Source organism: Coenobita brevimanus, chromosome 56, assembly GCF_032717465.1.
Source record: "Coenobita brevimanus isolate Jiangsu-jjx chromosome 56, ASM3271746v2, whole genome shotgun sequence".
Classification (NCBI taxonomy): domain Eukaryota; kingdom Metazoa; phylum Arthropoda; class Malacostraca; order Decapoda; family Coenobitidae; genus Coenobita; species Coenobita brevimanus.
Window position 1 is genome coordinate 5,654,703 of NC_137009.1, and position 72,089 is coordinate 5,726,791.

Below are 72,089 nucleotides of genomic sequence, written 5' to 3' on the forward strand. Positions count from 1 at the left end.
ACGCATAACAAAGGGTAAAGTATATACTAACATATACATGTATGCATGAAAACATAATAAACTAAACAGACCCATACAGCCATCTATCATTCAAGTCCACATAAAGTGTCAAGAACATACCATAAAAAAAACACACACACACATTTACAGTTAAAGTAGCGCTTGAGAATTAAAGTTGAACAAGGATGCCTGCTTCCCATCCAAACAAGAAAGTGACTGTATCCATCATACATACCTTCTCTCCAATAACTGAGAAGAGAAGGTAAGACTCAGTTCCCGTCTAATCCAGGAGAGGTATCAACAGCAAGAATCCCCTAGGTTAGGACACTCAAAAAAGAGGTGCCACAGATTCAATGAGAATAGTCAGTCTTCATAATAAGGAAGGGGGGGGGGGTCTTTCTTCCTCAAGACAGGATGCATCAGATATGTAGACACATCATGGCAACTTGCCCGTGATGGGGCATGCCTGTCCAGTCCCAAGGGCTACCTCCCACACTTCCCTGACAAAAACATTAATCAAAGGAAGATACTCCCTGTAGTGAAGAGGTCTGATAGTGGCAGTAAGTCTAGCTGTTGTTCTTGCTGATTCATCTGCTCATTCATTTCCCTGCAGTTCAAAATGGGTTGGCACACAACAAAATGAAATGGTCTGGCCATGGCAGCCGTGGAAGAGAAAGTTTTCTCAAATTTCCCATGCCATTGGGTGTGGAAAATTAAAATGCTCCAGGGCACAGAAGATTACCCTAAAGTAGTATAATAATTGCCTCTTAGGTAAGTGTTTCCTGAAGAACCATCAAAATTACAGACAGCTCTGCAGAAAAAACTGAGACTGAGGCAAGTAAGGTGCCACTCTGGCTAAAATAAGGAAAGATGACACCAAATTCAATGTCAGTCATCAGACTTTGAGTCATTGGTAAAAACTGCTACAGACCCCCTAACGAGGCAGGACAGGCCATAATACAGTATCCATAACGCCGCATCTGATACTACAGCCTTAGAGGTCATAACATGGCAGTAAAATCTGATCTCTGGTATCACTCAAGGTGGAATAACAAATGTGCAAATGCCCCAAACTGGAGTAAATAAGAGTCCTAGGTCAGTCAAAACTTCTTTGCCCTATGACTAAAGAGGCGAGAAAATCGAGCATGAAGGTCATAAAATGGCCAGAACTAAAAATGCTTTCATGTGTTAGAGTCTTACGAATCCTCACCACTTTGAACCAGTACCTAGCCATAATTCCAGCTCAATTGCCACTGCAGCCACAAGCATGCTTGGGACAGGTGAGGTGAGAAACTTTCCAATACCCAAACAAAGGCCTTTCTAATGACCAGAGTTCAAGTTGCATACCGAGCAGGGATAGCTGAGGAATACACCTCCTTTCCATATTCCAGCCCGGACAATACCAAAGCCCAATGGAGCAGAAAGATGTTATGTCTTTCAGCACCCCATGTAGTGTGAGACAGAACTTTTATAAGGTTCAAAATCTTTTGGCATGAAACTTTACCTACTTCAGATCTGGGACCCAAGTGAGATTGTGATCAAAGACAAAGTCTTAAAACCCAAACTTCTCCTTAAACGGATTCCTTTGGACATTTAACCCTTCAGCTTCATTTTTTTTTTTTTTTACCCACATCGGTGGTGTGCCAGACATAGGAAAAATAGGGTGTTTTCAAGCACTTTTTTTTACCCACTTTTACATAACCCTACATACTTAAATTTTGGTCAGTCTCTTCAATAACCTTTGAAATAAAGTGAGGGTCCATAGGTTGTCGACGGCTGTAGAGAGAGCACCTTGAAAAGGTGTTTCGTATGACTGGAGAACAAGAGTCATCCTGGTGGATGGCAGGCAGTGGTGTGTTTCATCCCCATCCCACACTGCCACAGACTCCAACAGCAGTAATTCAGTATAGGAAGGACGTTGCCCAGTGAATTGTTCTTCTTCTGGTCAGCCTTTCTGCGTGCAGCTACGAGGTCAGCTCAGGCGTAGTAAATAAACACTGGGATAGGTAACTTCTGGTCCTATTCCGTTTGTCCCCCTACGGAGTACTTGACCAGTTCTTGTCCCAAGGTCCAGTTGAATTTCTCCACCATCCCATCTGACTGTGGCCTTACTGGGGTCGTCCTGGTCTTCTTGATCCCCAGTAACTTGTGGCACTCACGGAACATAGCAGACTCAAAGTTTCTACTCTGGTTAGAATGTAACTCTTGTGGCATCTAGAAACGACAGAAGAATCGATCAACCAACACCTGAACAACAGTTGCAGCCCCTTGATCGGGGATGGCATAGGCTTCTGGCCACTATGTGAAGTAGTCCATGGTGGCATAAGCAGACCTCCAGAACCAATCATGTTTACAGCGACTCTGCTCTCTCTATTCCCATTCATCAGGCTTTCAAAATATCTGTTCCATCTGGTGCTTACTTCATCCCCATGGGTTAAAAATCTGCCACTTGCATTCTTCACACTTTCACATTTCTTTCCGCATTCACTTGTACATTTCCGCACCTCTTTCCAGAATAACTTCCTATTTTCAGAGTACAGTAATTTGCATTTATTTTTCTTCCTAGATCATTACCTCCTTTTTCCTCTTCACTTGCCTCTTTACGTGCATCTTGCTCTTAATATAGTCAGTTCCAATTACAACTGAACCCCTGTCCTGTAACCACGGTAGCCACTTCTTCCTCTTTTCCTCCACTGCTCTCTTAACCTCTTCATCCCACCATGCCGTATCTTTCTTCTTTGTTGTTACTCTTGCCACACCACACACAACGTTAGCATTCCTAACTATACAATCCCTATATGCATTCCACAGGCTATCCAGATCCATTTCATTCCAATTCTCTGATTCTAAATCCTCCCCTACTTTGGTCCTGTAATCATCTGCCATTTCTTTGATATGAAGTTTCTCGACCCTCAGTCTTTCTCCCTGACTGCTCCTCTCTCTCCTAATCCACCTCACTCCTGTCAGCTTGATCTTGCACACCACAATCACATGACCTGACAGACCTCCACATCGTCACCTCTCATGGCCCTCGTATCAGCCACCATTCCCAGCATCGACCTATCTACGAGCACATAATCAACCAGGCTCCTTTCAACACATTCCCTGTTCCCTCTATACTATGTACATTTATGTGCATCTTTGTGTCTGAAATACGAGTTACTAAAGTGCAACCTTCTTTCATGACACATATCCTTCGGTCACTTCCCATTATCATTTTCTCCTGGGACTCCATTACAACCCATTATGTCATACTCAGAACCAGTGCCTATTCTTCCATTCATATCGCCCGTTACGATCACACTGTATCTCCTGGGCATTTCTCCTACTTCTTCATCAAGCTCATCTCAAAACCTGTCACTCTCTCTCTCTCTCTCTCTCACCCCTGTCATCACACGGTGCATACGCTACAAACTCTCCCACTTTCACCTTCTCAAACTTGCACTTGACATACATACATTTCGACCTGACACATAATCTCATTCCACTCTGCCACACGTCATTCATCAACAAAGCAACTCCTGCCTTGCATCTTCCATCAGGAGGTTAATCTTAGCTTAATTTTGAGTAACAAATATCATATTTATCTTAGTCCAGTTCTGAACCGCCAGAGTTAAAATTAATGGTGAATTGATATGTGAATTGGTCTCCCTCATAATAAACCCATGAGGGCATCAGTAATCGTTGCTTCGTAACAGGTGAGAATCAGAACTACATTGATAAGGTAAAATTCGTCCATAAGGTCATCAGTTACTATAGCTCAGCTAAGGTTAACAGTTGAACCCATGTGGATATAGCATATATTACTCATAAACAGGCCAAGAGTAATCTTCAACAGACTGTCTCATATTTTCCGGGCACCATGGATGGAGGTAAGTAGTGATGTATCGGATGTCATATGCAGATTTCAAACTTGGCTCATATTTCGGATGAGGATGCAGATGTTCATTTTAAACACTCATACTTTACGGATGCTGATATTTATTTTTCACATCCTCACGAATACGTATGCGGATGTGGATGTGAATGTGGATGCTATTTCTTAAATTAATAAGTATTTGAAAATTTATCACTTTAAACTAATAGTACCTGACTAAATCATCTGTGCTTACGCAACAGTATAACAAATGACTTGCCGTTTGGCTGCGTCCTGTCAACTTATTTATTTTTTCCTTTGGTAAGACGAGTTTTCGCCACACAGGCGGGTAAGAGATGCATGTTACTTGAATGCGGGACGGGGACTCAACTCGTCATGCATCCCACCGACCACAAACCTCAACCTCTACCTTTGATATATAGTCAAAGATAATATAAGCTTAACTGCGTCTGCACATTTAATGCTTGTAGTTTAGGGGTGGAAAATTATTTATCAAAAATAATAGTTTGTGCGCATTCCCTCCCAGCATCCGAGTACGTTCATGGTTATAGAGAAGATCATCACCACTAAATAACAATTGCTCACTGGGAGAGATGGGATCTAGCCGTTCAGGAGCCTACACTAAGAATTCTCATCATGGTCGGGTTGGTGGTTCATTAGGGCTGGAACACCCGGTAAGAAAAATGATCTCTCTCGTACTTACAGTAGTCGTGTCCATGAAGTGCCACCGGCCTCCTGTTATGTAACGTGCATGTTCATTTCGATGCCAGCGTTCATTCTCGTGAATTTCCTCGTAAAATTTTCTGTTATTAGTCTGTTCACGTTTTTTAAATTTTCATGCCATATATACTTGTTCACACACACACACACACACACACACACACACACACACACACACACACACACACACACACACACACAATAAAATTACGGTAAACTTGTGTACATGCTTTATAATACGTGGTGGTAGGCCTTGTGTGGCAACTGCCTTCGTGACCACAGCACAGGCACTAACTGGCAGTGACTTCCCAGTTACCAAATTTGGATCCTCTAAAACATACGAAATGCCAACCAGTCCAGGGGTTCCATGCCCAAGGGTCTTGACTTGTTGGAAAGAGAGAGAGAGAGAGAGAGAGAGAGAGAGAGAGACCCGATTATAACGATACTGTTTTAGTTTCAGTAGCAAAAACTGTGCAACAGCATAATATCATACATCCACAAACATCCGGCACATCCTCATACCGGAACTGCGGATGCATAAATGGATGACTCATGTGCGGATGTGGTTGTTGGTGCGGATGCTGACCACTGAAGCTGCAGATGTGGAAGCGGATTTCTGTTTTAATGCTGATGCTTTGCGGATGCGGGTGCAGACGCCACATGCATTTCTCGGACACACAAACGGCAGTATCGTCCCATTCAATTGCTCCTTACCATTTTCTTTGCATATGATACGTTAATATTCACAAATGTGGTATTTGTGTAAGTTGCCTTCGTAATAAAGAGAAATAATAAGGGCAGTGCTGAGTAGTAATAGGTAAAATATATTGCTGCTGAAGAGGTGCTAGAATGCCTGGTTGGCTTTTGAGACTGCGCAACAGCTATTCCCTACCGACTTATTCTGCACATTAGTTTTCTCTTGTACGTTATTGATGCAGTCTATATGGGTATATGGAGGATAATAACATACAAGGCAATGATGGATGCAGTGTGCAAAATAGGTTTATAAGGAAGAGGTGACACGAACCTCCTATACTGTTTGGAATACGCATCCCAAGCTGACAAGATTATCTGTCTGTGTGACGTTAGGCATGAGATAGGCAGCATGCCCCTCCCATTTTCTCTCATCGCCGTTATTCTTATCATCACCGTAGCCTGATAACACGTGTCAGTTGCCTGCCTGAAGTGGCTGATGCAAGACCAACCCAACGACACGGCATTTTGTTGTAACAGTCTTCCTCTAATGAGAAAAGAGAAAAGTTTGAATTTATGCACAATTACCGCACGAGAGTTGATTTAACACTCCATTCTTTCCCCCTACCATAAAAAGGGAAAAAGAGGATACCGGAAAAAACCGTGCATATATGGCTATCAACTGTACTTTGGTGTTTGAGACAGACAATGAATTATCTTTATATCTTAGTCTTGCCCTGAAATACGACCCGTTTATATCGTTGTACACTTGCAGGTGCGCGCTTGAGCTGCTGATTGAACAGGGATAAGGAACAACCAGCCTGAGTGGAATAGAAAACTTAAAAATGCATCTTATTTCTGCTGACAAAACCAAACAAACGGAAATGTGAAATATAAGTGAATCATTTTATCTTGAACTGTGAAGTTGCAGCATAAAAGAAAATAAGTGTATATCAAACTCTTTAATTGTGCAGTGCAAATTAATCTGTTTATCTGATATTGCAGAATGAATTTATCTCCTTTCTTCTGGCTTAACTATTGAAACCTACAAAAAGATGAATATTTTTTAATTTGACGCAGTAGCTACAGCGTAATAAATTTCACCTGATGTAATCTCTCGACTGTGTAGGTGCACGCGTCGTATTTTAATTGATAAAGTTATTAAACCGATGGAGTGAATCTGTTTAAATTCAACTGTCATAACAGTCTGAACCATAAAGTGACTGTTTCTCTTCAGATGTGCCATACAATTGAATCTGCATAGTTAAATACTCCAAATAGAAAGTGAACCTGTCTATGTTTATTACTCAAACAAAATCGTTCGAACTGGAAACTGAAGCTATCTCATCCTGTCTGACTTACACCTCTCCAACGTGGAAGTGACATTGTCACGTTTCACAAGACATACAGCGAAAATAAATCCATAAGGCATTTCATCTGCCGCTTTAGTCTCTGAAATGGTGCAGTGGCAACTACATCATTGAACTGTGACATTCCACCCATCGTTCTTAGGTCGTTCCTTGGCTGCTGAAAGATGGCAAGGCTTAGATTACGGTGAGCTGACTCCATGGGCGTCTATTATCAAACCTAAGTGCACGAAGGTGTAAGCAAGCCGGTAATTATTGGCTGTCATTTATGAAACACCTGTAATTGTTAGATGTGACCTAACTGCATCCCTTGCTATAAAATATAATAAACAGTGATGCAGAAAAGTCAACCATGTTCAACCGTCATCACATGCATCAGAAAAATAATAGGGGTTTGTCCACACCTTGGTGCTCTCAGTTTTAATAATAAGACCCTTACTTCCTGTTTGGTGACCAGGTGTGTATTTCGTTTGTGTTGCCGGTAGACGATTATGTGCACCTTCCTTGTAAACCTCTATAGTGAAAAATTATGAATTAATTTCCATAAAATCTTTTAGCTTATGGTGTTTGTATTTTATTCATGCCACGGCCAGAGGATTCAGTACGACTTAGCAGTCTGTTCGTAATTAAACAGGGTTGTTGTAGTTTTAGCACCAGGTTTATCTGAATGTGAACCCAGTGGATTGCTGGCTGAGGTTGCATTTCTGTAGTCTATCATCCACCTTCTGGGGGATAGGGAGGAAGCTGAGGGACATATCTGGGCACCAGAGTAACACAGTGATATCGGTGCCACAACGTGATGGTGTCCCTTTCATCACCTAGGAAACAGGGCTATAACCAATGTATAATGCAATAACAACCTGTGTATTTAATTCATTTTATTGTCAGGTGATTTTATTCAGCCTAAGAACTATTACTGGTTGTGAAAAATGTGTTAAAGACAATTCCCAGCAATCCCTTCATTATGGTGCTCCAGATTATTTTCTTTAGGTGAGGAGCGATTACTTGATGTGAAAAAAGGGCTGAAGACAAACTTAAATAGGCTAACCCACGAAGTATGCTACTGCATGATTCAGCTGAGATTTTATACATACATTTATTAATGTATCAGCTAATCCTCTGATGCCACTTGAGGAGCGTAGGAGCCCTGGGCTGGGCTATTCAGCCCTGATACTTTAGGCAAAGGTGAATAGTTCCTCTACCCTGAATAGCATGATGTGAGCATGTTATGTACAAGAAACCCCAACATCCATCGGATTAAAGCTATTTTGTGACACAACCCACTGGAGCGCCTTAACCCACTAGAACACCAAGCGTCCATTTGGTGATATGTTTACCACTCAGTGTAGTAAATGGTGAACAAAAAACTATTAGCACTGTCAGTCAGTCCAGAGTCACTTTTACATTGCGTGTCACCTTAGGCAATACTTCCTTTATCCCCTTGAGAGATAGTACGTTGTCGTTGTCAAAGGGTTAATCCACTTTAGCACAGTGATATATTTTCTATTTACCCCTTCAGAACGATGACGGTTTCTTAGCCTAATTCTTAGTACCATCAAACAATTATGTTTACTTTAGGAAAGCCACCAAGTAGTAAAGAAGTTAATGAAGCCTTTGTGTAATTGTCCAGTTTAGAAAATCTATCCTAAGAATTTGAACTGGAAGGTTTATATTTACTCTTCAATAACCCATTCACAAAAGTGGGTCTCTTTGGAACTGAATAAAATCTTAATTTAGAAAAAAAAAAAAAACTAGTAAAGACTCTCATTATGGAAGGGATATTGAAGACCATATCTAACCCGATCAAGTTTTAAAAACCTCCAAATAATTCCATCTGTATGTAACATGAATTAGATTAATAGGTCTTCCTCACAGGAAAAGTGTTAACACATTAATCTCGATGACTTATTCTTTCGGTGCTTCTTGATACCCATAGACGATGTCCTGCCTTACGAGACTCCCCGAAATGGAAGTTAGATATAGACTTTATTAACCCCTTCGCTGCTAGAAATCTCCCTTAAAATGAATGAAATTGTCTGGTGGTGGCATAGTTCAAATAAAAACTAAGTCACAGGACTGAAGGTTTAAGTTAATGAGAATATAGTCCCGGACTTAGATGCACAGAGATTTACGAACATTTCCCTAACGTAATTTTTTTTCCTTTTTTCAAAAGGAGGAGAGTTTTGCCGATTTCTAAAACAGTACATTCACAAATTTTTGAGACCGATACGTAAGATAAAATTTTTGCTTTATATATTTCTCCTGCATATCGTAAGCTGTTTGCTGCCAGACCCTCTGGGTTCTTGGCCAAAACAGGGCCGAAACATGTCCTAAAAGGGCCACTTGGTGACTGTGAAGTTATATAACTGATAATCACAACATGAATTTAAATGATACAAACTTAAGTTTCTTATGAATATAACACAATTTAGAATCTTATGACCTAAGAATTTTTTAGATGAACCCAATTATAAAGTCCTTAAAAGTCCATTGCATTATTCTGACGTACGAAAATTTTTATTAATGTCTTTAAATATACATAAAAATTCTTATATGAATCAGCGAATATGACGTCTCCGGGAATCATCCTAGCAGGGTCCTAGGAAGGCCCCTTCAACTGTTCTTGAGGCACTAGCCGGATTTCAAGTGACTGCTTTCAGATCGCACTTCAGTAAGTTAGTGATTTTATAACTCAGTGCCATATGCGTTTCTAGGGCTGCCTATGGGAGGATTTTACAACTAATTTAGACTAACTTAAAATAACCTGTCTAGGTACAGAAGCGAAAATTGCCTTATGCTTACGGAATTCAAAATGTAACAAATAATAATTCTAAGGGAACTAAGTTTGAATTGCTGGAGAAATAGACAGCAGAAAATATGACAAAACGATTAGACAAATACACTGCAATATAAAACTACTACGAAATCTATGAATGGCACTGCCATTGAAATTTCATGCAGAACTCAGCCATGTCTTTCGTTCTTTCAGTAAATCCAAAAGTTTAGTTACGTGAAGGAAATGTTCGTAGGTCTGTTTTGAATTTTGTCCATAAATGTAATCGTTCTATGTATACTCATATCAAACCCTGACCTGATTATGATTCCCTGTAAACTGAATATAGTCGTCTGGCGTAAATTATAACGGTATACTGTACTGGAGACATCCTTACTATGAAAGAAACAATGGTACCAACTGTAAAACTCAGGCTCCTATGCCTCTCTCAGCTGAATACAAGAGTCTGGCATTAAGTGGAATAAAACACAAGAGATGCCCTGTATGGGAAATACTGGTGATACCACTATCAACACTGAGACCCCCACGACTCACTACTAAAAAGAAAAAAAATCACATGCTAAAGGGAATATAAACTTCGGGATATCCTGACCAAGAATGTTAACAGTAATAACACTCAGGCCTTTGTGATTCACCTGTATAAAAGTGTCTGTCCTTCGCCAGAACAGAATAGATGAGATGTCTTAAGCATAAAGGCGGTTAAAGTGACGAAAACTGCGACCCCTCCATCTTGAATGCTGCCTTGTAATGAAAGGTTAACACAAGACTATGGTGCTAATCACGAAGAAGTGTTATAGGAAGTATGTAGGTCCGTGGTGTTATTTTATTCTCCTATTGAATAGAGTGGCAAGACATGATGTGTTAGTTTGCATTGGTGATTTTAATGCGATTGTTGGCAGTAGTAGGGATGGCTTTGAAGATTGTATGGGTAAGGAGGGTGTTGGTATAAGAAACGAAAATGGGGTGCGACTTGCAAGCTTTTGTTTGGAAAATAACCTTATAATTGGTGGAACTATCTTTGAGCATAGAAAAATACATAAGACTACTTGGATTTCACCATGTGGTAAATATTGTAATCAGATTGACCACATTGCAATTAGCAGAAGGCATAGGAGTTATTTGCAAGATGTTTGCGTAAGGAGGGAGGCAGATATAGGTAGTGATCATCAACTTGTTGTGTCAAAGATTAAAATAAAACATAAGAGAAACGTTAATGGTAATTGTACAGGAGGTAATAATTATGATTTTGATGAGCTGAGAAGTGATGAGAGCACGAGGGAAACGTTTCGGTGCGAATGTAGAAACAGGTTTCAAGTCCTGCAGACTTTGATGGTATCTGAAGACAATGATATTAATCAAATGTGGAGAGAGGTAAAAGAGGTTTTGTATGAGAGTGCTAAGGTTACTATTAAGAAAAAGGGAAAAGCGAGAAGGAAAAAGTGGATGTCAGATGAAACATGGAATGTAATTCAGAAAAGGAAAGAGGCTAAGTTAAGAATTGAAGAACAACATGTTGATGGCCAGGTAGTTGAAGTACTTAGAGCAAAGTATTGGAGTTTACATTCTGAAGTAAAAAGACTCGTTAGACGTGATAAGAGGAGACTATATGATGAAAAGGCGACAGACAGAAATTGAATTAAGTAAAAATGACGGTCAGAGCACAAGAGCAGCGTATCAGGCCATAAAGGAGTTAACTGGGACTGAAAAGAGAAGGAAGGGAATACCTGTACGAGATAGAAATGGTAATTTGATGACTAAAGATTTGGATATAAAAGGAAGATGGAAAGAGCACTTTGAATCTGTTCTAAATAGACCAATCCCAGCTGAAGAGGACATTTTGCCAGCCGAAAGAGATTTGCAGATAGAAACAGGTGATATAACTTTGAAAGAGGTAGCAAAATCTATAAATGAGTTAAAGAATTTTAAGGCTCCAGGTGAGGATGGAATATTCCCTGAAATGCTTAATGACGAGTTGATGAATGCGCTTTTGAAACTTTTTAATGTGGCTTGGGATAATGGTGGAATTCCAGAAGAGTGGAAAAATGGAGTGATTATAAAAATACCAAAAAAGGGAGATTTAAGTGTGTGTGGCAACTGGAGGGGGATAACTTTGACACCCGTAGTTGCAAAAGTCTTTTCCAAAATCATGTTGAACAGAATAGAGCCAGTAATTGATAAAATTTTAAGAGAAGAACAAGCGGGATTTAGAAAGGGTCGAGGTTGTAATGATCAGGTTTTTATTGTAAGGCATCTAATGCAACAAGCTAATGAGATGAAAATGCCACTTAACATGTGTTTTGTGGATTTTGAAAAGGCGTTTGATAGAGTTTCACGTGGAGCTATGTTGAAAATTATGAGATTCTATGGTATACCAGAAAAGTTTGTAAATATTAGAAGCCTGCATGAAGGTACTTTTTGTAAGGTAATGGTGGGTGGTTCTTTGAGTGATCCATTTCAAGTTAGGTCAGGAGTGATTCAAGGAGTTCTTTCGCCATTGTTGTTTGTTTTGGTTATGGATTATGTTATGAAAAAGGTTGTAAGGAGAACAGGTGCAGGAATTAACTGGAAAGAAAATAAGAAGCTGATGGATTTGGACTATGCTGATGATATTGTACTGATTTGCGGTAGTATTTACGAAATGGAGGGTGCTCGATTGTCTGGTGGAGGAATGAGAAAAAGTGGGATTGGTAATAAATTGTGGAAAGACTGAAATTATTAATATGAACGTGGAGAACCAAATCGATTGTGTAATTGGGAATAATGTGGTGAAGAATGTAGAAAACTTTAAATATCTGGGAACGATTGTATCATCTAATGGATCATTAAACAATGAAATTGAGGAGAGGATTAGACAGGCTTGGCGGGCTGTTGGAATGTTGAAATCTGTTTGGAATAATAATATGCTTTCGGTACATACTAAAGTGAAAATTTAGAAGTCCATGGTTAGACCAATTTTAATTTACGGGCATGAGTCATAGTACAGTACAATTGCAACAGATCAGAAAGTATTAGGATTTGAGAATAAAATACTGAGAAGGATTCTTGGGGTAAAGTGGCAAGACAGAGTTACAAATGAAAGAGTAAGGGATATTACGAGAGTGGAACCAGTTAATGAATATGTGAGACTGTCTCGCTGGAAGTGGCTGGGGCACATATACAGAAAAGAAGGTTGTTTAATACAGGATGTGCCAGAGTGGATTGCTAGAGGAAGAAGAGGTAGAGGTAGGCCGAGGGAAACCTGGTTGAGGACAATGAAAAAAGAAGCAGGAGCGGAGTGTTGGTGGGACCTGAAGGAGATGGCAAGAGACAAATATTGGTGGAAAGAGTTCATTGAGGCCCTATGCATCCCGTGGGGTGCCACAGGAAATGATTGATTGATTGATTGAAGTAATATGATATTAACACTATAATAATGTGTTAGTCACGAGGACGTGTTGTGGAATATTTTTCTTTCAACTGCACCTATGTTTTTTTAATAACGAATTTTAATGTTTCGATCGATTTTGAGACAATTTTGTGGCAGATGACTCCCACCCATATGTGAGTGTGAACTCAGATACGGAATAAAATCTATAGAATCTATGAAATACGTCGCCAAAAGTCAAATACGGTGTCATATCCAAATCGATCAAAATTGGTTACAAACCTACCCGTGTTGACCTTAACATGCCCTAATTAACTTATGATCGAACTAAACCTATCTTTGTTCTAACTGCGGGGGATTCGCCCCTTGATCTCCCCCCTGTCATTAACTAAACCAAACTTAACCTAACCTTGAAAGCCGCTCAAACCTTGAGAAGCAGCTTACCATAGGGAGAAGGTGTGGTTTCGACTTCTTTAGCAGCCTTGGCACTCGTGGGGATGGGAGCTATCGCAGGGCGAAGGTCGCGAGTCACTATTAGAGAAATTGCTTAAGGGACGATATTGAAGCCTAAATAAAGGCGCATATGCGACGGAGATGCCATGAGAAAGATCCCCCCACCCTAATTAGGGAATATAATGTCATGGAGCACATTGAAATACCCATAACAGAAGGTCGTAGGTGCAACGTAGGAAAGATAAACCGTGCTATGCAAAGGATGTAGAACCGTGGTATTGTTTTCTTATTTTATTGAACTTCAGGAAGGAAATTTACCTCCAAATTGTCACTTAAATATTCCAGCTAACACTGGACGACTGTATTCAGCTGAGAGTGAGCCATATCAACTACGTGTACTTTCTACATTAACTCACCATCAAAACGACTAAAATTTTCTTCTATCTAACGTCCTGACGATTTTATTCAGCCGAGCGTGTCCCAGGAACCTGAGACAGTTCATAGTGTTAGCATTAACTCTCAGCTAACGCCAGATGATTTAATCCAGCGAAGTGTGTCCTAGGAACTTGAAACTGTTCATAGGGAAACTCATTTGTTTTTATGTTTACACTAACGACAGACGAAGATATTAAGCTGAAACTGAATCATGAAAGCCTGAGAGTGTTAAAACAGCCTCCATTAGTCCTGTCAGCATCGAGGCAATCTGGCGTTTCTATTTAACTGTGTGAGTCATAGGGTCCAATAGGGTTAACGTGAATGAACTCCCCGGCAACTTTTCTACATGACTGGTGATAGTGGAGGCGACACTCAATGCTTATCGATGAAGATTAGGAAGATAAACTTATATTTGTACCAGGTCTTACACACCACACACACACACACACACACACACACACACACACACACACACACACACACACACACACACACACACACACACACACACACACACACACACAAAATGTATCTATCTATCTAACTACATCTATCTATCTATCTGTATACTGTATATACACATCCACACAAACTTACATATATACCGGTACATATACACATACGCATACATACGGTACACACATATATACATGTTTGCACACACACACACACACACACACACACATACAAGCATAACTAGCATATGCACACAGTTATACACATTCATTTTGGATACAGGTACATACATGAAAGCATTAACACATTTTTAAAAAATAACAGAACAGAGGAAGGAAAAGCAATTAAATAAATAAAAAAATCATATACCAGATTACTGGCGTATCCATTCGCAAAATATCTGTAACAGTTGGAGTTGAACAGCTGCTGGTTGATGTTTGAGGGGGAAGCAACTCCGGGAAAGCGAGTTCCATAGAGATGCAAAGCGGGAAATAAAAGAATTCCGATAGGCAGAAGTTCTGCTATATGGCTGTGTGACATTACCGCCATGGGCGCTACCAGATGCCCGTGTAGCACGAGGGAGGGCATGGAGAGGTGACACAATGGACGCAACTTCATCTTAGCATTTCCATAACAATATCTGTAGAACAGTGCAAGGGAAGCAATATTCCTTTTTTACTTGTAGGGGTGGTAGTTTATTTATAATAGCAGGGTTATCAACATTCCAACAGCTTTATTCTGAATTTTGTCTAGCTGAGTTAGAGCAACCTCTCCACATCCATTACACAAGGGTGAGCAATATTCAAGCTGAGAGTGTACATGAGTCTCATAAATTATAGCTAACTGCCTGCCAGTGACGAAGTTACGGACTCTGTACAATAATCTAAGTTTTCTTGAGGCGGTTTTAGCAAGTGATCTGACATGAGAGGTCCAGCTGAGAGCATTGTTAAGTGAGACACCGGGAATTTCAATACTTTTGGGGCTGAGAATATTAGTAGCATTGAAGGGAATATACAAATCTCGCAGTATCTGTCTATTGGTAAATTGTATATTTTTGGTTTTACAATCATTAAATGAGACAAGGTTCTTTTGTCTCCATTCACTGATCTAAGATAAGTCTTGATTTATGAAGATGGCCGCACTGAGCTGAGAGTTAGAAATTTTAAACTTTTTAAATGGGTGTTTCAGTGCGAATGATCTGTGAAGTGTTGAGTAATCTGCATATCAATGGATGGGGCTGTGGGTGACAGATAAGAGATCATTGATATGAACTAGAAATTGGGTTGGTGCCTTGTGGCGAGCCAGCATTAACTGAGTGGAAATTGGAATATATATCATCTGCTTTTACTCTTATATTCCTGTTCCTGAGATATGAGGAAAACAGGGGAACAAAAGATGTTAGTCCATAACAAGGGAGTTTGGATAGCAGGGAACGGTGCCACACTCTGTCGAAAGCTTTAGAAATATCAAAGGTTACTGCATGAGTTTCTCCATGTTGGTCAATTGACTGATGGATGGGTTGAGTCAGGAGACTGAGTATGTCAAAGATGAATCTTTTGTGGCAAAAATCATATTGTCTATCACTAATTAAGTTGTTGGATTCAAGGAGTTTAACTATGTGCTTATTAATTACAATTTCAAAAATTTTACCAAGAGAAGATATGATAGCTTTTGGTCTGTAATCAAAGGGGTCAGAAGAACTTCCTTTCTTTCGAACTGGGTGGATATTGGCTTCTTTCTATGAATTAGGGAATGAAGAAGCACGTATGCATAATCTGAATAATTTAGCTAAAACAGAAGCAAGTCCTGGGAAACACTTTTTCAAAACAATTGGAGGAATTCCATCTTGGCCTGGAGCTTTGTTGGTTAGTAAATTGTCTTGGATGAATTTTACATATCTAGTCTGTATTTAAGTTTCGGGAGAATCAAGTTCAAGTACTGGGACGTTCTGGCAGAATTCTACTGTAGAATTTCGGGCAAATGTACTGGCAAAGACATTCGTTTTCCCATGCGGGTCATTTGTAATGTTACAATATGAAGATTTTAGTGGGGGAATGGATGGTGACTTGTTAAAGTTATCACTGAAAGAATTGAGAGTTGACCAGAATATTCTATTGTCATTGGGTTTGTTAAGTAGTTTTGATGCTTGATTTTGAAGAAAGTTTGATTTAGCAAGATGTATTACATCTTTTGCATGGTTTCTAGCAATTTGAAATTAGAGTGAGTCAGATTTTTTTTAAATTTTATTTTAAGTAAGAGTTATATGCTAATGACTTTTGGGCCGTCGCTCTGGCACAGTTGCCATAAGACCACTTTGGGGAGTTCGATCTTTTAGTGAACTGTTGACTTGGTATGAAAAAATCCATAACAGCTACATTAGTATTAAGTCATTAATGTGGGACTGGGCAGAATTAACATCAGCAGAGTAGAAAGACTGCCATGGAATGTCAGTAAGATAATTTCTTAATCCATCCCAGTCTGCCCCGTTCGAGTGCCATCGGGTCACCTTCAGAACGGAGAGGTTTGAGGGGGCTAGCTAATTAGGCTTTGATGAGATTGTGGTTAGAGGTTCCAAGTGGTGACGGTATTTCTATCCTGTATTGATGTGGGTTATTTGTCAGGAATAGATCGAAGAGATGGGCATTATGGTCAGGTTTATCTGGTATTCTGGTTGGTTGCTTTACCAACTGCGTGAGAGTTTACGATTCTGCAAACAGCTCGCACTTTAGGCCAGCATTGTCAGTCCTAGCTGAATGCAATAACCATTCAATATGATGTATGTTAGAATCACTGAATTTTTGTGCTAAGGGCAAGGTTAAGGTTACTCGACTGCATGGATATGCATTCATTCACACACACACACACACACACACACACACACACACACACACACACACACAATCGTTCATACCTCAACAGAGAAATAGATAGACATAGATGTATATATACATAATGATACAGATATATCCAGATACTTATATAAATATACGGAATGCAATTTAAACACTAATTTAAATTTTATCTTCTGCTAATAGCAGTATACAGGTAATGGTGTACGAGACAAGCTCTTATTATTTACACGTTTTTATACAGTTATCCTTCTCTATCTTCATTCCTAGGTCAACCCCCCCATCCTTGTTGCCATATCGACCAAATTTCCCACTTTCACTTATGGACCGTTGTCCCTCACTGACCTATTTTCCCACATAAATTAACTTTTCTGCATGTACTTCTTTTCATCGTGGTCTGTTTTTCTTATGTGCCTATATTCCCCATGAACCAGTTTTATACGTGTACTCGTTTCTACTATGAACCAATTTTCTGCCATGGTTCAATTTTCCTCCAAAACTCTAGTTCCATCCATGGATCTATTATCCCCTTGGACCTATTATCAATATGGGACTATATTAACTAGGAAAAAAAATAATCTAAAATTATAATTAAGAAGTAGGAATGGCAAAAGTCCATATAAGAGATGGAAAAAGCACAGAAACAAGACAGCATTCAGGATGGGAGGAGATTTGGAGGCCCATACCAATTACCACTTTCCACCAGCTACAAGTTTGTGGCTAGATTTTTCTAGCTTATTATCTTTTTATGGATGTATAATTATGCATGAAGCAATTGTTAGATTTGGATTGTTACATGCATAGCATACTGAAACACTAACACGGGGGTCAAAAGAAATGTTTTCGTCAGTTCTTAAACTGTAGGTGGGCTATAGCTGACCAATATTGCACAAAATGGTGTACATATGGGTGACTGCAATGTGATTTTCAGGCTGTAACTTTGAATTGTTGCCTGATTGCTTTCCTAAATATGAAATGAAACATCCACACTTGACAAGAGGTGTTTTGGTATATAGCACGCTTGCATACACCTTTCTGTTTTGGAGTTATGACTGATGACGATGAAAGAAAGACAGAACAAACAAAATCAATATTTTCGCCGTTAGATTTTGCGACTCCTAAGGTTAGTGAGACTTTACGAGTAGTTGTGCAAATAGCGATTTTCTATTAGTTCATAAGCATATAATAGGGGTTTGTGACAAGTTTTGCACAAATGCTCCTATATCCTATAGTACAGGACGCCATTTTGAACGTGCACCATACCTACTAACGGAGTGCTACAACACCCTGTGATTTATTTTTATGCAAGGAAGAAGGAACCAAAGGCTGAGCCCGCAAACTTTCCTTCCAAGAAAAAAACTAAAACAAAAATAATACAAAAGAGAGCCAAACTTAAGATCCATTCATTTCGAGATGCCTGGACACACTGCATTTAAAAGACTGGAGATCATAGGAAGTAGGAAATACAGATAGAGGGAGACAGTTCCTGAGTTGACCTGTTGCATAAATGAAGGAAAGGGAGTAATGGTTAATTCTTGCATTAGAGAGCTGGATAGAAAAGGGATCAGAGTTTGTTGCTAGACGGGTGCTATGCGCACGTTGCAGAGGTGAAGGAATGCAAGCAAACGGTTCAGAGGAGCGGTGACCATTGAAGTAGCGACAGAAAGGAGATAAAGAGGCAACAGTGTGGCGAAGTGACAAAGGTAGAAGGGAGCCAGTAAGAGGAGGAGAGTTGATGAGATGAGTAGCCTTTGACTCCACCCTATTGAGAAGAGCTGTATGTGGCGAGCCTCCCCACACATGAAAGCTGTGCTCTAAACAGGGACAAATAAAACCCGTGTATAAAGTCAGCAACTGTCCAGGGGTAAAGAAGGCATGGTGTCGGCTTAGCACACGTAATCTCTTGGAAGCAGATTTTACAAGAGATGCAATATGATCTTTCCAAGATAAGTCCCGAGTGAATGAAACCCCAAGCATGTCCAAGGATGATGCAGGACTGAGCTGGATATTATTAAACATTAGTGGGTACTCCTGTGGAAGATTTTGATATGTTGATAGGTGTAAAAACTGAGTTTTTGATGCATTAAAATAACAAGATTATTTTTACCCCAGTCAGAGATACGAGCCAAGTCCGACATTGGGTATGCCATCTCCCCATCCCTTGTTTGTTGAAGTAACTGCTAAGATGGACTTTGCAGAAACCGAATGGAAAGGTGAAGGGTGGAATCCTTAGTGTACGAGTGGATAGGATTAGATGTACTGCTTAGAAGATCATTGAAGAATGTAAGGAAGAGAGTTGGTAATAGTACAGAGCCCTGAAGAACACCACTGTTGAGAGATCTAGGAGAAGAACGATGGCCGTCTACAACAGCAGCTATAGAACGACTAGAAGGGAAGCTATAGATGAAGGCACAGATAGAAGGATAAAAACAATAAGAGGGCAGTTTGGAAGTTTAAGATTTATGCCAGACTCGATTGAAAGCATTTGAGATGTTAAGTGCAATGGCAAAGCTTTCGACAATGAGGCAGTATTAGCAAATTTCCAATTGGACTGAAGTGTTGACAGGGTCCTTTGTTGTTTTTCATAGTGTTACATCCTCGTCCCACATTGTCACAGGCTCCAACAGCAGTAGTTCGGTATAGGAAGGAGGTTCCCCAGTGAGTTGTTCTTCCTATGGTCAGCCTTTTGGTGTACAACAACATGATCGGCTCAGGCGTGGTAAATAAACACTGGCTTCTTAAGTTCACTGTCTTTATTTTCCAGATAATGACAATTAATGCTTGCCAACTTCACTTCACTGTTTTCACAAGTACCAGAGCTATACATTCTTCACTAACTGCAGTTACACTTAATGCTTGCCATTAATGGTGACATGTAGAGGTGTTTGGTATGTTGGACGAGTACTGGGCCTTCGAAGCAGGCTGTGAAGGTGTGCCCAGAGTCGGACACATAAAAAAAAAAAAAAAAATGGAAGTTTGCTCTCATTCAGCCAGTGCCAAAGAAGGGTGACCATTCCCAACCCTCTAACTATCGTCCAATTGCTTTAACATCCTGTGTCTCAAAAGTTTTCGAGTCAATTCTTAACAGAAAAAATTTAAATATCTTTCCTATTACAACCTTCTTTCTGATCATCATTATGGGTTCCGTCAGGGACGCTCCACTAGCGATCTTCTCAACTACCTTTCAGACTCATGGTCGTCCTCCTCTCGGGTCTTTGGCGAAAGCTTTGTCATTGCACTTGATATCTCAAAGGCTTTTGATCAAGTCTAGCATAAATCTGCCCTCTTACAGTTTCTGTCCTTCTGTCTGTACCTTCATCTATAGCTTCCTTTCTTTTTGTTCTATAGTTGCTGTTGTAGACGGTCATCGTCCTTCTCCTAGATCAATCATCAGTGGTGTTTCTCAGGGCTCTGTCCTATCACCAACTCTCTTTCTATTATTCATCAATGATCTCATAAGCTGTACATCTAATCCTATCCACTTGTACTCTGATGATTCCACCCCTCACCTTTCCATTCGGTTTCTGCAACATCCATCTCAGCAGTTACTTCAACATACAAGGGATGAGGCTATGGCACACCTAATGTCTGACTTGGCTCGTATCTCTGACTGAGGTAAAAATATTCTCGTTGATTTTAATGCATCAAAGACTCAGCTTTTACACCTATCAGTTCATCAAAATCTTCCACAGGAGTACCCACTAATGTTTAATAATATCCAGCTCAATCCTGCGTCATCCTTGAACATGCTTGGGGTTTCATTCACTCGGGACTTATCTTGTAAAGATCATATTGCATCTCTTTTAAAATCTGCTTCCAAGATATTAGGTGTGCTAAGCCAACTGTGTGCTTTCTGTACCCCTGCACAGCTGTTGACTTTATACACGGGTTTCATCCACCGCTATTTAGAGTACAACTCTCAGGTGCGGGGAGGCTCCCCAAATACGGCTCTTCTCAATAGGGTGGAGTCAAAGGCTTTTCGTCTCATTAACTCTCCCCTTCTTACTGTCTCCCTTCAACCTCTGTCTCTTTGCCGCAGTGTTGCATCTTTATCTCTTTTCTATTGCTACTTCAATGGTCACTGTTCCTCTGAACTGTCTGCATGCATTCCTCCACTTCAACGACGGGCGCGTAGCACCCGTCTAGCAACAAACTCTCACCCCTTTTCTGTCCAACTCTCTAATGCAAGAGTTAACCGTTACTCCCAGTCCTTCATTTATGCAACAGGTCAACTCTGGAACTGTCTCCCTATGTCTGTATTTCCTGCTTTCTATGATCTCCAGTCTTTCAAACGCAATGTGTCCAGGCATCTCGAAATTATCGGATCTTGAATCTGGCTCTCTCTTGTATATTCTTTTTCTCTTGGAAGGAACAGTTTTGCATGCTTGTTGCCTTTGGTTCCTTCTTCCTCACATAAAAAAAACTGGCAACTCTAACGCATATCTGAACTACAAGAATCATCGGGAATACTCCAGCACTACTTAACCCGCCCCGCCCCGACGTTTTCTGGGCAGTGCTATGCCCCAGTCCCGACATTTTTGGACCTTTTTTTTTTTTTGGCTCAAACATCCGCTTTTGGTTAGAAACATCGAAAATTCATAGAGAAATCGCTCACCTGAGGTTTAAAATACTCGATCTAGGTAAGAGTACTTCCTTACCTGACTGGGTTTTCTAACAGGCTGGCACCAAAGAAAACGAGTTCTATGGGAGGGTAACTATTGTATCCACTCATAAACAGTATTTATTTATTTACTTGGTACGAATTTATATGTAGTACAAGAGTATATTGGTTTAAAACAGCAATATAGGCATTATAAGCATTGTTTCACTCACTAACTCATCACCATTCATGACCTTTTTTTTCCCACATTACCTGATCATCATTTCTGACTGTTTCTTCCTCTAATGCTATGTAAACTTTGTCCTCCACATTGTCATCGATTGGGGAATCACTCTGGCCCTGAATGTCTTTATTGGCCCGGTCACTGTTAACAGGTGAATTGCCGAGTCAATGGCGTGCAGGGGGGGGGGAGAGGTTATGCGGTGTAAGGCATTGTCCCTGCTTGGCATCTTGTAGAGGAATAGAGGAAGGTGTCCCGTGTATACGTGCCAAAAATCACTCGTGAAATCACTTGTGAAAATTGAAAATTGTGCAAATTAGGGACCTTGCAATGTTGCCACGTTAATTCACGTCGCCGGGACATGAGTGCACATCATGTGCGGACATTAATTCACGTCGCCAGGACGGCGTGGGTTAACTAGCAAATCCCACTTCTCAACACTACCCCCTCCCTAATCCTTTTGGCATCCTGATAAAATTACACAATATATACGAACATGATCATTATTCCAAACTAAACTTATATTCATGCACAAAGTAATTCTTCAATTTATTAGGTCCCCTATGCCACTTCCAATGATATCCTGGCTCCTTCACACAGTCTACTCCTCTTGGAATGTCTTGGTCCTTTTCCTTATGCACTTCTTCTCTTGGGAAACTGTCACCATCATCTTGCACTTCAGCTCCTTGGTTCTCCTGAAGATGTTTGCATAGCTGGTGGTGTCTGTAGGCAGCTCTTTACCAGGTGGTCTTCCCATTAACAAGTCAACAGGTAAACGTAACTTGCAGCCAAGCATCAGTTTTGCATGGCTGTAGCTGGTAGACTCATGCAATGCCAACTGATACGCATTCAACAAAGCTTGTAAATTTTTGTCCCATTCCGTTTGTCCCCCTGCACAGTACTTGGCCTGTTCTTGTCCCAGGGTCCAGTTGAATTACTCCACCATCCTATCTGACTGTGGCCTTACTGGGGTCATCCTGGTCTTCTTGATCCCCAGTAACTTGAAGCATTCACGGAACACAACATACTCGAAGTTTCTACCCTGGTCTGAATGTAGCTCTTATAGCAACCCCAAACGACAGAAAAACTGGTCAAGCAACATCTGACTAATAGTCACAGCCTGCTGATTGGGGATGGCCTAGGCTTCTGGCTACTTTGTGAAGTAGTCCATGGAGACATATTTACTGTATACCGGTTTCCTCTTTCAGTGAGTGGCACAGGTCCAGCAATGTCCACTGCGACTCTTTCCATCGGGGCATCCATTTGGTACACCTGGAGAGGGATGCATCCACGTTTCTTGGCTCCCTTTTTGGCACAACATACATCACAGGTCCGACACAAATCTTCAACATCTTAACTTATGCCAGTCCAGTAGAATGTCTCTTGCAGCCGACTTAGAGTTTTCTTCACTTTTAGGTGCCCATTTGTGATCTGGTTATGCAACTCATCTAAGATCCTAGACCTCATTTTCTTTGGGACCACCAATTGCCAATACTTGCTGAGGCCATAGGGTGTCTCCCACTGATGCTTCAGTAGTCTGTTGTTCAAACAAAGAAGGTCCCATTGAGTTCATTAGCTCTTAGTCGGAGGGCTGAATCTGGAAACCTCTTCCCAAGATGATTGCACTGTACTCTGCTTCAGCCACCCCATCACTGGTTGCAAATCTGAATCCTCCATCTGCATCCTCTTCAGGTTTTCTTCAGCTGACACTGGCCCTGTCATTGCAGTATGGCTGCATTTCTTCCTATGATCTTCCTTTTTACTAAAGTGCTGATGCTCTGGGTCACAAGGCCGATGGTTCAGGCTGTCAGCATTGCCATGTACCCGACCAAGATGGTGCTGAACCTCATAATTGTGCTGGTCTAGCTTGCCAAGCCAGCATGCCAGTTATCCTTCAGGATTCTTGAACCCATGGCATCCCGTCGACGTGAATTAACGTCCACACGTTTTGTCACTGCCAATCCCGTTGACGTACATTAACGCGAATCAATTGCAAGGTCCCTAATTTGCACAATTTTCAATTTTCACGAGTGTTTTTTGGTACGTATACACGGGACACCTTCCTCTACAAGATGCCAGGCAGAGACAATGCCTTACCCGGCATGACCTCCCCCCCCTGCACGCCATTGTCTCAGCAGTTCACCTGTTATCAGTGACCTGGCCAGTAAAGCCATGTCATGCCACGGTACAAAATTCAGGGCCAGAGTGATTCCCCAATCGATGACAATGTGGAGGACAAACTTTACATAGCATTAGAGAAAGAAACAGTCAGAAATGATGATCAGGTAATGTGGCAAAAAAAGGTCAGGTATGGTGATGAGTTAGTGAGTGAAACAATACTTATAATGCCTATATTACTGTTTGAAAACCAGTATACTCTCGTACTACATATAAATTCGTACCAAGTAAATAAATAAATACCGTTTATGAGTGGTGTGAAATAGTTACCCTCCCATAAAACTCGTTTTCTTTTGTGGCAGCCTGTTAGAAAACCCAGTAAGGTAAGGAGGTACTGCTACATGGATCGAGTATTTTAAACCTCAGGTGAGCGATTTCTCTATGAATTTTTGATGTTTCTCACCAAAAGCGGAGGTTTGAGCCAAGAAAATTTTTTTCCAAAAATGGTCGGGATTGGGGGGAGTCAGTGGTGGAAAAGTGGTCGGGATGGGGCGGGTTAACATCTTTAGCCATTTGAGTGCCACATGATTTGTCCTGATGATGAAACAGGACCCATATAAGTAGGGATGGAAGAAATAAAGGCTCTTCATCACTGACGAGAGTTCCTTATTGGTCACACAGTAGTTTAACTCCAGTGGGCTGAGCTTCTTGCTGCAATACTCCATCACTTACTCCTTGTCATCCTTATCCTGGTACAGGACTCCACCAATGCCATGGTCACTAGCAGCACAGTCCAAGAAAAACTGCTGACTCTGATCTGGGTATTGCAACACTGGAGAGCTTGCCAACGCCTGCTTGAGCTCAGTGAAGTCCTTCTGAGTCACCGCTCTCCACACAAACTTCTGCCTCTTCCCCAACAACTTATTCAGAGGTATAGCTATCATTGCAAAATCCTTGACATAATGATGGTAATGGGCAAACAGACCCAGGAAACTCTACAGCTCCGTCACACAAGTTGGTACCGGCCAGTTTTTCACAGCTGCCACCTTCTGTGGATTAGTATGGATGCCATCCCCCCCCCCCCATACAGTGTGTTCCAGGTATTTCACTTCCTCATGTAACAAGCAGCACTTCTTGGGGTTCAGCTTGAGGTGCGCTGCTCGGATCCAGTTGAGCACCTCTGACAGCCACTCCATTTCCTGGTCAAACATCTTTCCAGACACAGTTACATCATCCATATAGATGAGAGCTGTCTGCCAATGCAGGCCTTCCAGTTCACGATCCATGACACACTCAAAAGTAGCTGGGGCATTGCATAGACCTACACGATCCATGAGACATCAGAAGCAGTTGGGGCATTGCATAGACCAAATGGCAACACTTTAAACTACCATAAACCCCGCCCATATGAAGTGGCTCGTTTGTCCTTGTCCTTCACTACAACCCTGATCTGATGATATCCTGCCTTCATGTCTAGGGTGGAAAACCACTTGGCACCTGACAGAGCATCCAGCATGTCATCAGTCCTTGGCAAGGGATATGCATCCTTCACTCTCACTTCATTTGAGGTTTGAAAATCCACACAGCAACTTACCGAGCCATCCTTCTTCCTTGGCATAACCACTGCTGATGCCCAAGGACTGCTGGACTTTCTGTCACTCCCTGACATTGAAGATTCTCCATCACCTTCTCCATTTCTTGTCGTTGAGCTGGCGCCATCCTTTGCACTGGCTGTTTAATCGGGCGCTGATCCCCCCTGTCTGTACAATGCTCCACCAGATCAGTGCACCCCGGGTCTGGGTCAGCATCTGCCTCAGCTTCTGCACTTGTGAGTCATCCAGGCATTGCCAACTCCTTGAAAATAAATCTTGTCAGTGGTCTGGCAGATACCCATCTTCTTAGACTATGCTTCTTTTACAGGCCTTCCTCTGGTGCCATTCATGGTCCACTGCCTGGCATAGTCCCACAATTTCTCCCTCGTTGATCTGTGGCTCACAGGAGAAATTGGCCACCACAATTGGCACTTCATTTGCACCTGTTTCCACCAAAGTTCTCCACGCCATCACTCTGACCTTCATCTTGCACCGTACATCAGGGTCCACTACCTGTAGACAGCTGTCAAAAGAGCCACTCATCTTGCACTGGAGCAATAGTTCTGATTTTGAGGGTATCTCTCCAGTGTGAAGCGCCCTCATGTCGCCTCCTGAACTGGTACATCTCACTGCCATAAGGGAACTGACTTCCCTTGAAACTTCAGGTTCATGGAGAAGACCAGCTCACATCCCATGGACATTAGATGGTCCAGACTAAGAAGGCAAAGATCAATCTACATAGACTGGAAGGGTGGCCTCTTGCCCTGCCACTTCTATCCAGACACTGAAGGGTCCCCTCAGTTCTCTGCGGTGCCCAGTTATGGCACACAATTGTTCTGATGACTCAGGCAGATACAGATGACGTAACACATCAAGCCTCACGAAAGTCTGCACTGAAACTGAATCAATCATCAGGGAACACTTCTTTCTGTCTCTTCTTCTGTCTACTCACACATTGTCGATTGCAGTTACCGTACCTTGCATTTTTTCAGCAGTAGGGCTACTTGGTAAAAGCCAGCTGGCAGATGCCCTTTAACCCCTAAAGTACTATGCTCGACAATCGACGTTTTTCACAATTTTTTAAAAGGACGAGGAACATCGATCGTGCAACTTCCACAAGAAACTCACGGCAGCTTTCTCCACCACGGCTGTGACATATATGGGTTCTGACCAATCAGAACTAAATGTTGGACATGCGGGAGGGAGGATTCAGGCCCATACCGAAGCTGTGGGAGGTGTACCCCCACCTCCCTCGCATCATGTCCCTCTGCCCCACTATGTTGTTATTACCCTCCCTCCCTCTGCTCTTATCACAACCACCCACACCCTCCTCATGCATTCTCCACACCTCCGATGTGGATTCCTCCCATTCCCCCCCCCCCAGTCATCTGGGGGGAGGGTATTTCCTCCCTACCGTCCCTCCACGTCCCTGTGCAGTACTCCACTGGGGCCCTTCCTTTGTGTCTGGTGGTGGTCTCCTCCCATCCCTCCATCCCCACATACCCTCTCCTGGCCTTATCCCCCCTCCTGGCGTTTATTTCTTTCTAGCCTGGGCCGCGACGGGTAACTATTATCAACTTTGATGGGCCATAGCTCGGTAACTATTGGGTCTAGGAGGGTGGGGTTTGCGTTTTCAGGTGTGGAAATTCAAGCTCTATAAATCGAGCATAAAACTTTTAACGTTTGAGAAAGTAAAAAAATAGGCCTGTTTTTGCATCCTGGGGGTAGTTGAGGCTGGAGAATTGCGTACCAGAGAGGTTAACACCAGCCTCCTCTAGTTTTCCACTTTGTTTCTGGTCTTTGCAGCCTTTTTTATCCTCCTTTTTCTTCTTACTCTGAACTTCAGTGTCCCACCTCACTATATGTTCAACATCCTTTTGTTACAATTGTAGATTTCATTGCACTGCTCTGCTCTTGTTCCTTCTTTCGTTTGTAACAATCCTCTTCCTTGTGTCCAGCTTCCTGCAGAACCAGCAACCTCCTGCTGTCTTCTCCAGCTCCCTCTTCCACTTGTAGCAGTCCTCTTTCCTATGTCCTGGCATTTCATAGTACCAGCAACTTCCTTCAAATTTTTCTACTCATATAACTGTCCCATTCTTGTCTTGAATCCCGCACTTTGACCTGCCTGAAAAGTAGACATAATGGACCTGACATATGACTCAAATTCTCGAGCCCTGGCTAATGCTTCTTGTATGCTTCTGGGTTGTGCCTGCTTCACTTGCCCTTTCAACTCTGCACTATCAACTGGTCCCTCAGAAGAATAGCCAACAGGTTAGGTGCTGCTCCAGGGTACGCCTTGTGTGCCATGCTCTCCAGGTCAGGAGTAAGCTGCTGAAGAGATTCGTCTCAAGCCTGTACACCCACACACCTGCTTCTGTTCCCCCTTCGGTGGAAGGAAGTGGAAGTCAGGGTTAGAAAGAGGGCAACTGAATGGACAACAGTGAGTGGCAGTTTGGTACTGAGTTATGAGGCAGATAGTGAGAAACTTAATGAAACTGAATTCGAAACATTTCCACACCATTCACGTGCAAAATATTATGCATTCGTAACATACATAGCATATAGTATAACATAGACTACTATGTTATCATGGAGTCCTGTGAAACTGGTTCAGACACGACCCATCTGTTTTGGATCCTCGTTAAACAAATAAACACAGAGCCCCTTGTAAATAAGCTGTGGCTGGCCATTGTCACTGCAGTGATAATTTTTGTGAATCTGTTATTCCTGGATTGTCTATAATTATAATACAGAATGATTGTGGATTTAATACTAATTCCCATAGTAGCTGCGTGGATGGTTATAAATGTTAAAATTATTTCATGTGGACGAATGAACGACATTGTGATGGGCAATGGAGAGCATTCACCAATAATTAATTATAATCAGATGATATTAGAAGTAAACAACACAAAATATTTTGAGACAACGATGATACAACTGTGGTATCCTGTTCCGCCTCGCCATCCAGGCCTTAAACGTTGTTTCGCCTCGTACGTGCATTATTTTTCATCAGTCTCGGCCTCTTCTATTATTCTTACTTCCCAGTATCCTCTTACCACGAGCCGTCATATTCCTTGGGGTGTTTCTAGTCATTCTGTCCTATAACCCAAATCGTATTACATTATTCTTCACATCATCACTCCCACACACACAACGTCAGCACAAGACTGCTGGCTTTGTTACTACCATTATTGACACTGCCACTACTAACCCCCCTTTTCCCACTGTCTCTAATTTCTCTCACAATACTATAGCTACTACTAATCCACAATAAATCTGTATAATAATACATATGATTGTCCTTATGTCTGTATCTGCTGACCACAGTGTGCATGTCCCACTGTCGGCAACTCGTCACTTACAACCCACCGGTATCCAGTTGCACATCCCTCTCTCCCACCCACACCGACCCTACTCCTCCCCCACTCCGACACCACATTATCTCTCACCTCACCTATTTACCGAAGAATATACTTGGTATGCATTAATAATTATAATTATAATAATAACAACAACAATGTAGATGTGCAGTGTTCCTAACATTACATATAAAAACTGTAGACCCAGACATGCCTATATCACGGAGCACTGGTATATTAGCCAGAGAACCGACAACAGACAAATTTTTAACATTGCCACTGGACGTTCCCTATAGCACTTCATCATGGTAGTACAACCCATCATAGCCCTTTGTGGGATAACTACAGCTGTTTGGGAAAAATAACATATGCACGACATTCCTACAGCCCACTAAAATACGCATGTGACATTTCACTGACATCAATCAATGAGCCAAGGAGAAGCTAGTGGAGAAAGAAACAAACGACTGGACATAAACAGACGGAAGCCGAATGTCTCGCATCGGTATATGACGACCTGACAAAACTGTTACCATCCTGCTTTGCAGGTGTTATCATAGTTATAGCAGAAATAATAATAATAATAATAATAATAATCTATCCATCCATCCATCATCCAATCTTATGCCGCTCCATGAGGAGCGTAGGAGCCCGGGGCTAGACAAGTTGGTCCTGACATTTAAGATAAGAGTGACCAGCCTCACTCATCCCTGAGTGGCATTACGTGGAAAATGAACCGCAACCATCCCTTGGATATAAACCTTCACTGGCTCAGTCCGATTAGAGTGACATAATTACCCACTAAACCACCAGGTGCCAAAAATTGGTTATATGGTTACCACCCAGCATAGTAAATGGTTTCATGGTGTACAGGAAACCATTTGGCATGTCACTCAGTGTAGAATCACCCACAGGCAAAAGGAAGAGGAAAGAATAAAGGAAAGAAATACAGAAGAGGGAGTGTAAAGTCACCCGTAGGCAGAACGACGAGGAAAGAATGAAGGTGAGAAAGAAGAGGATGGAAGGAAAGAAGGATGGAAGAGGGGAAAGGACAGACACCCGAGAGCAGCGCTACATCGAGTGAGTGGATGGCAAGCACCCCCACCTACCACCACTAATAATAATGATAGTAATAATAATAATAATAATGAAAATCACATGTTATTAGGCACGATACAGAGGAATACAAACACTGAAACAGCATGTGTTGATGCAATACAGTATCTGTTTGCCATGATAAAAGGTTGAGATGCTGTCAAACATTTAGTCAGTATTACTATAACCCTACCATTACAGCATAATATGGCACTGTTGGGTTTCATATGTCAAAGCTGTGTTCATGTGTTTTATCAGGGAGATTATGGTTTTTGTCTTCCTCTGTATAGTGCCTATTAACATGTGATTACTACTACTACTACTACTACTACTACTATAATTATTATTATTATTATTATTATTTCTATTATTATTATTATCTATCTGCTGCCAGACGCCTCAATCCCGTTCAGGGTGGCCACAAACAAATCGCCTTCATGTCGCCCTGTCCCCCGCCATTTCACTGCCCTGCTCCCAACTCACATCCCCCTCTCTCATATACCTCTCCACCCCATCCCTCCATCTCATCCTCGGCCTCCCCCTCCCTCTCCCCCCTACACCTCACTCACATACACTCTCTTCGTCAGTCTTTCACCCTCCATCCTCTCCACATGGCCAAACCACCTCAGTGTATTCCTCCTAACACTTCCTATCACATCCACATCCACACTACAATGCTTCTTTATATCCTTATTTGTCAGCCTGTCTCTCCATGTGACTGCATAGGCTTCTCTTAAATAACTCATTTCCACTGCTCTCACTCTTGACTTGAGCCCTTCCAACAACGTCCAAGCTTCACTTCCATACGATATTATTATTATTATTATTATTATTATTACCATTATTATTATTGCTATAACTATGATGACACCTGCAAAGAAGGATGGTAACAGTTTTGATTGGTTGTCATAAAATGATGCGAGATATTCGGCTACTATTTATGTTTAGCTGTTTGATTATTTGTTCACTAACTCCTCCCAGACTATTTGATAGATGTCAGTGAAACATTACAGGTGTACTTTAGTCAGTTGTAGGCATGTCGTGCAGTATGTTATTTTTCCCAAACAGCTGAAGTGATCCCACATAGGACTACAATGGGTTGTATTACTATGGTGAAGTGCCATAGGGAAAGTCCAGTGGTAATGATAAGAACGGTCTGTGGTCAGTTCTGTGGTTAACCTGCAGACTCCCACTGACGTGTATATGCGTCCGAATGTTTTGTCACTGTGACTCCCGTTGATGTATATAAACGTGCCGCAATTGCAAGATCTATCATTTGCACATTTTTCAAATTTCGTGTGTGATTTTTGGTACATATACACGGGACACTTTCCTCTACCAGATGCCAGGAAGGGACAATGCCTTACCCAGATGACCTCCCACCCCCCCGCATGCCATTGTCTCTGCAATTCACCTGTTATCAGTGACATGGCCAGTAAAGACATGTCGCACCACAGTACGAAATTCAAGGCCAGAATGATTCCCCAGTTGATGACAAAGTGGAGGACAAAGTTTATGTAGCATTAGAGGAAGAAATGATGATCAGGTAATGTCGCCGAAAAAGGTGAGGTATGTTGATGTGTTTGGTAAGTGAAACAATGCTTATATCACCTATATTACTGTGTGAAAACCAATATACTCTTGTACCACATAAATTCGTACTAAATAAATAAATAAATACCGTTTATGAGTGGTGTGGAATACTTACCCCTCCCATAGAACTTGTTTTCTCTAGAGCCTGCCTCATAGAAAACACAGTAAGGTAAGAGGTCCTGTTAACTGGTACCGGTATTTTAAACCTCAGGTGAGCGATTTTTCTATGAGTTTTCCATATTTCTCACCAAAAGCGGAGGTTTGAGCCTTTTTTTTTTTTTTTTCCAAAATCTGTCAGGATTGGGAAGGGGGGGGGGGGTCAGTGGTGGAAAATCGGTCAGGATGGGGTGGGTTAAAATATCACTGCTCTGTAATGAGCACTGCAGACTCAACGTGTCTATATTATAGGCACATTTGGGTCTGCAGTTTTTATTATGTAATGTTAGGAACACTACATATCTATGTTGTTGTTGTTATTAATATAATTATTATTTAGAAGGCGGAGAGATAATGTTTTTGCCTGTATCTTTGTGTGTGTGTGTGTGTGTGTGTGTGTGTGTGTGTGTGTATTCCCATTATATCTCATGAACACCTTGAGTTTTCAACATGAAACCTTCAGGGTATCAAGATATGGCCAAAATTTTGGATGAGTTTGAAAGTTAGGCCAACAGAGTCAAAGTCAAGGTCATCAAAATGGCTGCCAAAGGTCAACTAGTTTTTATCACCCGCCCTTAGCACCATTATATCTCATAAATAGCTTGAGCTATCAACGTTAGACTTCCAGGGTATCAAGATATGGCCAAAATCTTGTATGAATTCGAAAATAGGCAAACGGGGTCAAGGTCAAAATCACAGAAATGGCTGCCAAAGGTCAACTAGTTTTTATCAGCTACCTTTAACATCATTATATCTGATGAACGGCTTGAGCTATCAACATGAATCCTTCAGGATATCAAGATATGGCATAAATCTTGAACTTAGTTAACATCATATCCTGGCGGACTATTAGCATTCACCTCCCGAATGCATTTCTTACATTATTAATGCATACCATATATAGTATATTCACTGTTTGAGGGTGGACAACAGGCCTGGTGGCCAGGGATGAGGTGAGGGGTATTGTGGTGTCGGTATGGGGGAGGAGTAGGGTCAATGGTGGGTGGGAGAGATGGGGCCGCAACTGGGGTAGCAGTAGGGGGTAAGTGACAAGTTGCCGACGGTGGGACAGGGACAATGTGGTCAGCAGATACAGACATTAGGACAATCATATGTATTATTATACAGATTTATTGTGAACTGGTAGTAGGAGTAGCAATAGTAGTACTGTGAGGGAAATTAGACACTAGTGGGAAAAGGGGGGTTAGTAGTGGCAGTACCAATAATGGTAATAACAGAGCTAGCAGTCTTGTGCTAACGTTGTTTTTGTGGGAGTGGTGACGTGACGAATAAGGTAATACAGCAGGGGTTATAGGAAAGAACGACTAGAAACCCCCTAAGTATTATGACTGCTCACAGTAAGAGGATACCAGGAAGTAAGAGTCATAGAAGGGGCCGACCACTTAAGGAAAATATTGCACGAATGAGGTGAAGCAATCGTTAAGGCCTGGCTAACGAGGCGAAACAGGATACCACAGCTGTACCTTCGTTGTCTCAATATTTTGTATTGTTTGCTTCTAATTTCATCTGGTTATAGTTAGTTTTTGGTGAATGCTCTATGCTGCACACCACAATGTGGTTTATACCTCCACATAGAGTAGTTTTAACATTTATAACCATCCACGCAGCTACCATGGGAATCAGTATTGAATCCACACTCATTCTATATTATAGCTATAGACAATCCAGGAATAACATATTCACAAAAATTATCACCACAGAGACAATGGCCAGTCAGAGCTTATAGACAAGGGGCACGGTGTTATATTTGTTTGATGAGGATCCGAAAAAGATGGGTCGTGTCTGGACCAGTTTCACTAGGCTCCATGATAACATTGTGGTCCATGTTATAATATATGCTATATATGTTATGAACGCACAACGTTTTGCACGTGAATAGAGTGGAAATGTTTCAAATTCAATTTCATTAAGTTTCTCACCATCCGCCTCTTAGCTCAGTACCAAAATGCCACTCAAGGTTGTCCGTTTGCCTCCCCTTTTTCTAACCCTGACTTCCGCATCCTTCCACCGACAGGGGTTCATAAACTTTGGTGTGTGGGTGTACATGAGTCTGGAATCTTGTCCTGTAAACCTCAGTCTTGTGCATGTGTACATGTGTTCCAGCACTTCTGTTAGGGACTGATAACTGTTCCTATCCTCCACTGACATTTGGCCAAGAATCTCCATTGCAGCACCCTTGAGACTTGTAGCCAGCTGCACTGCATTCTGCCTATCATCTGCAAGCAACCCAAACTTCACACAATAAGCTTCCCAAGATATTTTGCCATCAAAATCCTGAGTTTTTTTTTTTTTTTTAATTGGATCCCCATCATAGCAATCCACTTCACTGGTTTGGGGCCTAAAACGTGCATCGTGATTAAGTCCAGGATTTAAAACTCCTACATTGTGATTATTCAACCCTGCAATACCATCTTTAGATGCTTGTGATCCATCAAGATTCACCATACACTGTCCATTCTTTCTTATGCTTCCTGTACACTAACCTGAGGCTCAGCAGTGCAATATTTTCTACAACCTCAATTTTCTCACTAATTATATTAATGTGGTTGACTACATACTTCAGCTGGTTATCTACATGCTGTCTGCACTCCATCACATTATTACATTATTACTTTCCTCATATTTCTGCTGCCATAGCTCAGTGTATACTTCCTCTTTCAACTACTGTTGTTCTTCCTTCCTTTCCCCCATGAAGTCGTCTAGACGTCATTGCATCCTCATTTGTAATTCCGTCTGTTGCTTCTGTAATGCCACTGAAAGCTGTTCATATCGTTCGTTCTGTTTTTCACTTTGTGCCTCTAGCTGTTCACTCTGTGCTTGCAACTGTTCTTTGATTTATTTCTTGAGCTCTTTTTGTTCTTCACTTTGGGCTTGTAGTTGTGTATATTGTGTTTGTAATTTTTATTTGAGTTCTTTCTCTTCTTCATGTTGTACATCTAATTGTTCTTTGTTTTTTTCTCTGTCCTTCGTTCTGTGCTTGGCATAGCTTCATGATTGCTGCCAGACATGCCTCCTCCTGCCTAGCTTTGCTTCTTGTTTGTACACCTTTTGAATCCATGGCAAACGTTTGACTCAATGTAGCACTTTTCTAATGATCCCATTCCTGACACCTCTGTTATATCCCCGTCCCACATTGCCACAGGCTCCAGCAGCAGTAGTTCAGTATAGGAAAGTCGTTGCCCAGTGAGTTGTTCTTCCTATGGTCAGCCATTCGCTTTAGAACAACACTATCAGCTCAGGTGTGGTAAATAAACACTGACTTCCAAAGTTCACTCTGTATATTCCAAATAATTACACTTAATGCTTGCCAACTTCACTGTTTTCGCAAGTGGTGGAGCCATACAGTCTTCACTAACTGCAGTTACACTTAATGCTTGCCGACTTCACTGTTTTCACAAGTACCGGAGCTATACAGTCTTCACTAACTGCAATTACACTTAACCCCTTAACCGCGGGTGTCATTCCAGAATGACGGCGACAAAACTGGACCAAACCGCGGGTGGCATTCTGGAATGATCGTGAATATTTTGAACACCGCGCGTTTTCCCGGCGCGCAAATATTCTCACGCAAGAGTAGCTGTCGAGTTCTTTCACGCCAGCCATCCCACACCTCCCTCCTCCAACCCCGAGGGGACCCCCCCCACCCCTGCCCTGACCCGCGTCAGTCAGTATCTGTCCAGCTCTGCGTGATAATGGCGCTCCGTCCCGACTCATCGTCGCTCGCTTCCTCCTCTACAATGTTTAGTGCTAGTGTTCCCTCTACCTCTACACCGGTAAAGGAACTGCCGACGGCGAGGCAGAAGGGGTTGAGCACTCCTGAAATTAGAACTGAGCTGGATAAAACAGTAAGTACTACTCTTGATTGTGGCAGTGAAAGTGACACACTCACAGCAAGCAGTGATGATTTGGCAGTGATTGGTGGTGAACCATTTTCCATTGATAGTGACAGTGATGAAAGTGATCGTGTTGATTCCCCCCACCACCCCCAACTTACTCTGGGAAAGGAAAGGCTCCTATGGGCAAATCTGGTATTGCACGTGGGAAGGGAGTGAAGCGCAGGCTCACGTCTCCCACACCAGGCCCTAGTACGCATTTCCCATCAATTTCCCGTTCCCCTAGCCCAATTGCCCTCACATCATCATCATCATCATCTGTCGTGCCCTCTCCTCAGTCTACATCATCTGAGGAGTACGAATTACCAAAGCCTGCAAAGCGAGGGAAGGCAGGCCGTGCAGGCCGTGCAGGCAGGCCTAGAACAAAGGGGATGCGTGGCAGTTGGAGGGCAAAGCTGGGCGATAAGCGAGGCGATAAGCGAGGTGATAAGCGGGGTAGAAAGGGTCAAGTTTCACCACGCACCAGGTCAGAAAGCCCCCGCCTGCCCCCGCCTCAGTTCCCTCACCCGCGCCACCCCCCCACTCACCGCCCCCGCACTCACCCCCTCCCCGTTGCCTCCTGCCTCACCCACCTCCCGCTTGCCTCCTGCCTCACCTCCTGCCTCACCCATTGCCTCTACATCAGCTCCTTCTCACGGGGAAACGAGTGAAATGCAACATGCCCCTGCCACTGAACCACGCACAGGGCAAGTTGATGCATTTGTTTGGACTGACGGTGGAGATTTCCAGCCACACAATCCACCGTTTGATATGACAAATGCTGGAATACAGCCTGCCTTCCCATGCAACGCAGGTGATGAGTTTGTTGATTACTTCCTGGCCTTCCTTGATGATGAAATTGTGCAGCATGTCAGCGATGAGACCAATAGGTATGCAACTCAGTGTGCAGCACAAGGGCTGGGACCTATTGGCTCGCCAAAGCAAGTGTCGTGGTTGCCTGTCGGGATCAGAGAGCTGTATGTTTTTTGCACTCATGTTTTTGATGGCCCATATAAAGAGACATGAGTTGGAGGAGTACTGGCTCGTGGATGACATAACTACTATCCCCACATTCGGGAAGTATATGTCACGGGATCGGTTCCGACAGCTGCTTGGATACCTGCACTTCGCTGATAATGACAACCCGTCCCAAACTGACCCTTTGTGGAAAGTGAGGGATTTCCTCAACAAGATTAGGGATCGATTTATGCGATTTTTCAGGCCTATGCAGAAAGTCGTCATAGACGAGTCCCTGGTATTGTTCAGAGGACGTCTCAAATTCAGGCAGTACATCCCCAGCAAACGCCACCGCTTTGGGATAAAGTTCTTTGTGCTGTGTGACTGTGAGACGGGGTATATAATGGATTTTGTCATTTACTCGGCTAGCACAATGGATGTGAACAGGAAAGACCCCCTTGGCTTCTCTGGCTCCGTTGTAAAAGTGCTGATGGAGAGGTATTTTGGTGGTAATCATGTGCTGTACACAGACAATTATTACACAGCACCGAAACTCTCCAAATACCTTGCTGAACACGGCATTGGCACTGTTGGCACTGTACGGAGCTATAGGAAAGAGTGGCCTAGTTTCCCCGAAGCATCATCATCATCCAGGGAGATGTTCACCTGAAGAAGTCAGAAAAGCTTCTTGCGATCAGGTGGCATGACAAGAAGGTTGTCAATATGATCAGCACCATCCACAAGGGGGAAATGAAGAGAACTGGGAAGGTCAGCTACAGGACGGGAGAGCCAATCATGAAGCCTGATGCCGTCATTGATTATAATGTAAATATGAGACTCGTTGATAAGTCTGATATGATGATTGGCGAAATAGACTGTCTCAGGAGAAACACCCGATGGTACAGGAAGGCTTGCCTGCACATGCTCGATATGTGCATGCTCAATGCCTTCATTCTTTACAAGACACAAGTCGGGGGCATAAGGCAACCATCACTGAGACAGTTTTCCAAGACTGTCGTTCAGCAGCTACTTGAACGATTTGGTCAGGTGACGGCATTGATCCCGAGGCGACACTCTGACACACAACCTGACCGTCTTGAGTGCCGCAATTACATGAGCCGGCACCAGCTTGTGAAATTGCCTCCTAAAGCAGGCGGCAGGTTGTCACAGGGCCGCTGCAGAGTATGTTCAACCACCACACGAAGGCCTACGACGAGAAAAATGAGCACACACCAGTGCCTTGAATGCCAAGTCGCTCTATGTGTAACTCCGTGCTTTGCCGAGTACCACTCTCTGAGTAAATACTGAAAGTGACAGTGATATATAGTGATGCGACAGTGACGTGCTTTGCCAATAATTGTATAATGGATAATGTAGTAATAAGGGATATTTTGCCTAGAAAATAAAGGAAATATTGGCCAGTATAATAAGTGATATTGTAATAAGAGAATCTGCGGCACTTGTGGAATTCTGCGGCACTTATGTAATTCTGTGATGCGCCAGTGACGCAATATAGTAATAAGTGCATTGTAAATATAATGTACATTGCCCATATTATATGTAAAATAATATTAGAAGTTAGAAATAATGAAAAGATCGCAGGAAACGTCAGTGAGCGGGTGCCGCCGCAGTGAAGTGAGGCGCAGCCGCAGTGAAGAGCGGGCGCAGCCGCAGGGAAGTGCCTTTTACCTACCTCAGTGAACACAGAGTGGGTGTTTATCGTATGTACAGTGTTCATATATGTTTATATTACTATTATGAGAGAGTGGTTGGCATTTGGTACTGGTGTGTGGGGCGTAAAATAGTTATTTCACACCCCTCACTTCTAACGGCTCTCCCCGTCCTGTGAAAGTCAACGAAGTCATGAAACCTACATCAATGGAAAGCTGAAGGTTTGTACTTTCTAATGGTACCTTATTTTTTTCTCTAGCTTTATTCTGTGCAGAGTTATTAAGGTTTAAAGGTTTGTTTACATTTGGCTGAAACCCCCGCGGGAGAGGACAGTCAGACCAAAACAATACCCGCGGTTAAGGGGTTAATACTTTGCCAACTTCACTTCATTGTTTTCACAAGTCCCGGGGCTATACAATCTTCAGTAACTGCAATTACACTTAATGCTTGCCAGATTCACTTCACTGTTTTCACAAGTACCGGAGCTGTACAATCTTCATTGCACTGACACTGAACTGACACTGAACTACACTCAGACTGAACTGAAAACTGACTGAAACTGCTCTAGTCCCCTCCTCATCCTTATACCTTGCATTACTCTCAAGGCTTCTAGTTTACTCTAGCACCTACAGTTACGAAATCACAGACATCCAAAACATTTCAGAGTTTTCTTGCACAGTATAACACTCTAATCTTTTGAGCATACAAACTGAGGTAAAAGTACAAAATTTATCAATCACATCAATAAAATACTATAGAGAAAAGGAGCACACAAATTAATATACAATTTACAAAATAACTATGCTCACACATAGCAGGCTATATGGCAACTGTGATGCATGACTGAACTATGGGAAACATAAGGAATACTCCAGCACTACCTAACTAGCAAAGCCTGCTTCTTAGTAATAGATTAGCATTTATATAGTGGGCAGTTTCAATATTTTTTTTTTTTTTTTTTTTTAATGTTTGTAAATAGAAGGTTCCATTATCGTATATAATACTGCACATATATTGTTTTTTACGGAATATGAAGTTATTTAATCGCTGAGCTCAGGTATACAAGCATGTATCATAATGTAATGGATGTCTCGTATATGATGTATACAAAGGTTTACTATTTGATCGCACCTACCTTCGCAGTTGCATGGTTGTTTGACAATTGCACCATGATTAACAAAAGCTCTAATGCATAATACTGTTTTGGTGCAAGTTTTATGTAATGCACATTTTGCCTTGCACTCTGTTAGGTTATAATCATTGGCAGGTCTGGGGGGCAAAGCCCCCTAGTTAGATATCAGTGCTTTCAGTTAGGCTTCCTCCTCTGGTAATTGGGCAGGAGTCTGGGGGCAAAGCCCCCCCCAGTTACGTGACACGCTTTTCTAAATAGGTATTTGTAGAAATGTATGATAAATAAATTGTGAAAATTTATGTACCTTTGGTGCACTGGCCGGTTCAGTCGGCAGGATCGGCAGTGAACACGCTGTCGCAGGTGTTGTTTAGGTGGCTATCTGTAATATGGAAAAGAAGGGATATTTTGCTTATTCTATTTATTTCTTTTGTTGAAAATTAAATATTAAGCGCCTATGATGTATCTGGTAGTAAGATTATTTTGGTTAAAAATGCTGTTTTTTTCTTCTTTAGCAAACAACTCGAATCCCTGCCTCACTGTCTTTCACATTTACCAGGACTATTATACATTTGGACCTAATATCTTCACGGACCAATTTTTTTCCCACAGTAAAACATTGCATCTCCACTAGGATCAATTATCACCTATGGATCTACTAGTCCAGGGGCATATGCAAATGTGTCGTTTTGGTCCATTAATTTTGGACACTATGTCTTTTTTTTGGCCTCAGACTATAAATTTTTAAAAAAGTTTTGGTGCAATTTTTTCCCAAGGGTCTTATTGTTTTTTTTAGCACTAAAAAAAAAAAAAAAAAACTAAAAACGGACTTGCGTACTAGAAAAAATACTAGGATCATGAATAAGTATGTGAATGTGTTAACTCATATAAATGGGTACATATTAAACATCTGGGTAAAGAACATAAAATCCTTTCTTCCTGTGTAGATTTCATGCAAATATGACAATTATGTAAGCAACGTTGGGTCTGGTTAGTACTTGGATGGGTGACCGCCTGGGAACACCAGATGCTGTTGGCATCCCTACGTCAAGTGGGGTTGGTGGAGGATTAGTGCCCCTCCCTGTAAAACAATTAACTCTAAGCCTTTGGCCACCCCATTTGGGATGCATGGCGTCTGGCAATGGATGGATGGATGGATGTCCAAAGTTACAGCTAAAACAATGCACAAAAAGTTATATTAAATTACAATTGTTACAGTCTTCAAAATGATGATTGAAACTGCTTTTGTATTCATACATTTTAATTAAATTTATTATATACGGTATAAATAATCAATATTAAATTTGTTATTAGCATGTTGTAGGCAGCATATCTTGACTAATTTGAGCTTCAGAGTGAACCAATGTAGAAAAATTGATATGGATGAGAATATTTCGATGGTTATTGTTAGCACACATAATGTATAATTTTTCTTTATTTCAGCCCTGGGAAATCACTAAAAGCTTTGTTTTGTTTTGTTTAAATTTCAGATTCCAGTCTGCAAATTTGAAATGATGCCTATTTATAAAGTAGGGTTAAGGGATAAGTTTAGTCTTAATCTATAGATCTACAGCAGTGGATGAAGTTTAGTCTGGTACACAGAAATACATGATTCACAGGGCCTTTCTGTAGCTATGTAAAGACCTCAAAATCACTTGTTAAACTGCAATTAAATTATATGAACTAAACAAATAACACAAAACTATGTCATTTTATGTCAATGAATTGTTAAAAAACATTATATTTTATGTTGTGAACCAAATTTTTGTGTACCAGACAACACTTATGTCCACTATTGTAACTGGTGGTGGTTTCATTTCAGGTTCCCATATGTCTCCTTGTATGAATAGAATATGGGTAAAGACAAGTCTGCTGAAAGATTAAGTATTTAAAAGAAAAACTTTACCCTTTGTAAAATCTGTCAAGACTGGAGATGACCTAATCAATTCCCCATCTCCAGAATCATTCAAAAAAATTGTTAGCTTGTCTAGAAGAGAGAGCAAAGTATGGAAAGCCAGGATATCTACCAGTCATCAGCAGGTTACAAAACATAACAGTGGAATATCTAGGTCAGCATGGTACATCTTGGCATAGAGCATGCTATCAGAATGCAACACATGAAGGGAAAACTGAAAGAGCCAATGAGAGATACAGAAAATCACTGATTAAGCATGATGCATCTGTTATAACAAATGTGGCAAAAGGCAGTCCAGTAAAATGCCCAACTGCTTCTGAGGAACAATTAGATGATGTTGTCCTGGAACATTTCACAAAAGCATCACAAAATCCTTGGATCATGTTAGTGGATGGCATGGCAGTTGTACAACAGTATTCAAGCAAGAAAAGTGATCTCAAGTTCTGTAGTGATCCAGCAAACAAGATCACTGCTTTGCTAGAATGGAAGTTGCAGAAGTATGATAGTCTTGATGTTGTTTTTGACAAATATGATGAAGTGTCTCTGAAAAGCAAAACACGTGAAAGACGAGATAACAGAAAGACTATTAAGCAACACATCTGTGTGGATACTTCACCTATCAAGTCATAACTTGGAGACTTTCTGAGTAATTATTAGACGAAGGCTAGCCTTACAGAGTACTTGTCCAGATGTATCCTCGATCATTTCGAGAGTAAGAGTAAGGTTGTGATTATTTTTACAGCCGGCTAAGTCATTACAGGTAGATGCAGAGCATCTGACAAGTTCACATGAAGAAACTGACACCATGATAATATTGCATCAGTGGATGCACGAGATGCAGGATACTCTTAACATTTACTCTCCTGACACTGATGTGTTCATCCTTGTCTTGAGGCGTCTCCAAAACATAGGACTGATGCAAGAATATATTTGGGGAAAGGAGGTAAGCAGAGACTGGTTTCAATGAGTCCTATACATCAAGCATTAGGCAGTGAGATTGTAGCTGCACAACCAGATTTTCATGCCTTCACCAGGGACTGATATCACAGGACGTTTTGCCGGAAATGGGAAGCAGACATGCTGGAAGATTCTTCTTAAGGCCAACTCATCTGTGTTACAGGCTTTCTCATAATTAGGTAAATCAGAAATGCCTTCTGATGAGGCATTCAGTTCCGTGGAAGAATTTGTATGCAGTTTGTACCAGCCAAAGACAAAGCTGAAAGATGCTGGACAACTTAGGTGGAGGCTATTCAAACAGTCTGAAGCTGAGGCTAAAAAATTGCCACCAACAATGGATTCTCTGAAACATCACACACTTAGAGCTCTTTCTCAAGCCATGATATGGTGCAATGAATTAACAGATAGTCCTCAGCTACCACCTCCACAGAACTATGGATGGACAAGGCCCATTTAGTACATGTGACATGTTCATTCCTATCATGAACAGTTCAGAACCAGCACCACAGTCATTATTGCAAATGGTGAGATGTGGCTGTGGTGCCAGCAGATGTTCCAACAACAAATGCTCTTGTAGGAGACAGAATATAGTTTGCAAAGAAATGTGCAATTGTGAAGGATCAGGTGAATCTTATGAAAATACAACACAGCCATGCCAGGAAGACCGTGATGAAGAGTCTGATGATGAGATAGATAATGAGTAGATTAGGGTTATAATTTGTTGTGGATATGAAAGCCGAAGTTATACATATAAGAGTCGTGTGATGAGTTAAATAATGAGTAGTCTAAGGCTTCAAGATTTTGATAATACATGTTGTTTATGTAGAATTTAAGGATCATAGCTCTAAGCAGTATGATTATATTCAAATATCATAACTTTTATTGGATGGATTTGTTTAGATTATCTGTGCTAAGATTTCATATTGAAAATATAGTGTTTCTTTTTGTATATATGTTTCAGGACCAGCTAGTTTGTTACAGTAAGATGCAGTTTATATTTTTCTTGTAGTGTATTGCGGTATCAAGTAAGACGACTCAAAAATTTATATGTATTAAAATCCACATTAAAATACAAATGAACCTTAAACTTTAACAAGCGACCACCAAGAGTGTTTATGGTTCATCAGGACTGATGCCCAGACATGATATTTTCTAGTAACAAATATACAAAATTCATATAAAATGAAAGGCAGTATATGTTCTTTCCAATAATATATAAATTATAATGTTGGAACAAAGCAGTTAAGCTTCCGCTAATGATAGTTGTTATCATATGCCATGTTGGCAATGTTTTATGGCCATTTTCGAACTATGATTTCAGACCTCTAAAAAAAAAACATCTTAAACTCATAGAAGAAAACGACACCAACCCTTCTCAGACTCTTTGAATTTTGAGGATTCAGAATATGTATGGTGCCTAAAATTTAGTGGAAAACCACGGACTCTGAATAGGGCATATATGCCCCTACACTATACACTATTTCCCTAGTGGACCTGCGTGTACCAATTGGACCTGTTTCTACTTAGGCAGACATCTTCACCCACAAACCAATTTTGATCGTCTTCCAACCATGAATCACCATGGACGTATAGCACAATTGGCCTATTTCCCCTACCCGATCACACACCCACCAGTCATTCCCAATACCTACCCACTCACCCAGAGTAGTTTATCCAAGTTGTTGTATAGTTATCAGAGAGAGAGAACAGACAGACGGACAGAGAAAGAGATTCACAGTACAGGAAGTACTTCGCTGCCCTACTAGCCCGATGCTCTCTTGCTGCTGCAGAGGGCTCTGGAGCTTCACTGTGGAATCATAGTGCTTTGCGTTTACACAGATTCTGTTTCGAGTATCTTGCAAGTGTAACAGAGTGGCTGAATGTATGGGGATTCTGTTTACATAGCCAGATATGCAGCACCGCACCAGCACCAACAGTTCTAAATTAAGAGAGAAACCTGTTTTGTACACAGGAAACAACATCCAATATATTACCAATATGCCAGGAATCGAACCCAGGACTCTCAGGTGAGAGCCAGGCAGCATACCAGTACACCACAACCAGGTCAAAGTTATTTCACATTGTCCCAGTCTTGTAACCAACGTCCCTCCGCCCCCAACTGTGGGCTTGAATAGGATGAGACAATCCCATGGCACTCAGGCAAGTAGATGTTTTTAATCTATCCCAAGCATTTAGGGCAAGTCAGAATGAAGCGAGAAACCTGTTTTGTACACAAGAAAAATCATCCAATATATTACCAATATGCCGGGAATCAAACCCGGGACTCTCAGGTGAGAGCCAGACAGCATACCACTACACCACGAACACATATAAGTTGTCTTACATTGTCACAATCTTGTAACCAATGCCGTAAGTGCTTGGGACAGATTAAAAGCATCTACTTGCCTAAGTGCCAGGGGGTTGTCTCATCCTCTTCAGGCTCGCAGCTGGAGGCGGAGCAACATTGGTTATGAGATTGTGACAATGTGAGATAACTTTTATCTGGTCGTGGTGTAGTGGTGTGCTGCCTGGCTCTCACCTGAGAGTCTCGGGTTCGATTCCCGGCACATTGGTAATATAGTTCTAAACTATATTCCTATATTAGAATCTGATGTACCGGATTTCAGTGCTAGAGATTAACAGTTTTAAGCAATTCATGTATCCTCCTACCTGCCAGTTGTTTCAACTACACACACTTGACGCACAAACTATTCAGTTGATTATAATAGCTTTTGTACCATTACATGCAGAACAGTATATCGATGACAATCATATACATTGTATGAGGAATACATGATGTTGTACCATCTGAGACAGGCTGGTCAGTGGGAAACCGGATCTTGCACAAAAAGAGAAACACCAGAGCAGCTACGAACAGCATCTTTATTTCCAATTCCTGTGAATTTAAGCAGTCTCTTTCGCAATTTGTTTTCCATAACGTTTACTACAAGGTGAGCTATGATGTCAGTCCCTGTTTACAAATGTTCCACTAGATGAAACCATTAATACTTGTGTAGATGTTGCTTTTCAGGGCCTACAGGTATTTGCTGGGATGACAAAATCTGTGTTTAAGAATTTATTGACACTGTGTGTTAAGGATCGCCTATTCATTTTTAACAATGAACTGTTTGGACAGACAGATGGGGTAGCAATGGGTTCCCCCTTAGGCCCCACTCTTGCTAATATATATTTAGGTTTTCATTAACGGAATTGGCTACGAAATTGTCCAGATAATTTTAAACTATTATTTTACCGCAGATATGTTGACGATACGTTCGTCATTTTTGAAAACAAGAGTCAAGTTAATAAATTTTTGGAGTATATTAATCAACAGTATAATAATATAAAATTAACTATAAACATTGAAGTTAATGGTAAACACTCTCTTTTGGATTTAATGATAGAAAAATGTAATTGTAAACTAGAATTTAGTATTTTTCGTAAACCGACATTCTCGAGACTTGGCAGTAGTTATTTTAGTTATTGTTGTCATAAATTCAAGATAAACGCCATCAAAACCTTGCTACATAGAGCTTATAATCTAACTTCAACCTATGACAGATTTCACAATGAAACAAATTTTTTATAATCTTTTTTCTTAACGAATGGCTTTCCGACACATGTTTTTGATAATTTAGTCTGCAAATTTTTTTAATATGAGGAACCAGCAAAAGCCTGTTGTTCATACAGTTCTGAAGCAATCTGTTCTTTAGACTGCCCTATTTAGGCGATGCTTCCTCGGAGATGAAACATCGCCTATGTAATTAATTAAGTTCTTTCTGCCCTCAGATCTACTTTAGATTTGTATTTGTCAATAATTTTAGAACAGGTTCATTTTTTAAATTCAAGGACCGCCTGCCGACAGACCTGCCCCATTTGCCAGACGGGGTATCTAGGCAGCACAGTGCGAGCCTATAAAAGCAGGACAGATGAACACTTGGGCAAGTCGAGCAGGACCGGTCGCCTTCTGCTAGTCCCTCCTCACTCTGCAATAAGGGAACACTTGTTAGAGTGTGATGTGACTCCGAAAAATGATTATTTTACTATCTTAGATTCTTGTTGCAGTGCCGACATTAGGATTTTTGAGTCACTTTACATCAAGAAATATGCCCCCAAATTAAATAATAATACATCAGCCTGCCCATTGTACATAGCATAAATGTTCAATGTTTTAATAATTATTTTTTATTTATTTATTTATTTATTTATTTTTTTGTAACACACTTTCTTAACTTTCAGTAAACCTTGAAAATGGCATAGTCTCTGTGCCGAAACGTTGGTACTACAAATAAAGATGCTGTTCGTTGCAGTTCTGGTGTTTCTTTTCTCATGTAGTACCATGTTTCACTCTTCAAATCAGGGCCATTTTTCAGTTCTTCCTCCCATTGCTCAAAACTGATGAATGGCTGCTTTAACGATGGATAACCCCAGCTCGATGCATCCCATGTTAGGCCAATGGGGACAAGTATTAGGGGCCTAGACACCCCATTAGAAAATTTAAATTGACATGAAACTGAAACGGGCCCATTTATGACCCAGTTGCAACCATTCTGCCAAGTTTCAGTGAATTTGTTTTTATCAAGTTTTGCCCCCTCCCCCCACACACACATGCCCAGGATTGTAGTACACACGATCATTTGTAAGTTTAATGCTTATCAGTTACCTGCCATTGCACACCTACATGCCTTAACGGTTTAACCCAAGAAGGGATGACCACAAACAGTTACCGTCCATGCCTCTTTCACCTATGCCACCACGTCGCCCTCTTTCCACTTAACACCATCATCACGCATATATATCCCCACCCCATCCCTCCATATCATCTTCGGTCTCTCCCTCTGCCGTTCGACTTCCATCTCACTCACCTCAACGCTTCAAATATTTTTTTTTACCCTCCTTTACCTCCACAGGGCTGATCTATCTGAGTATTTCTCCTGGCACTTTCCAGTACATCCACATCAACACATTGGTCCTTGACTTTGTTAACTTTCTGACCATCACTTCTTGGAATTCCACAAGCTCACATAGGATACCTGATTTCCACTCTTTTCACTCATGACTTCTGTTCTACCAACTGAATCTCAGTTTCACTTCCTTACGTTAGAATGGGGATCACAGTTGTGTCGTGGAACGATTTCTTTATTTCCATGCAGTCAGACGTCTCAGAAAATGCAAAACTCCACTGCATTTTATGTACTGTATACTATATTAATAATAGTGGTAGCAATTATCATGCAGTTTGAAGTCGTTTTATAGGATAATCGTGTGTTCGGTAGGTTACTGCTATAAATGATCATAATCTAGAAAACAAACATTTTTTTTTTTTTTTTTTTTTTTTTTTTAATGACTCGAGGTAGGGGTGGAAATAATGCAGAAGCAAGAAACATTCAGAGAGTACAACATCTGTGACTAGCAACTGGTCTGGGGGCTGTGACATTGGCTTCAATCGATTACTCATAAAATAAAAATACTCTATTCTTGCTAAACCCTTAACTCTTTCATCAACTGTGGTTTATATCGGATCAAAACTGTTTGAACTGACTCAGGCAAGTAACACGAACTCTGATCTTTCCTCAAGACTTAAGCTTTGGCTGTTTCTCAAAAGCAAATCTGCTTATTTCAGTGAACCGCTCCACATTGTTTAGTTACATCTAATAAAAATTCTTGCCATGTGACCCCTGGCCTTTGTCTTATTGTTTTAAAAAAGAATAGGTCTGCCTTTTTTGTGATCCTCAACTATTCCACCAAATTTTATAGACATCGGATCACACTTGTTGTGGTCCATTAGTTTGCAAACAGACACACATTTCATATTGTGATCTTGCCTTGCCACCTTGACACCTAACTGTTCTCAAAATTGCATTCCCTTGTTCCTTCGTGACTGGTAACGTTTCTACTATGTATAGTTCAGATCAGATCAGTGTTTGGCCTGACCTTGACTTGTAACCTTGGATTTTGACCTTTCCCCGTGATGCTGACTATTGACTGACCAGCCTTTAAATTGGAACTTTTATTCTTGCCTTATCTTCAAACTCTTTAAATTGTCCATGAACTGCTCCCTTGCCCTTTGACCTACTTGTCTGTAAATCAATAAGCACACTCTTTTGGTGACATCTAACCATTTCGCCAAGCGAGGTTAACTTCTGATCCAAACTGTGTGAGTTAGACACACGTGGGTAGAACTTTGCTCTTGTCCTTTGAACTTGCCTTTTGGTTGATTGTTTTAAAACAATGGGTCACTTCAGTTCCTGCCTTATCCCCAAATCTGCCTCCAAGTGTGGTCACATTTGGAAAAGTGCTTAAGTTGAATGAGCTTTGTCAATGTTTGACCAAGCCCCGTAATTCCTTCAGTGCTTGTGTGAGGGTCAAGGCTTTGCCCTTAGATTGGACTATATGGGCTCTCAGCTCTCATCCAGGAGGGATAAATGCTGATGATCACAACCATCACGTGATCCTGACCAACCCGGTGAATTACACACACACACACACACACACACACACACACACACACACACGACCCTGAAAGCATGTCACTCGCTCTCGTTTCTTGAGTCTCAGTTGTAACAACCTAGGATTTGGGATGGAAGGGGATTTAAAAGTTTGCATCCATTACTACATTCCAATAGCTACAATATGGAATGTAGTAATGGGCATGGAAGTGCACCTCCTTCCTTTGCAATTGCACTTTTATTTCTGTGCTTTATTTATCTCTTGGACATGTATTTCTTTTATCTCTACGCCGTATCATTCAATGTTATAATTATTTTTTGGAATGTATTTTCATCATCATTACATATCTTGTCTGCCTTCGGTATTATAAACTCTACAGCCTTATTTAATCAAACTTACCATACTTCATCATTTTAACTACTAATATGGCTCAGCACCCTCCCTTCTCTCTCTCTCTCTCTCTCTCTCTCTCTCTCTCTCTCTCAGGGAGAGGGAGGTGAATTGCTGTATCGTTGTACTACTACTCATACTGTTCTGAGTGGGTGGATGGGTCAGTGAGGGGGTGAGCAGGGGAAAAGTAGATTCACGGGATAATTAGGGCCTCAGAATGGGTCTGTGTGGGAAAGTAGGTTCTTGGGGGAATGAGACCTTGGATAAAATGGGAACAAGCAGTAAAAATAGTTCCATTGGAACATAAAGTGCATGGCATAAAACTGGTTTATGTTGGGATTAGGCACTTCTCACTAGGGAGAAAATAGTTACATGAAAGAGAACAAGTCTAATGGGAAAAAACAGATCCTTGGAGCAAGTGTGTCTAAGAAGAGTTCATGTAGTAAAAACAGTCCAAGGAGGAAACAGGTTCATTGAAAAACTGACCCACTGGGAAAATAGGTACATGAGCGGAATATGTCCTTATGAAGAAAGCTGGTCCATGCAATGATGTAGTGCGATGAGATATATAGGTCTACAGGTGAATATAGGCCCGTGAAGAAAAATGGGTTTATTGGGTAAATTACATCTTTAGGGTGAAATAGGTCCAGGGAGTTTTATAGTGCACAAAATGGAATAATAGGTACCGTAGAATGGTACCAGAAGTTCTATCTATCTATCTATAGCCCGACGCCCTAATCCCGCAATGGGTGGCCGCAGACAAAACGCCTTCAAGTCGCTCTGTCACCCACCATTTGACTGCCCTCCCCCCGACTAACCCCCCCTCCCTCATATACCTCTCAACTCCATCCCTCCACCTCATCCTTGGTCTTCCCCTCCCTCCCCCTCCCTCCACTTCACTTACGTACACCCTCTTAATCAGTCTTTCATTCTTCATTCTTTCCACTTGTTCAAACTACCTCAGTGTATTTCTCCTAAATTTCTCAACCACATCCACATCCACCCCACAACGTTCCTTTACTTCTTCATTCATCAACCTGTCCCTCCATGTCACTCCACATGCTCCTCTCAAGTAACTCATTTTCACTGCTCTCACTCTTGACTTGTTCCCCTCTAGCAAGGTCCACGCCTCGCTTCCATACGTCAGGGTAGGGATCACAGTACAGTACTATCATGTAGTGACTTTTTAACTTCCATACTCACACCAGAAGTTCATCAGAGGAAATGAGGTGCATCCTTGAGGGCCAGAGGGTTAATGGGATAAGATAAGCCTATGGGGTACAAGATATCCATGTGGGGAAAACAGGCCCATGAGACTAATATACGTCCATGGTGAGATATAGATCCATGGCGAAAGTACAGTAGATCTGTCGAGGAAATGGTGACATGGAAAAGAAATTGGTCCAAAGGGGGTAATTGCGTCAATGGGAAAAGGGAAAAATAAATCTCAGATGAAATGAGTTTATGGGAGATTATAGATCCATGATAGAAAATTGGTTCATGTGAGTATAGGTCCTGGGGAAAGCAGGTGGAAAGAGGATCACTCTCAGGATGTGTAGCACGAAACTGTCTGATAGGCTAGAATATATCAGATAGTTTGATATATGCATAGAGAGAATGACGTATAGATATAAAAATGCAACGATAGGTATATATAGATATAACTAGATAGATATACACATATTTAGATATGTACGTATTGATGCACATATGTATAATTGTGTTTGGAGAGAGAGAGAGAGAGAGAGAGAGAGAGAGAGAGAGATGATAACAGTGATCGTGAAAGATATGTACTGTAGATGACGAAGATGAAAAGGATGACAATGATGATTATAATAACTGAGGATGATAACACTGTTTTATACAATAATAATGTGATGAAAACAGTGACAATGGCCTATTTTTTCTCCAGGAAGTGTTTGGTCACAGTAGCCGTGTTCTCAGTGATCACAACGGCATTGTTATGGACTTCCTTCAGAGCCACCAGGGGGTTCATTAAGGCCATCACCTCACCCCACCCCTGTTCCTGCCAAAAGCCAAAGCACGTGCGAGGACGAGTGGATATAAAATCCTACCTGGATCAAAACCTCCCTTGGCTCAATGAATCAACCAAAATGCAACTCAAAAAACGCCATCCTAATCTGGCAGTGGAATTCCTGTATCAGTATAGCAAGAAGCGTGTGTGTTACCAGTTGCCCTTCATCACTGAGTAAGTATGGACATGGTAGCTTATTAAAACTTCCCACACCCCTTTGGGAAGTATTTTCTTTTTAATTCTTGTTAGTATTATAATTATTGTTTATTTGAAAACTGTGATATTTTTAAGGTTATTTGACCTTCTGCCTTCAAAATTGGTTAAATAAGCCGGAAAGCAATCCGCTTCTTTTTGCCAAATATGGTGGCAACCCTTCACCTAGATCTCCGGATATTATCTGGAGCACAGAAAACTTTGTCAGCCACGCCATCTCAAGAACTATTTAAGGTAGGAAGTTGAAATTTTACTACAATATTCCCTGAAGGCGGAAACAGGGCAGAAAGGAGAATGGTTCTAAACAGTAGCTTATGATCGAGATCGCCTTGGGTCAAGAGCTGGAACTTTTCCTGATATGCTGGATGTTAGCTAATTTTCTATAATGGATTAAAGCTACAGCCACCCATATTGGTGGACTTATAGACTGTGATGTCCTAAGGTGACAAGCAGATGATCAGTGACAAGCAGATGATCAGTGACAACCTCAAGGTCCCCTTACAGCTCAGCTTCTAGTAATCATTGGCTGTGGGAAGTTCTTCTTTATCAAAATTCTCCTTCGACAGTTTTACGTTGTTCTGGTTGTTTTTATTAAAACTTCCCACATTCCAGTAGGATTTTTTTCTTTTTATCAATATTATTATTATTTTTATTCCTAAATATTTTAAATATGCGATATTTCAAAACCTATTTTACCTACTGGAGAGCCCTCAAAATTCGTCAACTTAGTCTGCGTGCTGTCCAATTTTTTTTTTTTTTTTTTTTTTTTTTTTAATAGTGAAATCAGATATCAGTCCGTCAGCCAGATCTCCAGATATTTTCCTAAACAAAGAAAAGTGAGTCAGACACTTTACCCGAAGAACGACATAAGCTAAAAACCTGAAATTTTACTATAATATATCCCTAATGTGGACACAGTGCAGAAAGGAGAAGGGTTCCAATGAGCGGTTTATTCTCTGAGATCACTATCTATCTATCTATCTATTGCCAGACGCCTCAATCCCGTTTGGGGTGGCCACAAACGAATCGCCTCCAAGTCGCCCCTGTCCCCTGCCATTTCACTGCCCCTGCTCCCAACTCACACCCCCTCTCTCATATACCTCTCCACCCCATCCCTCCATCTCCTCCTCGGCCCCCCCTCCCTCTTCCCCCTCCACCTCACTCACATACACTCTCTTCGTCAGTCTTTTCACCCTCCATCCTCTCCACATGGCCAAACCACCTCAGTGTGTTCCTCATAACGCTTCCTATCACATCCACATCCACACCACAACGCTCCTTTATATCAACATTCGTCAGCCTGTCTCTCCATGTGACTCCACAGGCTCCTCTTAAATAACTCATTTCCACTGCTCTCACTCTTGACTTGTGTCCTTCCAACACGTCATCTCACCTGGGTTGAAAATTTGGGACTTTTCCGAATATTCCAGATGTCATCCAATTTTCAATGACAGATAAACACTAGAAGAACCATACTTGTTGGAATTATAGACTGTGATAAAGGAAGGTGACATGCAAAAGATTCGTGACCTTGACTACTGCCTTCAGTAAAAAAGTCAGGATTTTTCCGGATATTCTGAATGGCACTTAATTTTTCATGAAGGATTAAAGTTAGAGTCACTAAACTTGGCGGACTTACAGATGTGATGACCTAAGATAACATTCACAAGATCAGTGACCTTAACCTCAAAGGTCCCTTTATAGCTCGGCTTCTATTAGACAATGGCTGTTGGAAGTTTTTATCAAAATTGTCATTGGACAATTATACGTTACTCGAGTTCTCTTATCATTATTAAAACTTCCCACATCCCCCTGGAAAGCTTTATTATTCTTGTCAATATTATCATTATCATTACTTATCTTAAAACTGCAATATGTCGAAAGGTATTTGGTCAGCTGTGTGCTTGTTTTGGCCAAATATGGTGGCAATCCGTCAACCGAATCTCAGGATATTATCTGAAACAAAGAAAAATGAGTCAGCCACACTAACACAAGGTAAGAAGATTAAATCTAATTACAATATAGCCTTAAGTCGGACTCAGTGCGGAAAGGATTATGGTTCTAATCAGCTAAATAGTCTCTGAGATCGCCCTCAGCAACAACTTGGGACTTTTCTGGATATTTCAGAAATCACGTGATTTTTCATTAAAGGATAAAGCTAGTGCCACCAAACGTAAGGGGACATACACAAAATGGCTGAACCTGACCTTGAGGTCAAGGTCACGGATGCTATAAGGCCGCTGCCTTTTGGAAATGACTATGGTTGCAGTCAGTTGATTAGTCTCTGGAGATCGCCTGGGGTAAAAAAATTGGGACTTTCTGATTAATTCGGATGTCACCTAATTTTCCATGAAGGATTAAAGCTGGAGCCTCAAAACTTGTTAGATTTATAGACTGTGATGACATAAGGTGACACGCACTAGGTCAGTGACCTTGACCTCAACGTCCCTTTCTTACTTGGCTTCTCGCAGGGTTACAAGGCTAGGCAGTGGCTGTGGGAAGTTTTTCTTTATCAAATTTCTCTTTGGACAATTTTACAATATTCTAGTTATTATTAAAACTTCTCACATCCCTATGGGAAGATTTATTATTACTGACATCATCATCATTATCATCCGGACCTCCTTTCCCACCCAAGGGGACGGTGAGGAGTAGCAGTGTTCAGACAGCCCGATTTTGCCCAATCCAATGGGCCATGCTTCTATTCACTCATCATTCAAGGCCCCGAAATCCTGGCTCTATTGGATACGATAGATGAGGGCGCCCATCATTCACTCATTCACTGTAGAGATGCCATATGAACTCTACATTGAGTGACAAGTCAGAGGGGTTCCTGTACCTAGGAAAGCATTTACTACGCTGGGTGGTAACCAGATAACCGTAGTTTCTGGCAGGGTTAAGTGTCCCCCAGATTCTCCTATCCAAAATCACATAATCATAGCAGCCGTTTCAGAGATTATTATTGACAATATTATAATTATTCCTACTTATTTTAAAACTGCGATATTTCAAAGGCTATTTCGCCTAGTGCCTTCTAAATTTATCAAATTAGTCAGCTGTCCGCTTCTTTTGACCAAACATGGTGGCAGTCCGTCAATCAGATCTCTGGATATGATCCAGAACACAGAAAAGTGATTCAACCATGCTATCTCTAGAACCGCCTAAGCTATGAAGCAGAATTCTATTTCGATACAGCCTTAAGGCAGGCACAGTGCGGAAAGGAGTATGTTTCTAATCGGTTGATCATTTTCTGAGATCGTCTTCGATCATAAACTGGGACTTTTCTAGATATTACGGACGTGACCTAATCTTCCATGAAGGATTAAAGTCAGATCCAAAACTTGGTGGAGTTATAGACTGTGATGAGGAAAGGTGAAATGCATAAGATCAGTGACCTTGATCTCAAGGTCCCTTCCTAGCTTGGCTTCTAGTGGAGCTACATTGCTAAGAAGTAGCTGTGAGGATTTTTTTTTAATTGTCTTTGGGCGATTTTATGGCATTCTAGATATTACTGTTACTACTACTACTACTACTACTTTTTTTTTCGATAAATCACCTCCATCCATCGGGGAATTATATTGTGAAGATCAAAACCAACCTTCCTAATACAGTTCACCATTTGGAGTTGTAATGTGAAGGTTAACACTAACCCTCATATTACAATCCGTTGTCCCCAAGCACGCCAATCATGCGACTCTCGACCACTATAGCTTCATAATCCATACCCGCCAGGGAGACAGGCCCTGAGGGCTGATGATCTTGTGCCCCTGAGACATAGCAGAACAGACCTCACGAGGGAGAATGACAATCGACATCTGATCCAGGTCATAACAGAACTCTGCGGTTGACGTTTCTTCTCAGAAAGAACCTCTGCCAGTCTCGAGTAGAATCTCACTGCCTCTGGACCCATCCCGCCTGATGTCGTGAACACAAGGGGAGTGAATCGACCGTGGTCCACATGTTGGATCCTTTCTTAATAATTTCTATTTTTTCTTGTTCATTCCTTTTGTGTGCTGCTTCGAGAGACAGTTCACGATGACATGCTGCCATGGGATCGAATATCCTGATGTCGAAGAATGCCCTCTGCCCACGTGCCCAGAAACCTCGAGCACTAACATCCACTCTTACATCATTTGATGTGTTTGCTGTTCTGTGGGTGAAGTGCTCGCCGTCCAGGGGTAGCAGAGCTGGCTCAATCGTGACATCATGGCATATTTCCTGCAGCATTTTGGCAGTGAGGTCTCGTACTTCATCGTGTTAGATGCAAACAAAGCCTCCCTTCTTGCATACCATTGCATGGTTTGCATCAAAGGCAGTGGCACAGGCACAGTGTTGAGGTAGGTTCTCTATTGGCCACCCATATCTCAAGGCTATGGCATCAATAAATTCTTGTTTGTTGAAGTGGAAGCCTTTTGCCTTGAGAGGCAGGGTTGTGAGCCAATTCCGATGCCCCAACCTCCTGTCAATTTCAACTCTTCTGGCACTGGTGTTAAAAGCTAGTATAGGCCTAAATCCTGTAGGGGGTTGGTGACCTCCCACAGCGTACACACAAACACGTGTCGCGTGAGTGCTGCCACCCCAGAGCTGTTTGATATATTTATTTTAATTATGAAAGGAGTCGCTCTCTTCCCACTCTTTATCCCTTCAAATTTTCTTTTGCAATTATACTTGCTAAATTAATTAGCAATGTTAGAAGTGCTAGAAGTAAATAATAATTAGAATATTTTTAGAGCAACACTGCCAAATTTTTATGCCACGTTTCTCTATTATCGTATAATATAGTATGCAGAATAGTTGTATTCTTCCTTGATACATGTCAGCACTTTCATTACAGTTATATTAGTATGAGTTATGTTTATGTATCATTCCTACTACACAAACCACAGGCGTTATACATCGTAGGGTTAGGAAACATGGCAATAGTGTAGGGAGGGGGTGACTCCACCCAAACCCTATGTTACGAGGAGGAACACTATAGTATCGGTATTGGTGGTGGAGAGGGACGCCTGCACGTGGTGGCACTGATATCACAAGTGGAAAGGTTGGGTGGCAGGGAGACAGGTTAGAGCTGTCATTCTTTATTTTCCCCCTAACGTTTTGGGCTAAGCACAGGACCCATCTTAGAGAAACTGGGGAGAGAAAATTAAGACTTAAGTTGTACCTCTGTCTCTCTCCCACTCAACATTTCCACTTGTCGTAATGGACCAGCTGCCTACTTCATCTTAGGAAGGTGTTAAGCTCTTCAGTACGATGACCCTCTTTGCTTATTTATTCCTGCTACCTCCAGACGTCTGTAATCAACTCCAGGAGGACCTAATTTAGCCTTAAAGAATACATGATGCCAATATTTAACCCATCCACTGCGGTAAATCTCTCCTGAACTGAATAAAATCGTCTGGAGGCAGCAAGAATAAATGGAAAAATAAGTCACCGAACTGAAGGTGTTACTGGACAGCCTCTCCCTCCTCCTCCTCCATGTTCGTTGTCTCTCTTGCTGAATAAAATCGTCTGCCGCTACCAAGATTGCCTGAAACCCCTTCCCCCCAGGACGTATCTCTAGCTTTAGTTCTTGCTACCTCCAGACGATTCTGGAGAGAGAGAGAGAGAGAGAGACCTAGTAGTGACTGTAAATGTAGGTGCCTGTATCTGTTGCCTGCAGTACAAAATGTGTCCCCAGGTAACTATAATCAAGTGAAGGCAGCGATAACACAATGAATAAAGGTGTTGTTGTTGTGGCATCGGGCTTCTTATCTGACACAAGAGACAGCTGAACTGCAGGATGAAGTTGTCCTTTTTTGCAGTTCAATCATTTCCTGTGGCACACCCTCGGGGAGCTGCATAGGGCCTCGATGAACTCACACCACCACATCCTATCTTGTGCTAACTCCTCAAGATCTCCCCAACACTCATCTCCAGCTTCCCGTCTCATTGTCCTCACCCACGTCTCTTTTGGCCTTCCTCTACCTCTCCTACCAGCGCTGCCACCAACCCTGGTTTACCTCGTGCCTATTCCCTGTCTCCTATACACATGTCCTAAGCCACTTCCATCGTGAGAATCTAACATATTCATCGATCGGCTGCCAAACTCCCGTTATTTCTCTAATTCTACTATTTGCTATCCTTTCCCCCACCCACTTAATTCCTAATATTCTTCTAAGTGCTTTATTTTCAAACACCAAGAATTTATTTTCCATAGTCACTGTCCTGTACCAAGACTCGTGTCCATAAATTAAGATACTCCTAACCATTACCTTATAAAGTTTGATTTTTGTATGCACAGAAAAATTGTTATTCCAAATATTTTTAAGCATTCCCATTGCCTGATTAGCCTTCTTTAACCATTCCTCAGAATTCAAAGTTCAAAGAACCATCCTTGGCTAAATAAGTACCTAAATAGTTTAAACCTATCAACTTGCTTTACAACCATACCTCCCAATTACACATTCCTGCGCATTTTCCATATTCATATTGATTATTTCAGTTTTTCCACAATTAATAACCAAACTCGACCTTGCGACCTTCAACTGCACCAAACAGTCCAACACTCTCTGCATCTCTTCTGGCCCATCACAAAATCAAAACTATATCATCTGCATAATCTAAATCCAAAAAGTTTCCTGTTCTCTCCCAAAGTATACCTGCACCGGTTTCTGTTCCAACACGTTTCATAATGTAATCAATGACCAATATAAATAGTAAAGGCGATAGAACACCACCTTGAATTACTCCGGACTTGACTTCAAACGAATCACTCAGACAACCATCAACCATCACTTTACAAAATGTGTCCTCATGCATGTTCATAATGACCCTCACAAACTCCTCTGGTATTCCATAATGTCTCATGATCTTCCCCATAGACTCTCTCGAAACACTACAAAAAGCCTTTTCCAAATCAACAAAAACAAAGACTTAACGGTACTCTCATTTCATTAACTTGCTGCATCAAATGCCTAACTATAAAGATCTGATCATTGCAACCACGTCCCTTTCTAAAACCAGCCTGTTCATCCCTCAGAATACCCTCAACCACCGGCTCAAACCTATTTAACAACACCTCTACTGAAAACTTTCAAAGCTATCGGTGACAAAGATGATTCCCCTCCAATTACCACATTCACTCAGGTCTCCTTTCTTCGGAACTTTAACAATTACACCATTCTTCCAAACTGATGGTAGTAACCCCTGTCACCCATATCTTATTGAATAGCTTGGTCAAGATCATTATTAATCTATCCCCCTCCACTTTAAACATTTCCGGAAATAAACCATCCTCCCCTGGTGCCTTATTATTCTTTAACTGTTTTACTGCTTTCTCCACTTCTGCAAGCCTCAACTCTCCTGTTTCTATATTTAAATCTTCCTGACCAGACGGTATATCCTCTTCTGGTGGTATTGGTCTATTAAGAACTGTCTCAAAAATGCTCTTTCCATCTATTTTTAATATCTCCATCTTTTGGTCAATAAATTTCCTTCCCACTGTCTCTAATTGGTATTTCCTTGCGTTTACCTGCATTACCACTCAGTTCTCTAATCGATTCATATGCTATTCTTTGACTCTGTCCATCATTTTTTTTGTTTATTAGGATTTCAGTTCTCTGCAACCTTTTCTATCCACACATCTTCTTTTATCTCTCCTAGCTAACCTTCTTACTTCTGAATTCAAACTCCAGTACGCAGCTCTTGCTAATTCAATCTCTTGTTCATCAACGCATTGCATCTCACTCCTCAATTTAGCCTCACCTCTCTTTTTTATCATATCCCACGTTTCCTCTGATATCCATTTCTTTCTCCTGAATCTATGTCTCCTTCCAATCGTACATTCAGCAGTCTCATGCAAAACTTTGTTCACATCCTCCCACATCTCATCTACACTTCTCTCCCCCTCTTCCAACGTTTCCAACACCAAAAACCTATTTCTGCATTCTAATCTGAATTCCTCCTTTTCTTCTCCTTCCCTTCTAAGCTTAACAATATCGTATCTACCAACACCAGATTTTTCCTTCTTCTGATTTTTTAAGTTTAAACCTTATTTTTTGCAATGCTGAGTTCATGGTCACTACCAATATCCGCTCCCCGTTTAACATGAACATCTAGCAGAGAACTTCTATGCCTCCTACTGATAGCGGATGTGATCAATCTGATTTTTATATTTTCCACACGGCGACACCCAAGTTGTCTTGTGTATATTACCCAATGCTGAAAGAGTGTGCCCCCGATGACTAAGTCATTTGCTAGACAGAAGCTTCCAAACCTCACTCCGTTTTCACTCATCCTACTACCAACCTCCCATCTTACCCATACATGCCTCAAATCCCTTTACATTTGAACAGCCCATTACTGCACTAAAGTCTCCAACGCAGATCAAAACATCATGTCTAGAGTACCCTTCCTACTCCTCTTTGCAACTTTTCATAAAATGTTTCTTTCCATTCATCGAGTGCATCATTAGTAGGTGCATAAAACAAAAACAGACTGATGTTGCCATGATTTGATTTAAACCGTGCTTATTTATCTGGACTTTAGTAAAGCTTTTGATAGGTTCCAACAAGAAAGGTTAGTTAGAAAGGTTCGAGCACACGGTATAGACGGCGATATCTTAAAATGGATAGAATCCTGGCTGAAAAGGACGAAAGCAGAGAGTATTAATAAATGGAACTAAGTCGGACTGGGGATTAGTAACTAGCGGAAATTGTACCACAGGGTTCAGTACTCAGTCCCTTATTATTTATCATATATATAAATGATCTAGACTTAGGAGTCAAACTAGCAGCATCAGCAGAATTTGCCGACGATACAAAAAATAGGGCGTATCATTAACTCGACTGACGATTGCCATAACTTACAGAAAGACCTCGATACATTGTCCAAATGGTCTAAAAAATCCTTGGCAAATGGAAATTTAACGTTGAAAAATGTAAAGTACTTAACGTAGGCAAGACCATTGGAGATACTAAATACAGCTTAGATAACAAAAAAGAAATTAGCCAAATCGGAATGCGAGAGAGAGATCTAGGAGTTATGATTAGTAACGACCTTAAACCTAGGCAACAGTAGTATTAATGCGATGAAATAAAGCAAATAGGGTCCTAGGAGTTTATTTCGAGAAGCGTGAGCAATAGATCATCTAAAGTAATACTAAAACTTTATCTAGCATTAGTAGAGGCCACATTTAGACTACGCAGTACAATTCTGGGGTCCCTTACTATAGAATGGATATTAATTCGTTAGAAAATGTACAGAGAAGAATGACTAAAATGATACATGACGTCCGGAACCTCTCATATGAAGACAGACTGAAAAGACTAAGTCTGCATTCGCTAGAGAGGCGTAGAGTAAGGGGAGACTTAATTGAGGTGTTTAAGTGGATGAATGGTATAAATAAGGGAGATATTAGCTTAAGGTACTTAAAGTGAGCATACAGGATAGAACTAGAAATAATGGTTTCAAACTAGAAAAATTCCGTTTCAGTAAGGAAATCGGTAGAAATTGGTTTGGTAATAGAGTAGTAGACGAATGGAATAAGCTACCTAGTAAAGTAGTTGCTGCCTCTTCCATTTGAGAGTTTCAAGCATAGGCTAGATAAGCATATGACCAAATAAGGGGTGGATATAGAATAAAGAAAATCTTATAACCAATACTAATTCAAAAAAAAAAGAATTTTCTTTTTCCAGGTTACACTATGATAGTCTCTATTCTCCTTTCACACTTTCCTGTAAAATGTCCACGCCAGTTTTTTCTATACGGCGTGGTGTTCTTTCTGACTTTTTCCTGCCGGCTTCGGCTGGGAGGGTTTGGAGGGCGGGGGAGAGCCTTCTTCTTTGCTGTCACTTATCTCATTCTAGTAGTTCAGTTACTCTTCTGTAGGAGCTGCCTAGCATGGGCCAACCGGCCTACTGCAGTTATCCTCTCTTCTTATGTTCTTATGTTCTTATAACAATCGCTCATCCTATAGGATCCCACTCACATAAAGCCTTCATTTGCCTTACAACCCAGCAACAATCCTACTCCCTGATAATACATTTCCATCCTGTCGGCCAGATATCAATAAACGTATACCATCCCTCCAAATCCAACTTATCTGACTCCAGTTAATCTAGTTTCTGTCAGAGCACACATATCAAGTCCGTAATTTTGAAAAAACCTTCACTAACTCATCGATTTTACCGTCATGATTTAGCGTTCTTACATTCCAGTTACCAATTTTAATTGTATTTTTTGCATTAACAAAGGAATTAAATTGTAATTGGGGCAACCGTGAGATTCTTAGCACCCCCTGCCCATTTATGGGCTGCACGGGACTGGGGGCCATTATTGTTCTTTCAGAGTCCATCAAGGTTTCTTGGCTAACTTCCTGAACACCTCGCCACTGTGTTGCAGTCGCAGTAGGCAGCTAACTTCCCGCCCTGATTGCCCACACCCGAAAGACCCAGCTATGCTGTAGCCAGTCACGTGCCGGCATGCTTCCCAGCCATTTCACTCTCAAGTAGTTCCTCTGCCTGGATGTGAGAGGGATGTTTGTAGAGCAAGGAAGAGTGGCTGTGCGTGATAGAAATGAATGGAGAGAAATTGTGAATGAATAAATGATGACGCAGCCTTGGGGGGATATTCTCCTACATTTGTCTGATCAGCTGATCAGGCAGATGCGGGTAAAGGGATGGGTCTATTATGATGTGGCAGGTGTAAACCAGATCTGCTGTGGGGCCTTGCTGTGGATGTCACTGATTGCACGGCGCAATTGTCCCTCGTGCGGTGAGGAATTGTCCCTTCTCCCCCTTGGGGCTAAGATGCCAATGACCGTGTTAGAGAGGATGGGTAAGTGTCGACCTGTCTCGGCTACACCACTTTCCTTGGGGGAAGCATCCTGTGTGTGTGTGTGTGTGTGTGTGTGTGTGTGTGTGTGTGTGTGTGTGTGTGTGTGTGTGTGTGTGTGTGTGTGTGTGTGTGTGTGTGTGTGTGTGTGTGTGTGTGTGTGTGTGTGTGTGTGTGTGTGTGTGTGTGTGTGTGTGTGTGTGTGTGTGTGTGTGTGTGTGTGTGTGTGTGTGTGTGTGTGTGTGTGTGTGTGTGTGTGTGTGTGTGTGTGTGTGTGTGTGTGTGTGTGTGTGTGTGTGTGTGTGTGTGTGTGTGTGTGTGTGTGTGTGTGTGTGTGTGTGTGTGTGTGTGTGTGTGTGTGTGTGTGTGTGTGTGTGTGTGTGTGTGTGTGTGTGTGTGTGTGTGTGTGTGTGTGTGTGTGTGTGTGTGTGTGTGTGTGTGTGTGTGTGTGTGTGTGTGTGTGTGTGTGTGTGTGTGTGTGTGTGTGTGTGTGTGTGTGTGTGTGTGTGTGTGTGTGTGTGTGTGTGTGTGTGTGTGTGTGTGTGTGTGCCCTAGTCAAAATGACCTGAGTAGGTTATTCCTTGGGGATTGGGAGCCATTCCTCACCTCACCTGTCCTCACTCCCTACATCCACCCCTCCCCTTCTTTCTCTCTCTCTCTCTCTCTCTCTCTATGTCTATTTGCCTCTCTCATATACAGTATACATATATATATAGATAGATAGATAGATAGACAGATATATAGATAAATCGATCTACAGAAAAACAGCCAGATAGATATAGGTAGAAATAGACAAGTAGACGGATAGATAGTTGTGTGTGTGTGTGTGTGTGTGTGTGTGTGTGTGTGTGTGTGTGTGTGTGTGTGTGTGTGTGTGTGTGTGTGTGTGTGTGTGTGTCCCTGGGAAAATGACAGTTCCACAAGGTGACGTCTCTCGAGGTGGAAAATCAACCGTGCTTTGTCAACCTTTTTTAATTTTCATCTATGTGTGAATTGGAAATGTCAGATTCCTGGCCAGATATAAGGAGCCTGCACTGGATGTATATCTCATTCAGTTGGCACTCCAGTTGTTGTAGACGTCTCGGCATCAATTATTTTACTCATCGAAATCCTGTATCACGGAGCATCTGGCCAATGACAGAAAATGCACAAGAAACCGCATCGTAGGAATGGCCATGGCTGGATCAACCCCCTCAGAAATAGCAAGACACCTGGGAATATCAAGAACGACAGTATATTTTTGGTTGAGGCGATAATGAAGTAGAAGAGGAAATGTTGATGCGCGCAAGTCGCCTGGAGTAACAAAGAAAACTACTGCAGAGGAAGAGAGAAGAATTGTGGAAGCAGTTAACCGAAATCCTTTTCTAAGAGCAGTGAAGTTAAAAGGCAGTTGCAGTTAACGGTGCCGGACAGGACAGTGAGGAGAAGACTTCATTCATCAGGTTTTCGATGCCACGTTGCAGCTGTAAAGGAAAAAATGACGGAGAGCCTAATAGAACGCGGCCTTTCAGTTTGCCCAGCGATACTGTGACAGCAAGGGCTCGACTTCTGGGCTAGGGTAATCTTCTCAGACGAAAAGACCTTCTCGGTCATGCAGCCATGGGAAAGTGCATTGCTGGAGGATGACCAACACTAGGTAAGACCTGCATTCATTTTTGAATCCTTAAACATGTTCTTCCATCATCACATCTATCGGTTATTGTTTTAGAGATAAAATAAGCAATTAGAACCATTTTCTTTTCTATTATTATTATTAGATTGAACCGGTGAAGGTTTATATTCAAGGGGTGGTTGGGGTTATTGCTCACGTAATGCCACTCAGGGTTGTGAGGCTTGTCACTCTCATCTTAAATGTCAGGACCAACATGCCTAGCCCCGGGCTCCTACGCTCCTCATGGAGCAAGGTAGGATTGGATGATGATGAAGATGATGATGATTATTATTATCGTTATTATTATTATTATTATTATTATTATTATTATCATCATCATCATCATCATTATCATCATCATTCAGACATTCGGGACGTTTATGAAATAACTCGAAATATATTCGGCTTTCAGTGGTTTGGGATATAATCCATATCCAGCCCGGCAGAGACCAATCGATACCTTAATCCTTAATCACTTGATCATCCGCATTGATCACTGTTTTCCTACGACAGATATAACGAGGCGAACATCTTTTACGAGGGAAGGAGCGGCCACGTCACTTGCAATGTGTGGGGGTGGATCCATCTATATGGTGCTGGGGAGTTGGCTCGGATTGAGGGAAGATTCACCGCTGATACTTACCTTGAAATTTTAGAAGAGGTGATGCTTCCTTCCAGTACGGAGCCTATGCTCTCCCCACTTACCCAGAGAAGATCCTCTTAATGAGGACAATTGTAGTGTTCACACGGCAAGAATAGTGAGGAGGTGGTTCGATGAACGAAATGATGTGGACCTCTTTGCCCCTGGCCCAGTAAGTCAATGTGACTTAAATCCCATCGAAAATGTGTGGGGAAACATGGACAATTCCTGAGAACAGGAAATGGAGAGAACGCCAGCAAATCTGTTCCAGCATACTCAACGGGAATGGGAAGTCATGCGCAGGAAACAGCACATAATCTATAATCATGTCAGCTCTATGCCAAACCGCCTGCAAGAAGTGATTAGAAATAATGGAGGTTGGACACGATACTGATCGAGAGAGAGAGAGAGAGAGAGAGAGAGAGAGAGAGAGAGGAAGGCAAATGTTAAGAGGCAGAGTGTAAGCAGACGCGGAGCTTAAAAAGCTGGCTACATTTGTCCTAACCGCGAACTGTAGTTATCTTTAAATGTGTTAAAATGCTTTGTTTATTTTATAATAACATATTTTATTTATTTTATAATTATATCAATAAAATCATACTTTGCCACTGACATTATCATTCACCCTACAGAACCTGAGAGAGAGAGAGAGAGAGAGAGAGAGAGAGAGAGAGAGAGAGAGAGAGAGAGAGAGAGAGAGGAGAGAGAGAGAGAGAGGCATAGACGGGGACGGATCTGGTGATGATTATGGGAGCGTGTGGTGAAATGAAAGATTGCCCCATGCTCTTGGATACCGGAGCATGTCGATCGCTCATTAATCAAGGAACCTATGAGAATTTGGGTGAGACCAAGCCTGGAGCTCAGACCGTATCAAGGACGAAGGTTAGTATCCGTAAGTGGTAATGAGCTTGAGGTGGTAGGAGTGGTTAGCCTGCCTATAGGGTTGGCTGGTCACACCTACGAGAGTGAATTAGTAGTGGTGAGGAACTTACCGTGTACTATTTCAGTGATTCTAGGTTCCGATTTTATTTTCGCTCGGAATATATGTATTACACCAGATCCGTTGTGCATAGAGATCGATGGGGAGAAGGTAGAATTACAGTCGGGAGAGGAGAATCTTTCGCATAGATGGTGCTTCCTCCTTGCATGTAGTTGAAACCGGCTTATCAGATGACCAGGAGTATATCTCTGGGCGTTGTATGACGAGTGAGACAGTCGTGACTGATCCGTTCACAAGTGGAATGATCTCGTTAGAGACTGAAATTTCAGGATGGTCCTTTGGGTTATTCTCACCTAATCCTGGTAGTACTTTCGATGCTAAGTGCTGTGGCCAGGGATTGTACAGATGGTCCCGGGCGAGGCGGGAGGAAAGTCCAGGGTTTATGTTGCCTACACCTAACGCCACCCCTGACCGGGTCGAGTATATCTGGCAGGTACAGGGTGGGGACAATAGAACCGTTTGAGGAGATAATGTGGGACGAGGATCAGGAGGATGAGCAAGGGCAAATAACTGGTGTGACACAGGGAGAAGAGAGATTAACTAAGCTCTTTCTAAAAGTAGATGAGTTATGTCCACCGGAGACTAAGGAGAATGATGCTCTCAAACGTCTAGTGCGAAAGCATCCTCAAGTGTTTGCCTTGCCTGATGAACCACTGAATATTACACCTTATTTCCTCCATCACATCTGTGCTACAGGACTGGATTTGTAAACCGTCGTCCTTATAAGGTACCGGTTAAGTATCACGAAACTCTTAGGGCAACAGCTAAATGAACTAAGGGAGCTAAATATAATACGTCCTTCTAGATCACCATATTGTTCACCCAATTCTTTGGTCCCGGTGGCCAAGAAGACAATGGTGGACCAAGAATTTGTCTCGATTTTCGCCATTTGAATAAGCAGATTACATCAGATCCCCTTCCCATTGCCAAACATTGCACAAATTCTTTCCCAGTTAGGAGAAAATACTGCATTCAGTAGCTTGGATTTGAGGCAAGGATACCATCAGATCCCTCTGGATGAGGCCGTCACGACCGCTGATCGCATTTTCCTCACCAGACGGTCATTACCGGGAAGCTCATAATAGTCTACCGTTTGGCTTAAAAGATGCCTCTGCTGCGTTCCAAAGGATCGTTAACGAAGTCCTGATAGGACTGACAGGGCGTATCAGTCATACTTACCTGGATGACATAATTGTCTGTGGTGGAGGATTTTGATTCACATGTACAGAACCTAGATGAGGTCCTTGCCAGACTTAAGGAAGCTCACCCTCTTACTCTTAAGTTAGAGAAGTGCAGTTTTTTCAAGGATGAAGTGTCTTACCTAGGACACTTAATTTCTGCAGAAGGCTTGCGGCCCCAACCGGATAAAGTCCGAGCCATAAGAGAAATTGCTGTTCCTAAGACACTGAAGGAACTCCAGTCTTTCTTAGGGTTAGTTAATTATTACCGTAGATTCATAAGTGACTATGCTAAGATTGCTCTGCCTCTCACAAAACTGACTCGTGGAAAGAAGGAAGTGAAAAACAGTAAACAAAAAATCGAGTGGAACGATGAGGCTTGGATCAAGCTTTAGAAGTCTGAAAAGTAAGCTTACTGACGACATCGTACTCAAGTTTCCCTCCTTTGATAAACCATTCTATCTGACAAACTGACGCGAGTGGTACTGCGATAGGTGGGGTATTACAACAGGAAGATAGAGGATGGACAATCTTAGACCGTTGACATATTTTAGCAGAGCATTAAATACAAGCTGAGCTTAATTATGCCACTATCGAGCAAAGAAGCCTTAAGTATTGTGTACGGATTGCGGATAAATCGGCCTCTTGTCTTGGGATACAAAGTGATTGTGCAGACGGATCACCGACCCCTCCACGTGGCTCTTTAATCGTGAAGGAGCCTTCTGGCAGAATAGCAAGATGGCAGATACCGGTACAGGTTGTCGAATACGACTTAGAGGTATCCTACCTGCCAGGACACCAGAACCGAGTGGCTGACGCCTTGTCACGTCTTCGCAGAGAGCAAAACGAAGATATAGAACTTATAGGCTGTTCACGAGGTAAGTAGAGAGTGGAGGACCACGACACATGGTCTTCTCATAGCCTTCATCAGCCTCTGAACCACGTAGTCTCTGTCTGCTTATGCTTGCACTCCTCATAGTCCTAATCAGACCTCAGAGCCTACCTATCCAAGCCGTAATATTACTGTTATCCTGTGTTCTTTTTTATCAAGTTTCTTCTTTTTTTAACTTTTTTCTGGCCCCATTCATGCCATTCTGCGTTTTGTTTCAGTCTTTTGCTCTCTTTATCTCATACTCTGTTCTTTTTGTTGTTTTACTTCCTCAGCTCTTTATCTCTTATCCCACCTCTTTTCTCTCGTACTCTTGCCACGGTTCTGCCAATTAAATATTTCACGGCTTTGATGCAGATACGAGGCTGTAAGTAATGACCAGGCAAGACGATATATTGAAGCCGTTGCGAATCAAACAGACATATATGGTAAAATGTCAGACACAGACTTACACATGCACTTCTAAACTGAACTGGAGTAAAGATATATATATATATATATATATAGAGAGAGAGAGAGAGAGAGAGAGAGAGAGAGACAAACAGAGTATAAATTTTTCTTTACAGAACACAACTCACACACCGTAAACACACACAGACACAGACACACACACACACACAGATACACACACACAGACAGACACACACACACCATCTTCTACTTGTACACAGAACCGCCGAAACTTGGACTGTTACACCCGTAGACTTTCAGAGAGCATAATTTCTTATAAAGCGATTTTATGGGCGACCGAAAGTTAGGTTAGGGTCACTTTGAAGTGGCAGGGTTTTGGTCTGATTCGATAATTTTTGGTTGGATTGGGTTCAGATCGACTACATATAGACGGATTAGGTTAGATTGCTTTAGAATAGGTCGGTTTTGATATATTTACATGGGTTCTATTGGGTTGGGTTAGGGCTGGGTTAGGTTCGGTTGGATTTGGTCATTTGAGGCTTGACTGGGGTTGGGTTAGGGTCGGGTATGGTATGGTTAAGTGAGACTGGATAGGATTACGTAGGGTTAGATGCGGTTAGGCTGCATCAGAATTAGTTAGTTTAGGTATGGGGAGGTTACGTGAGATAGTGAGGTTAAATACAATTAAACTGGGTTAGGTGAGGTTAAGTTAGATTAGTTTGGGTTATTTTAGGTTGAATTAGGTCACTCGAGGTTAGGCCAGGTTCAGTTCCAGCAAATATGATTAAGTTAGGCGAGACTGGCCTAAAATATGACTCAGAAAACGTTATAAACACAACCCCCTCCTCCCATCTGATTCTGTGACCTACGTCTTGGCTTCAGTCTTTCTCTCCCTATTTCACTCTCTCGTAAAAGTCTTGGTCCCAGTCGAAACGCCTAAATTTACTGCATTGTCAAAGTGGTTTATGCATTGCGGTCTTTTGTTGGTCGGTCCTTCCAAAGCCAAGTATCGCACGAGGTGGACGTGGTTTTGTGTGTGTGTGAGTGTGCGTGTGCGCTTAAAACTGTGTGTACTTGAGTAATGCCCACATGCACACACAAAGGCCAGGACAGTAGTGTGTGTGTGTGTGTGTGTGTGTGTGTGTGTGTGTGTGTGTGTGTGTGTGTGTACAGTAGTGTGTGTGTGTGTGTGTGTGTGTGTGTGTGTGTGTGTGTGTGTGTGTGTGTGTGTGTGTGTGTGTGTGTGTGTGTGTGTGTGTGTGTGTGTGTGTGTGTGTACTTGCCTGATATCCACATGCATACACACAAAGGCCAGGACACACAGAGTAGTTGTTTATGTGTGTGGGTTTATGAATAGACTACACTTACATACACTCAGGCCAGGACAGACATAGGGTAGTGTGTGTGTGTGCGTATGTGTTAACAGAATACACATACAGAGTACCATGTGTGTGAACAGAATATGTAGAGTAGCATGTGTGTGTGTACGTGTGAATAGAATACACATGTAGACGTGTGTGCTACCCACACTGACACCCTCTAATTCTTTCAGCCAGGATTGGAGACGTAGCGTGTATATGCCAGGACTCCATATTATAATTACAAATCATAATAGATAGCATGATGGATAGACAGATAGATAGAAGCAGCAAGTACGTGTGGACATTCAAGTGCATATACATACATACCAGTTCTCACAAACCACTTACTAAAGTCAGTCAATAATATCTTTACAAACACTCCCGACGCAGTGCCAAACTGATATAGGTTTCATATGCACCCTTTTTTTTTTTTTTTTTTAGGGAATTATTTTTATTAAAACTTAAGTATTCTTTAGTATTTTGCTTTTATTATTTTTTTATATACACAATTTCCACTCCAGTAACTCTCTCAGAATGACACCAAGGTGTAATGTACAAAATAATTCGCTATGGAAAACGTGTTAGAAAATCTCAAGAGTCACATATAATATGGGCCAAAACCTTATGACATCTAACCTTCAATCCGATGACTTAACAGTAATGAGGGGGAAGTGAAGACTAAAGCTCACCCTTTCAAGTAGGAAAGTCTGCTTCCTAAATGAATAAAATTGCTTTGTCGGTATCCACACAATAATGAACCCCTTCAAAACGATGTCTACTAGATTTAATTATTGCAACTACCAGGAGATTTTTATTCAACTTATGACATCTCAAAACCTCTTCACCTTAAGTGGAACTGCCGAGACAGACAAAGAAAGAGACAGACGGAAGCAGAGACTAACAGAGAGACAGAGGCACAGGCTGAGGAAGATTTCGAGAGAGAGATTGGATCAGTTACAAGGAGAGGGAAAACTTAGAGGAGAGGAAATCAGGTAACTTGAGAAGGGGTAGAAAGACCGAGAGAGAGACTGAGACAGAGAGAAGGAGGCAGAGACAGAGAACATGATGCAGAGGTGAGTGCATGCAACTGAAAGAGGTAAACGTGAGAGGATGCGGGGTTTGGAAGTGGAGGAAATGGAACTATTCTCTCAGTCCAAAATGGAAGAGGCTGAAAGAGTGCGCACATATTCATTCACGCAAACACTGATACAAGCACTGATCAGCGCATGCACGCACACTAATACACGCAGGCACTGATACACGCAGGCACTAATAGGCACTGATACACGCAGGCACTAATAGGCACTAATACACACAGGCACTGAATCACATAGGCACTGAATCACACAGGCACTGATACACACAGGCACTGATACACTATCTATCTATCCATCTATATACCTAGGCTGCTTCCCCCAAGGAAAGGGAGGTAGCCAAGACAGGACGACACACTCCCCATTTACTCATCCATTCAAAGACGTTCATTCCCATCTTAGCCCCAAAGGGGAGAAAGGACAGATCCTCACCGCACCACACTGCACAAGGGTCAACTGCGCAATGCAATCAGTGACATCCGCAGCAGGGCCCGACAGCAGAGCTGCTTTACCCCTGCCACATCATAACAGTCTCATCCCCTTACCTGCACCTGACCTGAAATAGCTGATCAGACCAAATGGGGGAGGATATCCCCTCAGGGCTGCGTCATCACTTATTCATTCACAATTTCTCTCCACCCATTTCTGTCACGCACAGCCACTCTTCCTTGCTCAAAAGACGTCCCTCTTGCATCTAGCGCTCTCTTCACACTGTCCATCCATCCTATTTGTGGTCTTCCTCTCAGCCTTACACCTCTCACATCATATCTAGTTATCTTTTTCACCAATCGCTCATTATCCATTCTCTCCATATGCCCAAACCATCGCAACACCCTCTGCTCACCTCTACCAGCCATCTCCCGAACAACTCCAGTTCTCCTTCGCACTTCATCAGTCCGTACTTTTCGATCCATACACGTCAATTCCCACATACTCCCTCAGACACCTCATCTCCATTACATTCAAACTTTTCCTCTCTGCTACACCCATATTCCATGTTTCCAGCCCCATACAATGCAGTCGGTACCACAACACCCTCATACAGCCTTCTCTTTTACATCCATTCTAAGCAAAACGACATCTAAACACTTTTTTCATTCCTCCCAGCACCTTTCCTACTTCATTTATTCTAAACTTCACTTCTGCATCTATTCTTCCATCCATAGAAACATGTGACCCTAGATATTTAAAACACTCTACCTCCTCAAGCAACTCGCCATTCAAAACTATATTCATCCCACTACCATCTACCAACCTCGTACACTTCATCACTTTACTCTTATTCTCATTTACTTTCAATTTCCTCCTTTCACACACCCTTCCAAACTCCTCTACCAACTGTCTCAATCTCTCCTCTGAATCAGCCACCAGTGCAGTATCATCTGCAAACAGCAGCTGCTTCAGATTCCACTCTCCACCATCAACATTCACCAGACTCAGACCTCATCAACATTCACCAGACTCAGACCTCCACCTAGAACTCTTGCATTCACCTCCCTTACAACACCATCCATGTAAATATTAAACAACCAAGGCAACATCACACATCCCTGTCGCAGCCCCACTCTCACAGGAAACCAATCACTCACAGCATTTCCCACTCTTACACACGCTCCTACTATTTACATAAAAACTTTTCACCCCTTTTAGTAACCTACCATCAAGTCCGTACAATCTT